This window comes from Muscardinus avellanarius (assembly GCF_963383645.1).
Source record: "Muscardinus avellanarius genome assembly, chromosome: 10".
Taxonomy (NCBI): domain Eukaryota; kingdom Metazoa; phylum Chordata; class Mammalia; order Rodentia; family Gliridae; genus Muscardinus; species Muscardinus avellanarius.
In genome coordinates this window covers 104,558,263-104,630,351 of record NC_137796.1, presented here as the reverse complement: position 1 = coordinate 104,630,351, position 72,089 = coordinate 104,558,263, and the positions used below count along the sequence as shown (strand labels likewise).

General features: G+C 40.6%; 2 protein-coding genes across 2 annotated transcripts; both read left to right on the top strand.

The window, feature by feature from the left end:
* Positions 1–12,427: 12,427 nt before the first annotated feature.
* On the top strand, positions 12,428–12,583 carry LOC308267773 (large ribosomal subunit protein eL39-like; the record flags this gene model as incomplete). The annotated part of the gene is made up of 1 exon (XM_080702686.1): positions 12,428–12,583. The coding sequence occupies one exon, from the start codon at positions 12,428–12,430 to the stop codon at positions 12,581–12,583; it is 156 nt and encodes a 51-aa protein (XP_080558812.1).
* A 14,251-nt stretch (positions 12,584–26,834) lies between these two features.
* ATF7IP2 (activating transcription factor 7 interacting protein 2) lies at positions 26,835–66,551 on the top strand (the record flags this gene model as incomplete). Its single annotated transcript, XM_080703955.1, has 8 exons — positions 26,835–27,633; positions 30,218–30,342; positions 40,299–40,433; positions 46,453–46,548; positions 49,634–49,794; positions 59,478–59,551; positions 65,451–65,536; positions 66,138–66,551. 8 exons carry the CDS (start codon positions 26,835–26,837, stop codon positions 66,549–66,551), a joined length of 1,890 nt encoding a protein of 629 aa, XP_080560081.1.
* Between the last annotated feature and the right edge of the window lie 5,538 nt (positions 66,552–72,089).

Genomic DNA, 72,089 nt, shown 5'->3' with positions numbered 1-72,089 from the left:
TAATAAATAATTAATTAAGTAAAACAGGGCTGGGGGTGTGGTTTTGTAAGCAGAACGCTCCTGGATTCAACCCCCAATACCAAAATAAAAAGGCCTGGGTGGGCAGTGAGCGCCCGCTCCCCTTGGAGCCCGGCCTCCCCGCCTCCCGTCGAGGCCGCGGCACTTCCGGCCTCCCTCTCCCCGTGCGAGGCCCAGCTCAGAAGGCTCCGCCATCGCCCGGGACAGGTCGGACAGGTCGGTGGGGTCTGTGCTTGCTCTGGGGGCCCACAGGCATCATCAGCTCCGGGGCTGGGGGCTCAGGCCACCTGGGGGCGCCGAAGGGCGGTGGGCGGCAGCCTCCTGGCCTCCCGGCCTCCCGGCCTCCACCCTCCTCGCTCGCGCAGTGTGGGCCTCGGCCTACCGGCTCCCCGCGGCAGCTGCGCACCATGTATTCCCTATTAAAAACAATTTTAGCAAAGGTAACAGCATCAGGCAGGGTTGCTAGCGCCCCCAAACCCAAGGCTGCCCCCAGGGTCCCCAGGCGAAGCCAAGGGCGCCGAGGCTGCTCCGCAGCCCTTTGCAAAAGCCCTACTGGCGCTTGGTTCACTGAACCGTCTTAGTTCTTAGGGAAGTAAATTTGTGTGACATCTGCGGGTTCTCCTGGTCCCCTAAGAGCACACGTCACCTTTTCTCCATAGCTATATATTTTATTGTGTTACTAGGGATTGAACTCAGAGGCATCCTACCTGGGTGCTATACCCTCAGTGCCTTCCCCCCTTTCTTTTTATTTTTTGTGGGACTTGAAATTGAACCCAGGGGCATTCTGCCTTCAAACTGCACTCCCAGCCCTATTTTTTAGTCTTCATTTATTTGTGGGGTTTTATGTTTGTTTGGTTTTTTTTTTTTTTTTTTTTCTTGTGGTACCCAAGGGCTTTTCTACCTCCGGGCTATACACCCAGACCTGTTTTATACTTTATTTGGAAACAGGGTCTCACTAAGCTGCTGAGAACCTCACTAAGTAGCCAAGGCTGGCTTCGAACCTGTGCGATCCTCCTGTCTCAGCCTCCCAAGCGCGGGGATTACAAGCTATGCCACCATACCTCGCTTAGTCTTTATTTTGAAACAAGATCTGAGTTGCAAAGAACGTCACTAAGTAGCTTGAGGCTGTTCACAAACAGCCTCCTGTCTCAGCCTCCCAAATGCTGGGATTATAAGAGTGTGCCACTACACCAGGCACAACACTATTTTTTATTATTTATTTTGAAGCAGGGTTAGCTGGGCATGGTGGTGCATCCTTGTAATCCCAATTCTTGGTAGGCTGAGACAAGAGGATCCAGGTTTTCAGTCAGCCTTAGCTACTTAGGCCCTCTGCAACTTAGTAAGAACCTGTTTCAAAATAAAGAACAAAAAACCAGGCTATGAAGCCCAGCATGGTGCCACACACTTGTAATCCCAGCATTTGGGAGGCTGAGGCCAGAGGATCGCAGTTTGCCGACAGCCTCAGCTACCTAGTGAGGCCTTCCGCAACTCAGTGAGACCCTGTTTCAAAATAAAGAATAAAAAAGTGGGCAGGAGGGTGTAGTTCGGAGGTCAAACGCCTCTGAGTTTCATCCCCAGACCCACAAAAAAAAAAAAAAAAAAAAAAAAAAAAAAAACAGGCTACAGGTGTAGTTCAGAAGGTAGAGTGCCCCTGGGTTCAGTCTCCAGCACCACACACACACACACACACACACACACACACACACACACTAAAAAAGAAACAGGTTCTCACTAAGTAGCAGAGGGCCTCATTAAGTAGCTGGGGCTGGTCGTAAACCTTCCATATTCCTGTCTCAAGTTCCCAAGCACCGGGATTACAAACGTGTGCCACCACACCTGGTTTCCTAGCCCTATTTTATTTTTTTATTTTGAAACAGGGTCTCCCTAAATTGCTGAGGGTCTCAGAAGAGTATATTTAGAGTATATTTCTTAAAGAAGAGACAATACAAAGGAAAGGAACTTTTTTTTTTTTTTTTTTTTTTTTTTTTGCGGGTCTGGGGATGCCCTATTTTTTTGTTTTTTTTACTTTGAAACGGAGTCTCACTGAGTTGCGGAGGGCCTCACTAAGTAGCTGAGGCTGTCCGCGAACCGCGATCCTCCTGTCTCAGCCTCCCGATGCTGGGATGACAAGCGTGCGCCACCATGCCCAGCTGGAAAGGAACTTTTGACTGGGGGGAGGGGAAGGAAGTCATTTAAGAAAAGGCAAGTCACTGGTAAAGGTTAGTTAGTAAGACTAGTTAACTTAGACTACCCTGGTATCTCCAGGCCAGTAAAAATACAGAGATAATCTTTGTTAAGTGTCTGCAGTTAACCTCTGCTGGGGAAGGAGAGGCATCTTTTGTTTTGGTAAATTGTGTGTGTGTGTGTGTGTGTGTGTGTGTGTGTGTGTGTGTGTATGTGTGTGTGTGTGTAACTGGGGATGGAATCTAGGGGCCTTCTACCTCTGGGCTACACTCCCAGACCTATTTTCTATTTTATTTGGAAATAGGGTCTCACTAAACTGCTGAGGCTGGCTTTGAACCTCATCCTGTCTCATCCTCCCCAGTACTGGGATTACAAGCGTGTGCCACCATGCCCTGCTGTTTTTGTAAATCTTGTATATTGCTTTTAGGCCAAGAAAGGGAGAGTCGAGAGCCTCCTGCATCTGTTTCTTTTTTATTTTGGGGGGTGCTGGTCTGTGGTGGTTTATAAGCATGTCCACAGACTTCAGATACTCCTCCATTTGAGAAGTGAAGCTTAATTCCCCTCCACTTGAATGTGGGATGTTCCAGGTCAATTTATTCTTTCCTGTCTCACACCTGGGATCAGCAGTTTCTATTTCTCCAAGAAGGCCTGGTTTCCTGGAGTAAGAAATGATATTTAGGTGGAACTGGGGAGGAGGGGATGGTCTACTGTTATAAATTGGTCGTTGTTTCTGTTTTGCTCTTTGTTAAGTGAGGAGAGCTACTATTTCTTTGCTTTCAAATGTTAAAATAGATCTTGAGTTAACAGTATATATGGGAAAATGTTATTTGGTCGAAGGTGCCTTTGTCATGTAGATGAGCATACAGTGCCCCATTCTCCTTTTTTTCAGTAGCTTTTTAAAAGTTGAGATGCTAAGCACACACCATTAAACAATTTTTTTATACTGAAACCCCTATTTTAAGTGGAACAAAAGAAACACTTATCTTTTCTTTTTCTAATATAGTTTTACTTGTCTCTGAATCGTTCAAATTAAATCGAGCAACTGCGTGACCAAAATTACTGTCTTTTTTTGGTCAAGCTAAGTATTTTAAAAATAATTTTGATTCAGAAAAGTTTACAAAAGATAGCCCTAGCACTCAGAAGATTACCATTAAAAAATTTTTAACAAATTGTATATAGACAGGAAAAGTAATACTCTATGAGAAAGGATTTAAAATGTCACCAGAGCCAGGCCTGGTGGCACATGCATGCAATCCCAGCATTTGGGAGGCTGAGACAGGAGGATCGCGGTTGGTGGCCAGCCTCAGCTACTTAGTGAGGCCTTTTGAAACTCAGTGAGACCCTGTTTCAAAATAAAGAATAGAGCTGGTCATGGTGGCACATGCTTGAAATTCCAGCTTTGGGGAGGTTGAGACCAAAGGATCGCGGTTCACTGACAGCCTCAGCTACTTAGCAAGGCCCTTTGCAACTCAGTGAGACCCTGTTTCAAAAATAAAAATGTTAGCTGGTGTGGTGACACAGGCTTGTAATCCCAGTACTTGGAAGGCTGAGACAGGAGGATTACACATGTTCAAAGCCAGCCTCAGCTACTTAGTGGGGCTCTTAACTTAGTGAGACGCTGTTTCCAAACAATATATAAAACAGGTCTGGGAGTATAGCCCAGAGGTAGAAGGCCCCTGGGTTCCATCTCCAGTACCACAAAACAAACAAACAAACACATAAATAAATAAGTAAGTAAATAAATAAATAAATAAAATAAAATAAAAATGTTACGGTGAAGAACAGTTTCAGGGGCCCTGTTGGACTTCTGAAGCTGTAACAGTGAGTTATAGCCACGGGTTTTTGTTCTGAGCTATGTCTAGAAAACAATAGCTCAAACTCCCATTAGCTTAAACAATCTTTATTATTACAAAGATGGAAATATAGGACAAAGTTAATAAAGCCCTGTGCCAGAGGTAGTATGGGGCTTGACTTGAAAAGATGTCACCTGAGCTTTTTCTGGACCCAGGACATTGTATAGCCAGTCTTCTGACCACACTAGATCCGCCCTTTCTCCTGGGCCGGTCTTTTGATGTGGGGATTCTTTCCTGTAGACCTGTTCTGTCTCAGGCGCAAACCCCAAGTCTTTTTTTCCCCCCCTTCAGTGCTGGGGTGGAACCCAGGGCCTTTTTCTACCTACAGGCTATACTCCTAGCCCTATATTATATTTTATTTGGAAACAGGGTCTCACTGAGTAGCTGAGGCTGGCTTCGAACCCATGCAATCCTCCTGTCTCTGCCTCCCAAGCATGTGCCACCACGCCCAGCTACAAACCCCAAGTCTTTTGTTACACCCCAAAATGTGTTCATTGATTAAAGGAGTCTGGGGTCTTTTGGAGGCGCATGGCATCCTCCCACAGCCTTGGTAGTTCATTTATCTTTAAAATGTAAAAGACCCTGGGCTTCCTCTGAGCCTTCTTCCCACATCCTTGGGGAAGTCTACTTCTCTTAGAAACGTAGAAGACCCCGGGCTTCCTCTGTTCTCTTGCTAATCCTCCTTGGTACCTGGAACTCTGCAGCCCTTTCCCTGAGGCTTCTGGCTTCCTAACACTGTAGTTATTTTCACACACATTATTTTCCAATACCAGTACATTCATACATTTTAAAGTCCTTTTCCAATACCGGCACAATGGCATGACATATTTTGAAGCCCTTTCTCAATACTGGTACAAAAAACATGGAAAAATATAGGGCTGGGGGTGTTGCTCAGAAGTACAGTGCCTCTGGGTTCCATCCTCAGAACCAAAACAAGAAAAGAAAGGGAAAAGAAAAACAAACTGGGCGTGGTGGTGCACACTTGTAATCCCAGAATTTCAGCCTCAGCTACTTAGGCCCTTTACAACTCAGTGAAACCCTGTTTCAAAATAAAAAATAGGGCTGGGGGTGTAGCTGGGTGGTAGAATGCCCCTGGGTTCCATCGCCAGTACTCCCCCCGCCCCCCCAAAAAAAATCTAAAAAATAGGGGTGGGAAGTGTAGCTTGGAGGTACCATGCCCTTGGGTTCCATCCCCAGTACTGCAAAAACAAGAACAACAACAACAACTCTCCTGTAGAATAAAAGTAAGTAACAACTAATCTAGAACCTGTCCTGTTACAGTTTTGGGGGTGAGGGTTACCATCTGGGGGAACTGTCCCCAGGGACCTTTGTTAGACCCCTGGGAATAATTCCCCAAAGAAAATACAAAAAACAAAACAAAACAAAAAAAAAAAACCCAGAAAAAATGTGGGTTCTTGAGCTAAGGTTAAATATGCAATAGCCTGGACTCTTGCTGAAGATTTAAAGAAGTTTATTAAAAGATAGAAATACAGAGGATAGTTACAGCCTCATGTTACCCAGGGGGAACACGAGGGGTGCTTCAAGCGAAATCACGGAAGTACAAGACACAGAACAGCCTTTTAATAGACATGACCTCCTCCATCTTGTTTCATGTAATTCTGACATAGTAAAAAAAAAATCCCTGTAAAGCTCCTCCCCTTACTTTTCTGCCGAGGTGTCTCCTTTCACGAAGGTCGACCCCTCCTCCCATCCTAGCTAGATTATCCAACTATATAAACCTGACTTTAGAATGAGGTTGAGGAAGTCCTAGTTCCCCTCTCCTATCAACTTGCTAATTATCTTTAGCTAGATTAATTTACATTAGAATAGTTGCCTGCTTCTTGCCAGAAACCAAGTCCTTTCACAGGTCTGCCCCTCTTCCTTCCTAGGCCATTCCCAATATTGGTATGTGCCCTATTCCTTTTTTTTTTTTTTAATCTTGGGGGTGGAACCCAGGAGCCTTATACCTCTAGCCCTATTTTATTTTTTATTTGGAAACAGGGTCTCGCTAAATTGCTGAGAGCTTCACTCAGTTGCGGAGGCTGTCCCCCAGACTACAATCCTCTTGTCTCAGTCCCCCCACGTATCGGGATTATATAAGCATGTCCCCCAAGCCCGTCTACACTTGTGCTCTTCTTTTTTTTTTATTGTTGTTTTTTTATTTTTTTTATTGTTTATATTCTTTTTTTAAATTTTTTATTAGTGCACTGTATTCATACATCATAGTGGGATACAAAAATACTTTTGTAGACATACATGCACACATCGCCCAGTCAGCCCCCACCCGATCCCCACCCCATTCTCTCCCCATCCCTCCTCCCATGCTTGGCTTAGTGGTTGACATCTAGTATTATAGCAATTTATCCAAAATTAAAAATGATAATCTCACATAACAGTTTCATTTGTCTGATACCAAGCTTTTGATGACTTAAAGATAACATTTCAATATTTCTTTTTACTTTCTTTCTTACCAGAGAATATTTTTTTCTATTTTTTTGGTGAAACTATCATATATTTATATATTTATTTTTCAGAAAAAAATCTATCCTAATATGGAATATGGACTCTAGATACCCACAACGATCTTAAAAAAGAACAAAGCTAGAAGATATATATTTTCTGATTTCAAACCATATAAAGCTACAATAATTGAAACAGTGTAGTACTGTTCTAAAGGCAGATATATAAACCATTGGAGTTAAATACAAGCCTAGAGCTGAACTCTTCCCTATATTGTCAAGTTATTTTTGACAAGGTTTTCACGAACATTTGGTGGTGGAAATAATAATCTTTTAACTAAATATTGTTGAAAAATAATAATTACATGGAAAAGAATAAAATTGGACCCTTACCTAATCCCATATACAAATATTAACTCAAAATAGATAAAAGATCTAAATATAAATCTTAAGACTATAAATTTTTAGGAGAAAATCTGGGTCATAAAACCTCACAACATTGAAATTGGCAGTGATTTCTTGGTTATGATTTCAATGGCACAGGCAACAGAAGAGTATACAAACTCCCTAAAAAATTAAAAAAAAATATTGTATATCCAAAGACAATGTAAACAGAGTTAAAAGTTACTAATAGAATGGGATAAAACATTTCCAAATGCTATATCTGAAGGTATATTAATATTCCAACTAGAAATCCTAAAAATTAACAATAAAGGCAAACAATACAATTTAGAGATAGGTAAAAGACTAACATAAGTAATGAATCTCCACAGATAACCAATCTTAGTTGTCTGTTGGATGTAAAATCTTATTTCTCTGGTTCTGGTGTGTGTTACCTATTTCTTCTTTGTAGTTAATCTCTTTGAGTATTTTCTCTAGCGCTGGTTTTGAAGACATAAATTCCTTCAGTTTCTGTTTGTCGTGGAAGCTTCTTATTTCTCCATCTAATTTGATAGAAAGTTTTGCTGGATAGGAAATTTTTGGCTGGAAGTTGTTTTCTTTCAGAATTTGGAATATGTTCCTCCAAGCCCTTCTGGCTCTCATGACTTGGTTTGGGAAGTCTGGAGTGATTCTAATTGGTTTGCCTCTGAATGTCACTTGGCCCTTTGTTTTTGTTGCCTTTAAGATTCTCTGCTTGGCCTCCACATTGGTCATTTTGACAATTATGTGGCGTGGGGATCCTCTTCTCCGATCCTGTCTAAAGGGAATTCTATAAGTTTCCTGGACCTGTGTATCAACCTCTTGCTCTATGTTTGGAAAACTTTCTGCTATTACTTCCTTGAAGAGATTGTTGATCCCTTTGGTTTCACTTTCTTTTCCCTCCTCTATTCCAATTATTCTTAGGTCATCTCTCTTAAAATGGGCCCATATTTCTTCAATATCAGATTTCTGCTGTCGGATATTCTTTTCTAGATTAGAAACTATGCGTTCATTTTTGGAATGATCATCTTCTAAGAGCGAGATTCTGTTCTCCATGTGGTCTAATCAGTTGTTTGTGCTTTGAATTGAGGCCTTTACTTCATTAATTGCATCCTTTATCTCTTTTTGGCTCTCTCTGAGTTCTTTTCAAAACACCTCTATTATTTCTACAGTTATTTTCCTGATTTGATCTTCTAGAAATCTCTGGTTTTCTGTTTTATCGGGTTCTGATGTTGTGGGGTTGTGGGCATTCATTGCTCCAGTATTATTCCTCTTTCCCATGATTTTGGATGTTTGTGCCTTCTCTGGGTTCTTCCCTTGGGTCACTATGACTTCACTTAAGGTGTTCTGGATCTCGAGTCTGTAGTATCTCAGACCCCACTACTCCTTTACTGGGTTGTATCACAGTCTCCGACCCAGAGAGTAGATAGAGGCTGCTTTAGACTGTGGGGGGTGCCAGGTTGCACGTTCTCCTATGGTGTGATATCTCTGCCACCGCCACTCCCCCACTGGGTCGAGTCCCAGGGAGTACAGTACTGGGATTTCTCCTCTGTGGCCCGCAATTTGACTCACTGTTCTTGAGTACGCAGATGTAGCCGTACTGGACTTGGTGAATTCTCTGCTGCTGCCGCCGGTGGCAATATGGCGCTGCTGCCACGCTCTCGGCCGTGAGGCTGGCTTTTTTCTTCTTGGTTTTGATTTCCACTCTGAATCCCTGCAGCGTGTACTGAGCTCAGCCACTGGGAGCTTTAGATGTTCCTTCGCCGAGAAATCCCACCTGGCTGTTCCACAGCGGCTCACCTGGCTTGCTGTAGCCATTCGGTGAACTCGCTGCTGCCGCCGGCAGTATGGCGCTGCTGCCGCATCCTCGGGCGTGAGGCCGGTGTATCTCCTCTGTGGCTCTGAGCTCTGTTCTCAGTCCGCTTTCTCTCTGGAGCCTGGTGATTTTTTTGTTTCTCTGGTGATGGTGTTTTCTGGCTATGAAAGGCGCTGATTTTGTGGTAATGGAGATTGGTTGTTAGCAGGGCTCTTAAGCCCCGCTTTTCTCGGTCGCCATCTTCCCGGAAGTCACTTGTGCTCTTCTTAAAGACCCATATTATTGTAATGCCAGCTCTCTGTAACTCCTGTCTTGTGTTTTTGTTTTGTTTTTTTAATCTATCAAATCAGACCCCATGCATGCCATTTTGGAGTGTTTATTCTAGGCAACGTTTCTCTGGTGGCTGTTTCCACTTTGGCTTAAATTATAAGCTCTTTTATCCCAGGTTTGTTGGGCATCAGCTTGTCTTTTAGTGTGTAGGGACAGAGGCCCCCCTCGACGTCCTCCTTAGTTCTTCTATGGCCCCTTGACCTGGATCAAGGAACCCCATTAATACAAGAACTCGTTAACAAGAGAAGAGCGTACAGGGCTTTATTTTTCTTGATTTTTATCCGTGTACATGGGGATCCTCACCACAGAGTTGAGTCTGAAGAAATGACCAAAGCATGATGTTTTTGTACTTTTTAGACAAATTTGTAAAGGAATCCTAGGACAAATGGCCATCAGGTGGAGGGCTGTAAATTCTAGGGAGGGCAGAGAGAGGTTTATGGTAGGGTGCTGCCAGTAGAGGAAGATAGATAAGGGAGGAAGCTTTGTTTACTCAGGTTCGGGAGAGCCCCAGTTAACAGCCTCAGGCAATCAAGGAATGGGAAGGACAGCTTGAAATAATCAATATGTCAATCTGTAATATGGGTTTTGTTTTTAGGTTTCTAAAACCTGCTTTTATTAATTAATTGTAATACAAATATTCCAAAAATATAAGCAGATGCTTAATGGCATTCTATATTTCAAGGGTGTGTGTGTGTGTGTGTGTGTGTGTGTGTGTGTGTGTGTGTGTTTTGCCTTGCTGGACCCCAAGGGCATTCTACCTCTGAGCTACACCACCAGCCCTATTGTTTTTTTGTTTTGTTTTTGTGGTGCTGGGGATTGAACTCAGGGGCATTCTACCTCCAAACTACACCCAACCCCATTTTTTATTCTTTATTTTGAAACAAGCTCTCACTAAGTTGTGGAGGACCTCACTAAATAGTTGAGGCTGGCCACAAATCTGCAATCCTCCTGTCTCATCCTGCCAAGTGCTAGAATTACAAGCATGCGCCACCACACCCAGCCCCAGCCCTATTTTTTATTCTTTATTTTGAAACAGGGTCTTACTAAGTTGCAGAGGGTTTCACTAAGTAGCTGAGGCTGGCCGCAAACCTGCAATCCTCCTGTCCCGTCCTCCCAAGTACTGGTATTATAATTGTGCCCCACCATGCCCAGCTCCAAGTTTTTGTTTGTTTTTTTGTTTGTTTGCTGGTGTGGAGATGGAACCCAGGAGCATTTGACCTCTGAGCTACACCCTCTGGCCTATTTTTGTATTCTGTTTTAAAACAGGGTCTCACTAAGTTGCAGAGGACCTCGCTAAGTAGCTAAGGCTGTCCGTGAACTGCTATACTCCCGTATCAGCCTCCCGAATGTTGGCATTATAAGCGTGTGCCACCTCGCCCAGCCAATTTTAGCTTCATGGGCACAGTGAGGAATTCCAGTAACGGTGGGGTCACAGCTGGGTCAAACATGGAGTCTCTCTTGTTACTGGGGCCTTAAAGTTATCACAAATTCTTCTTTTTTTTCTCTTGAGTGCAAGGGATTGAACCTGGGGTCTTGCACATGCTAGGAGGGTGCTCTGCCACAGAAGTTCATGGCCAGCCTTGTATTTGTTCTGAGACAGAATCTTGCCAAGTTGCCTAGGCCGGCCTCACAACTGGGAGGGATGCTGAGCAGCTGGGATCACAGGTGCACATCACCTTGCCCAGCATCCTCGTGTCTGAAAGCTCCTGGCACCAACACAGGCCCTACTCACTTCAGCCTCCCTTCCCACACGCTCCCCTGTTCTCCTTCCCATCCCAGTAGCTGTGTGGTCCCATTGCCTTCTGGCTTCCATCGCGTCTCTGAGAAGCTGGCCGTTGATCTTTTGCTGAATGCCTGGGACCTATTAAAGTGCTTCTCTCTTGCTGCTCTCAAGATTCTCTTCAAATCTTTGGGTTTTTAAAAAAATATTTTTGAGGTACTGGGGATGGAACCCAGGGGCGTTCTACCTCTGAGCTACACCTCCAGCCCTATTTTTTTATTCTTTATTTTGAAACAGGGTCTCACTGAGTTGCAGAGGGCCTAAGTAACTAAGGCTGTCCTTGAACTGGGATCTTCCTGTCTCGGCCTTCCAAATGCTGGGATTACAAGCATGCGCCACCACGCCAGGCTACTAATTGTCTTCTGAAGACAGTTTTTGTTCAATCATGCTTTAAAGTTTTGTCTTTAATTTCAGCAGTTTTAATCAAATGTGCCCATTGTTAAGGAATGTAAAATGTTCCAGGTGTGATTTTCTTTGGATTTATCCCCTTGGAATTCATACTGCTTTGTGAATTTGTGCTTCTATTATCTCCTTATTCTGGAACACTTTTTATCCCTGGTCGTTCACACCCTGTGTTTTGTTTGTGAGACATCCCTATTGCTCCGTCTTTTGGGTTTATTCATTTTGTCTTCTCCTGTGTACATTCACAGGGAAACTCGGCTATTGAGTTCTTAATGTCCAATAGGTTTGTTTGCTTGTTTGTTTTTGAGATAGGATATTGATATGTGGCTCAGACTGGCCCCAAACTCCTGGCTCAAGAGGTCCTCCTGCCTCAGCATCCCATGTAGCTGAGGAACAGGCACATACCACCACTGCGTCTGGCTCATAGTCTTTGTATTTTTTTTAATTTTTGTAATGTACAGTTGTTTTCTTTGTTGTTGAGATGCTGGGGCTTTTCAGGGCCTTGCACATGCTAAGCATGTGCTCTGACACTGAGCCACACCTCCAGCCCAGCAGTCGATTTTCTTTTTTAAGCTGGGTGTGGTGGTACACGCTTGTAATACCAGTCTTTGGGAGCCTGAGACAAGATGACCTCAGGTTTGGGGCCAACCTAGCAACTTGGCAAGATGCTCCACAACTTAGTGAGACCCTGTTTTTAAAAAAGAATCGTAGTGGCACACACTTATAATCCCAGTCTTTGGGAGGCTGAGAAAGGAAGACCACAGGTTTATAGCCAGCTTCAGCAACTTAGTGAGGCCCTTCACGACTTAGACCCTATTTCAAAATAAAAAAATAAAATAGGGCTGGAGGTATAGCACAGAAGTAGAATGCCTCTGGGTTCAACCCCTAGTATCCAAAAAAGAAAAAAAAGAAAAAGAAAACTGAATCTGGTGATAGTCCCTGTCATCTTTCATATCCTCTCTGCCACTTCCTCTGCTTCCTTGAGCATATCACATTTATTTCAAAGTCCGTATCTTCAGCCCTGATTTGTTTCGTTGTGTCCGGCTCGCTCCGCGGTCTTGTTGCCCACCGCTTTTATCATGTCTGCTTTTAGCCACTAGACGGCGCCCTCCAGCATCGCCCTCCCTCCAGCGTCCTGGTCCTGCCACTTGACTCCTCTCGCGCCATGTCTTCTCACAAGACTTTCCGGATCAAGCGGTTCCTGGCCAAGAAACAAAAGCAAAATCGCCCCGTTCCACAGTGGGTTCAGATGAAAACTGGAAATAAAATCCGGTACAACTCCAAGAGGAGACACTGGAGGCGCACCAAGCTGGGTCTGTAAGGAGCTGCACTGGAGACGCCCCGGCCTCCATAGCAGGGTCTGTACCACGCTCCTGCCCCTGCCTGAAAACATGTTTATTCGAAAGATCATTTTTCTTTGTTTCTACATTCTGCCCTCAAATGTTGGTTTTATAGTAAATATGTAAATCGGGCATGGTGGTGCACACCTGTAATCCCAGCACTTGGGAGGCTGAGACAGGAAAGTCGCAGGTTGGAGGACAGCTTCAACAACATAGGGAGACAGCAACCTCGTGGGACCTTGTTTCAAAGCAAAAAAATTAAAATGGCAGGGAATAGCTTGGAGGTACAGTGTTTCTGGGTTCCATCCCCAGTACACCCCCCAACACACACACAGCTTTGCCTTGAGCCGGCGTGGTGGCACACACTTGTAATCCCAGCATTCAGGAGGCTGAGACTGGAGGATCACAGTTCGCGGACAGCCTCAGCTGCTTAGTGAGGCCCTCTGCAAGTCAGTGGGACCCTGTCTCAAAATAAAGAATAAAAAATAGGGCAGGGGGGTACTTGGAGGTTGAATGCTCCTGGGTTCCATCCCCTGACCCGCAAAAAAAAAAAAAAAAAAAAAAAAAAAAAAAAAAAAAGTTTTGCCCTTTTTTTGGTACTGGGGATTTGAACCCAGGGGCATTCTACCTCCGGGCTACACCCCCAGCCCTATTTTTTTATTCTTTATTTTTAAACAGGTTCTCACTGAGTTGCAAAGGACCTCACTAAGTAGCTAAGGCTGGCCACGAACCCAGATCCTCCTGTCTTAGCCTCCCAGATGCTGGGATTACAAATGCCGGCCACCAAGCCTGGCTTAGGTAAAACTTTCTGTTTGAAAATATAAAAGAATTTTCTGGTTGGATCTCTCAGGCAGCAGTCTCACTGCCATAGTACAAAAAGCCTGACCACTCAACTTAGAGGAAGGAAAATTTATTTGCTCATTTTTGGGGTGCATTCAGGTGTCAGTCCATGCAAGGCTGGGGTACAGAGCTGGTACTCAGGACATGGAAAGCAGGGAGAAAAAAGTGAGCACACGGGTCTGCTCCTCATATCACAGAGGCCAGAAGCCAAGCACAAGCACGCAAGGGGAGTCAAAGATAGGTGCACAGTCCCCCCTGGGCCACCCCTTCCCCGCCTCTGCCCTAGGTTGCCACCCAGATAAACCCCTTACAATGGGTTTATCCAGTGATGAGGTTACAGTTCCCGTGACTTAACTATATCAACCCTTTATATTAATAAGCTTTCTCGGGGACATTCTGTATCTAACTATAGCTTTGTGTTTTGTTGTTGGGAAGGTGGTGTGTTTCTGTTTGTTGAGTGGTGCTGGGAACCAAACCCAGGGCTTTGTGCCTGGCAGGCGAGTCCTCTACTAGTGAGCTCCCCTCCCTTCCCTTACTAAAAGGTTTAAGAAGAAGCCCATTTGTCAAAGAGACAATCAAGGCTTCAGGTTTTCTTACTCTAGTTCACATGATTGCTAACATTTGTTGATTTATCTACGCCCCCCTCCCCCGAGGGGAGGCACTTTGATCCTTCATCTATGTCCCGAGTTAACAAATGACTAAGAAATTGGCTCTCCAACAGTTGAAGCAGTTCTGAATTTTTTCCCCTTCTCTGTAAATTTTAAACTTTTGCTTCATTGATTTCACTGCTCTCTAATAACGCCTCTGTGATTTTATAATATTTACTTTTTTTTTTTTTCTAGTTGTCATCAGTGGAAGCATTGGGCCACCACTTCTCCAGAGATTCTCTGGGGCCTCTGGTCTCTGATGGAAACATGCAACTCTTATACAGTACAAAATCCACAGTAGACAATACGTGCACGAATAAGCATGGCTCTGTTTCAATAAAATGGTATTTACCAAAAGAGGTGGTCACCCCTCATCTTTTGCATCCTATCACACATGGACGTGTAAGCACTCTCTAATGCCCCCCTGGAAACGCTAAGTCTTAGACCATATACTTTTGGGTGTAGAGACTACCCATGAGGTAGGCATTCCATGACAAGCAATTCCAATAGCCAGGGCCATCTGCTTTGTACAAGAAAAAACAGTTGACTTTACGCCTTATCTTCACTTACCACATTCCAGAGCTCAATATAAGATGGGAAATCCAGGTACATATTTCCAGGTATACCGAGATTTATCTAGGATAAGAATTCAGACTACTAGTTGCCCCTTACTTGTTAGTATGTAAGTAAATTTGTAAAGCTGACAGTTTTTCCTATATTTAACAGTATATGATTTTTTTTTTTTTTGTTGTTGTTGTTACTGGGGATGGAACCCAGGAGCATTCTACACCCCCAGCCAATTTTTATTCTTTATTTTGAAACAAGGTCTCACTGAGTTGCAAAGGGCCTCACTAAGTAGTAGCTGAGGCTGTCTTTGAACCAAGATCCTCCTGTCTCAGCCTCCTGAATGCTGGGATTACAAGCGTGCACCACCACACCTGGCTAACAGTATATAATTTTATCAGTCAAGGTTCTACTGAGAAGTAGTACCTAAAGGATTTATTTATTTATTTATTGCAGGTTTGGAGATGGAACCCAGGGGCATTCGACCTCCGAGCTACAACCCCTGCCCTATTTTTTATTCTTTATTTTGAAGCAGGGTTTCACTAAGTTGAGGAGGGCCTCACTAAGTAGTTGAGACTGTCCATGAACCACAATCCTCCATTCTCAGCCTCCCAAATGAAGGGATTACAAGCATGTGCCACTTTGATTGGTGAAAAGGAGTTACTTTTTTGTGGCATTTGGAGTTGAACCCAGAGCCATTCTACCTCTGAGCTATACTTCCAGCCCTATTTTATTTTTATTTGGAAACAGGGTCTTATGAGGTTGCTGAAAGCCTTACTACTTGTTAAGGCTGTACTCAACCTGTGATCCTTCTATCTCAGCCTCCCAAGAAGTAGTAATACAAGGATGTGCCGCCAAGCCTGGCTAAAGGGATTTATTGGCTGATTTTTACAGTACTGGTGATTGAACCCAGGTGTGTGCTAGATAGCTCCACCACTCAAGAGCATCCCAGCCCTTTGTATTTTACTTTAACACAGGGTCCTGATAAATTGCCCAGGCTAGCCTTGAAATTGCCACTCTCTGACCTCAGCCTTCCAAGTACCTGGGAACATAAGGTGTGTGCACACGTACACCTATTTATATTTTATAATCCCAGTACTTGGGAGTCTGAGATAGGAAGATTGAAGGTTTGAGGACTGCCTGAGAAATTTAGCAAGACTCCATTTCAGAACAAATACAAAGGGCTGGGGTTTGGAACAGGGATAGAAGCCTCCTGTGTTCTAATTACCAAGAAGAAAACAAAGAGAAAGAGAGAGAGAGAGAGAGAGAGAGAGAGAGAGAGAGAGAGAGAGAAAGAAAGAAAGAGAGAGAGAGGAAGGGAAAGAAAAGAGAGTCTGGTGTGGTAGCTCACACTTGTAATTCCAGCATTTGGGAGGCTGAGACAGGATCACAGGTTCATGGACAGCCTCAGCTACTTAGTGAGGCCCTTTGCAACTCAGACCCTGTTTCAAAACAAAAAATAGGGATGGGGTTGTAGTTCGGAGGTAGAATGCCCCTCAGTTCAATCTCCAGTATGTAAAAACAAACAAACAAACAAAAAATAAAAGAGCTAGGACCACTCTTCTGAATTGTAGCCTTTGAGGGGCTTCCAAAAACTCCATAATATACTTTTTTTTTTTCAGCACAAGGGATTGAACCTCAGATGCATTCTACCTTTGAGATACACCTTACTCCTATTTTTAAATTATATATATATTTGTAGTACTGGGGATGGAACCCAGAGACATTCTATCTCCGGGGTATATTCCCAGCCCTATTTTTTATTCTTTCTTTTAAAACAGGGTTTCACTGAATTGCAAAGGGCCTCACTTAAGTAGCTGAGGCTGTCCTTGAACTGCGATCCTCCAGTCTCAGCCTCCCCAAAATGCTGGAATTACAAGCATGCACCACCACACCTGGCTTTTATGTTTTATTTTGAAACAGGGTCTCATTAAGCTGCTGAGAGCCTTACTAAATTGTTGAGGCTGGCTTCAATCCTGTCTCAGCCTCCCTAGTACTAGGATTTTAGGCATGGGCCACCCCATCGGCTTTTAAATGATTTATTTTTACTATTTTTATTTTTATTTTTTATTTTTGTCATATTCAGGATTGAACACAGGGCCTTGCCAAGTGCTCTACCACTAAGCTACATAACAACCCTTTTTGTTTTGTTTTGTAATGAGGATTGAACCTCTAAGCTACACCCCCAGCCCGGATTTTATTATTTATCTGGAAACACCATCTCACTAGGTTGCTGAGAACCATTCTCCTGTCGCAGCCGCCCAAGTATTGAGTTCACAAGCATATGCCACAATGCCCGACCCTTCTTGCTTTTTAAGATAGGGTCCCAATAAGTTGCCCAGGCTGGCCTTCAAATTTACGATCTTCCTGCCTCAGCCTCCCTAATCGCGGGCATTAGGGGCGCAGAGCCCTTGCGAAGGCTTCGATACATATTTTAGTGCCGTCTTTAACTTTTTCTGATCCACACACCACGGCTGTTGCGGGAGCCTTTTATGTAAACGGGGTTTTACAAGTGGTAATTCCCGAAATACCAAGCCGGGCTTGGCCGGAGCGCCCCCTCAGGCCTGGCAGGGCGCTGGCGGGTACAGGCGCCTGGGCAGCGAAGCTCGCGTCCGCCAGCCGACTTCCAATTCCCGCCGCGGCCCTCCGCCCCGCCCATCTCGCCAGGACGCCTCTGATTGGTCGGGCTGCCTCAGGGCCGCGCTGCCATTGGCCGGTCGTCCCAGAGGGCGGGCGGAGAGGGGATTTATCAGGGCCGGCCCGGGGGGCTCGGGTCATTTCCCGGCGGTTGCAGGTGGCGGCTGAGGCTGGCCGGAGGGGCCGGCGCCGCCTCAGGTACGTTGGCGCGGGCATGGCGGCGGCGGCGGAGGGCTGTGGCCCGGCGTAGGCGGGTCGCGAGGCCCGGGCGGCCGACCGCCGGTGGCCGCGGGGCTTGGAGAGTGGAAGGCGGCCGCCCAGGCGCTGGCGTCCAGGGGCCCGCGAGGAGCCGGCCTGGCGCGGGGCGGGGGGCCGTGGCCTCGGTGTTGTTTGTTTGTTTGTTTGTTTGTTTTTGTTTTTCTTGACCAGTAAGTCAAAGCTCGGTTCTGTCCCGAGCGCTCTTCCAAGTCAACCCACAAAGTTTAGCCCCCGCCCCCAGCTCCTGGAGCCCCGTGCAAGGCTGACCGGAGTGGCTTTAGTCATCTTCATCTGAAACACAATGAGGCAGGCCCTCACAGTTAACGGCGGCGTCTCTCTCGCCCGGCGGCCGTCCTTGATCTTCCGAAGTCGACCCCCGGGAAGCGGGGAGGATGGGGCCTCTGAGCGCTGTGCTGAAGCGCCGGGAAGGAGCCCAGCACACTTGAGTTCCCGGTGTGGAGAGGCTGTGACTGCAAGCCTTCTTCAACGTAGAAGTTTACTTTTATGGATATCTAAAACGGCAAACAACGGCAGCAAAACAGTTTTCTTCTTTCTCTTGTCTGCCCTCCCTCACCCTTCTTCAGTTTTGGCAAGCCAGTTCAAGACCATGTCTACACAAAGGAAAGAGTAATTAATCTGTCCCTCTGCATAAAACCCTGAGAAAACGGACTTCTGCTTTAACATGCTGCTGTGTTAAAGACGAACCTTCTGACATCGTTAGATAACACGTTTGCTCGCTCTTACAGGCTAGGAGTTGTCAGTGGTTAAGATCTAGCAAAAGATCCGGGAGTGGTGGCGCACGCTTGTTATCCCAGCATTAGGGAGGCTGAGACCTGGAGGATCACGGTTCGCGGACAGCCTCAGCTACCTAGTGAGACCCGGTTTCAAAATAAAGAATAAAAAATAGGGCAGGGGGTGTAGCCCGGAGGTCAAATGCCCCTGGGTTCCATCCCCAGACCCGCAAAAAAAAAAAAAAAAAAAAAAAAGATCTAGCAAAAGACAATTACACCGAATAATTTATACTAGACAAATTGTTAAATTTACTTAAATGGGCTGTTATTCTAGATTGAAACTGTTATTTTCATTATAATTTTTTATATTTACTTGTGGCTGCTAAATTACCTGTGACATGAATATTTACAAAACAAATGAGGGAAAATGTTCCAGGATAAACATTTTATTTTTTGTGGTACTGAGGATTGACTCCAGAGGCATTCTACCTCTGAGCTACACTCTCAACCTGATTTTATTTCTTATTTGGAAATAAGGTCCTTCCCCCATTTGCATAAAGCCTCACTAATTGACAAGGCTGACTGTGAACCTTCCATCCTTCTGTCTTAGTCTTCCAGGTACTGGAATTACAGGCGTGTGCTGCAGCAAGATAAACAATTTGTATACCAGAAAAGCTATTGAAAATGCAAAAATAAAGCATAGAACTGAAGTACAAAGCCGAATTCAGCTTTTGTGAAATGTTTTTTAGTTTAAATTCCTCAATTCTTTTTTTTTTCTTTCTTTCTTTCTTTTTTTTTTTTTTTTTTTTTTTGGTGGTACTGGGGTTCCTGGAAGCCCTTCTACCTCCAGACTACACTCCCAGACCTATTTTACATTTTTTTTAAATTGGGAAACAGGGTCTCTTAAGTCAGCGAGGCTGGCTTTGAACATGCGGGATCCTCCTGTCTCCGCCTCCCAAGCACAGGGATTACAAACGTGCTCCACCATGCTCGGCTCCTCAATTCTTTTTTAGAAGTGTTTAATTGACCTTAATAAAATTAATACTGAATTCTGGTCTGCAAAAATGCATAGATCACATCCTGATTATTGACTTCTTCTTTAATAGAAGTGTATGAGCAGTGCCTTACTGGAAATTGTGTACATTAGGAAATAGTGTAATCTAGTTAACAAGCTTTGCGTGTGTGGTGGGAGGGGATACTGAGGATAGAATCCAGAGACATTCTATCTCTCTTCTACAACCTCAGATCTTATTACTATTTTTTGTTTTGAAACAGATTTGATAGGTAGCTGAGAGTCCTGCAAAGTTGCTGAGTTTATCCTCAAACCTGCCATTCTCCTGTTTCAGCCTCCCAAGTACTGGGATGATAGGTATCTGCCACCATGCCTGACTAGGTACAAGCTTGTGTGTATATGATACCAGGAATTGAACCCAGGGTCATTCTTCCTCCAAGCTACAACCCTCCAGCCCTATTTTTTATTCTTTACTTTTGAAACAGTGTCTCATGAAGTTGCAGAAGACCTCACTAAGTAGCTGAGACTGGCCATGAACCTGTGATCCTCCTGTCTAGCCTCCCAAGTACTGGGATTACAAGCCTGCACCACCATGCCTGGCTTTGGTACAATCTTGAATCTTCTGTTCTACTTACTTCATTGGCACTCTTCATCTCAGTCTTCAGTTTTATCTTATTTCCTTGATATATTTCAGTCTTCAATTTTATCATATTTCCTTCAACTATCTTTTTTAAGTACTAGGGATGGAACCCGGAGCATTCTACCTTCGAGCTATACCCCTTGCCCTATTTTTTATTCTTTATTTTGACATAGGGTCTCACTAGGTTGCAGAGAGCTTCAATAAGTAGCTGAGGCTGTCCACAAACTGTGATCCTCTGGTCTCAGCCTCACAAATACTGGGATTACAAGCATGGGCCACTCCGTCCAGCTCCTTCAACTTTCTTATGAAATTAATTGTGCCATCTTTTCATCTTTGTCTATGCATCCATTGTATTTATCTCTTTTTCTGGTAGTGCTGGGAATTAAACATGACTCTGCACATGCCAAGCAAGCATCCAACCACTGAACTGCACTCCTAGTCCTTCATAGCTCTTTTTTTTTCCTACAGATGGAACCAGGAAGCATTCTACCTCTGAGCTACACCCCCAGCCCTAATTTTTAGTCTTTATTTTGATACAGGGTCTCACTGAGTTGCAAAGGGCCTCACTAATAGCTGTCCTGTCTCAGCCTCCCAAATGCTGGGATTACAAGTGTGCGCCACCATGCCCAGCTCTTCATAGCTCTCTTATACTATAAGGATATGTATTTCATTTCAAATGATAAAGTTTTGATATTTTGGATAGTTATAAAAACCAAAGTAATCTAATTCTTATTTGTACTGGGGATTGAACCTAGAGCTATTCTTCCTCCAAGTTTTTTTTTTTTTTTTTTTTTTTACCACCAGCCTGGTTTTATTATTTGGAAACAGGGTCTCACTAAGTTATGGAGGGCCTCACTAAGTTGCCAAGGCTGGCTTCAAATCTCTGATCCTTCTTTCTCAGTCTCCCAAGTACTTGGATTACAAGTATGTACCACTACACTCACCTTCATACTAACTTTAAGCATGTAAGAGTATTTGTTTTCATTAGGTTAAGTGAGATAATAAAAAGAACCATCTTCTACTCAGTCTTTCAAATTTTTGCATTTACTTTCTGAGGCTGCATTAAATGTCAACACATACCACTGAAATACATTACAATATGCTTTACAGTAGATTCAGATAACTTTATTTTTCACATTTTTAATTTTTATTTTTTATTGTGGTATTGGGGATGTGAATGCAGGCAGGGCCTTTGCTTGAGCAGCAGATGCTTTAACACTAAGCCATATCCCCAGTTCTTTTTATTTTTTACTTTGAGACAAGGTCTTTCTATGTTGCCCAGTCTGACCTCAAACTTGTGATAAGTCTGCTTCAGCCTTCTTAGTAGCTGGGAATACAGATGTGTATCATTAGACTCAGTATATTCTTCTTATTTATTTATTTATTTTTACCAGTCTAGGTTGGACAGTTTGTAGTCAGGCAGTATCTAGGGAGAAATAACTGACTTTTTAGAGCGAAGGGAGATAATAATCACATATAATTTGAATTTTTGAATTCCTGATTAAGCATTTAGGGCTATAAGAGATATTTATGAATCTCACTAAATTGAACCATTAATTATATAGAGGTCCTTTTTACATATATTGAAAATGGCAATTTCTATTATGCCTCTGAAGCTTTATTGTGTATACTGGATGTTAATATGAAAAAGCTTAAGAGATACCCATGGCAAAAGTTTCTAAGGTCCATTATGGTATTCTTTATTAAGGACCGAATAGGGCTGGGATTGTAGTGGATTGGTAGAGCACTTACCTAGCATATGAGAAATGCTAGGTTTAATCTTCAGTACTGCAAAAAAATAAAAAGAATAACTCTAGGTGGCTTTTCAGAGGTTAATTTTTAAGCAAATCTTCATTAAACATTTTAATAACCTACTGTATGAGATAGGTACATATACCTGTAATCCCAGTAATCTAGTTTGAGGCTAGAGGATCAAAAGTTCAGGGCCAGTATAGGCAACTTAGACTTCATCTAAAAATAAAAATAAATGGGTTGGAATGTAACTCAGTGGTAGAGTGTTCCTGGGTTCAATCTCAAGTAATGCAAAAAATAATAAACTTCTATTTGAGTCAGAAACTGTTGCCGATGTCTGTAACTTCAGCTACTTAGAATGCTGAGGCCAGGCTAAACAATTTATTAACATCCTGATTCAAAACATAAAAGTAACCAGGATGTAGTTTAGTGGCACAAATATCCCTGAGTAGAAAGGAAGGTTTTTTTTTTTTTCCCCCCAGTACTGGGAATGGAACCCAGGGGCATTCTACCTTTAAGCTATATCCCCAACCCTATTTTTTATTCTTTATTTTGAAACAGGGTCTCACTGAGTTGCAAAGGGGCTCACTAAGTAGCTGAGGCTGTCTATGAACCTGGACCTTTCTGTCTTTGCCATCATACCCAGCTCTGCTTTCATATTAACCAAACACTCATCACACACTTGGTACTTGTAGCGTGTGGTGCAATAGCAAAACTAACACAAATTCATTTTTCCTTCATACTTTTGTCACAAGTGTGAAGTCCATGGTTTGTGTGTGCTTGAAGGAAAGAATTCATAGGAGACAACAGAGCAGTGTGTTGTGCAAGCAAAAAGTTTTATTAGGGAAAGTATAATCAAGAGTGAGGCAGTTGTCTCAATTCAAAGGTTAGAGACCCCTGGTAGAGGTGATGGTATTTTTATTTTATCTGCTTTTTCTTCCTATCTTGCTGTCATTTGATTGATGGGGATGATTGACAAGATGGTTTATATAATAAAGTCACTGTGCATGTGTCTTCCTCTGACCATCCCAAGTGGTTATCAGGTACCTAGGACCCTGGAATTCCCCTAAGTTCTTAAGGGAGGAAGGTTGTAACCAAGTCAACAGCCCCCCAAAATGGGTCTATCAATGTATGGGCAAGTTTAGAGGAGCCAAAGGCAGTTTTGGGGTGGTCCTACATTGTAAACATTTTTATTATTGTACCTTCCAGTGTTTATGCCTACCTCGTTACCTAACAGTTTTATGGAAGATTCATTCCCAACTTAAATATTAGCAGCCTCATTATGTTTTTTCCATTTCTCTTTTTCCTTTTACCCAATCCTTTTTTTTTTTTTTGCGGTACAGGGGATTGAACCCAGGGGCATTCTACCTCTGAGCTACATCCTCAGCCCTATATTTTTTTCTTTATTTTGAAATAGGGACTCACTAAGTTGCAGAGGGCCTCACTAAGTAGCCGAGGCTGGCCTTGAACCTGCGATCAAGCAGCTCTACCTTTATGTAGATATACACACAAAAATTAAAACATGTTCACACAAAAGCTTCTACATGAATATTCACAGCAGTATTATTTATACTTGCCAAAAATTGTAACAACACAAATGTCCTTTGATTAATAAATAGATAAATAAAATGTGGCCTATTCATATGGTAGAATAATATTCAGTAATGAAATACTGCTACCTGCTATACAACCTGCATGAATCCTGAAAAGACACTATGAAGGCATTCAAAAAAGAGAATGTCAGTCTGGCACAGTGGCTATAATCAGCAACTTAATGAGACAGTTTCAAAGTGGACTATCAAAAAGGGTTCAGTCCCCAGTATCCCAACCAAATAGATTTATGGTCCATTATTCATCTTTTTTAAAATGCCCAGAAAGGCAAATTTTATACAGATAAAATAGAATGGAACCAAGAATTGGAGGATGGGTGAGATGAGGATGTGACTTCTCTAGGGCCCCCAAATCTGAAAGTTAGCTAAAATTGATGTGATTGCTTAAATGTTTGAATATACTAAAAAACTTGTACACTGTAAAGATGTATGGAATGTAAAATGTGTCTTGAAGCTGTGTGCACACACTTCATACTTTATACATTGCAATAGTTTGCTTCATTAAAACTCATGTTGAAATTTAATTCTCATCATGAAATAACAGAAGTGAAATCATTTAGGACCTTTAAGAAGTGAGAGGATAGCCGGGCGTGGTGGCGCACGCTTGTAATCCCAGCAGTCTGGAGGCTGAGACCTGAGGATCGCTTGTTCTTGGCCAGCCTCGGCTACTTAGTGAGGCCCTCCATAACTCGGTGAGACCCTGTTTTAAAATAAAGAATAAAAAACCACCCACCACTCATCCAAGCAAGTGGAATACTGCAAATAATTTGAATTTATGTTTCATTGTACCCATGCTTCCTGTCCCTCTTCAGAGTCTTGAAATAACATGTAAATTTGAAGCTTATAATTCTATTAAATTTTATAAGGTACAATTTCATTATGAATGTCACATATGAACAAATATATTTAGTTTTATTTTTAGCTAAATATAGTTTTCTAATTGTTTTTCTTTTATAAATATTTCTTAACCTTATCCATGGTTTTTGTTTTTGTTTTTTTGCGGTACTAGGAATGGAACCCAGAGGCATTCTACTTCCGAGCTACACCCCCAATCCTATTTTTTATTCTTTATTTTGAAACAGGGTCTCACTGAATTGCAAAAGACATCACTAAGTAGCTGAGGCTGTCCTCAAACTGCGATCCTCCTGTCTCAGCCTCCCAAATGCTGGGATTACAAGCGTGCATCACCACGCCTAGCTCCATGTTGTTTTGTATAGTTTTACTTACTTATTTTTATAGCATTATAAGAATCTATTGGATTAATACACCAAAGTTTGTTATTCTGAACATCTATCAAGTTTGATTGATTAATTTCCAGTTTTATTGTAGTTCTTATATTACTTTTGTGAAATTTCTGTCTTTAGGCAAAGTACATTGAGCATTTCTAGGGTGGGTTTGTTGGATCTCAAAAGGGTATACAATGTTATTTTCAGAATAGCTAAATTATTTTCCAGAGCAGTTGTTTTTTCCATTTTACACCCATATAAGCAATGTATAAAGGTTACCATTAATCCATATTCTCTTGAGTCCTTGGCCTTGCCTTGTCAGACTAAGTTTTTACCAATCTACTTAAATACAGGATTTTTTTCTTTTCTTTTTCTTTTCTTTTTTTTTTTTTTTTTGTTACTGGGAATGGAACCCAGAAACATTGTACCTCCTAGCTACACCCTCAGCCCTACTTTTTAGTCTTTTTTATTTTTTGAAACAGGGTCTAACTGATTTGCAGAGGGCCTTGCTAAGTAGCAGAGACTGTCCATGAACCGTGATCCTCCCATCCTAGTCTCCCGAAATGTTGGGATTACAAGCGTGTGCTATCACGCCCGGCTTGGCTTCAGGTATTTTGTGGTTGTGGATGTAGTTAGTATGGGTTTGGTAGAATGTGTGTTTGGTTCACAGTTACTTTTTTTTTTGTGTGTGTGTGTGTGTGGTACTGGGGGTGGAACCCAGGCGCTTTTCTACCTCTGGCTAAAGTCCCAGACCGATTTTATACTTTATTTGGAAACAGGGTCTTACTAAGTTTCTGAGAGCCTCACTCAGTAGCTGAGGCTGGCTTCGAACCTGTGTTATTCTCCTGTCTCTGCCTCCCAAGTGCTGGGATTACAAGTGTGGGCCACCATGCCAGGCCCTCACAGTTAATTATAAGGATAGGTAATTATTGCCTCTTTCCCTGATTGTAATGGGAATATGGTCTTTGATACCTGACAACTGAAATATTCGTGAGTAATAATAGAGATGCCAACATTTGAAATTTGTACAATTAGAAGCAGCCAGGGGGAAAAAAATCAAATTATCCCATGGTTTAAATTTATCGTGGATTTCCAGGCAGGATAGAACTTTTGTCAGAGGTATTCAGTAAAACATCACATTCAATTGTAAATGCCCCTGGTTCCACCCCCAATACCGCAAAAAAAGAGAGAAAGAAAGAGAGAGAGAAAGAAAGAAAAAAGTTCTGTCTTGAAATAAAATGAGAATTTTTGTGTTTATAAAGACAAAGCTGAAATAGCATCAGCAAGAATAATCTTTAGGTGAAGCTCCTTGCTTTGTGCATCCTGATTACCAGATAAAATGTACACACACACACAAACACACACACACACACACAAAGCTGGGGGTAGCTCAGTGGTAAAAGCAAATACTTTACCTGGGTTTGATCCTCAGCACCAACAATAACAAAAATAATAGGATGCTGCAGGATGCTGCTGTAGATGTTTCAGATTCTTAGTTAATGAAAATCTTATGCTGAAACTGGGCATGGTGACACACGCTTGTAATTGCAGCATTTGGGAGGCTGTGACAAGGAGGATCTGGGTTTGCTGACAGCCTCAGCTACTCAGTGAGGCCCTCTGCAACTCAGTGAGACCCTATTTCAAAATAAAGATTTAAAAAACAGGGCTGGGAATGGCACTTGGAGGTAGAATGCCTTTGAGTTCCATCCTGAGTATAGCAAAATGAATATATTAAAATAAAATAAATAAGCTGGGCATGGTGGCACACTCTTGTAATCCCAGCGCTTGGGAAGCTGAGAAAGGATCACACAAGTTCGAAGCTAGCCTCAGCTACTGAGTGAAGCTCTCAGCAACTTAGACCCTGTTTCCAAATAAAGTATAAAGTAGGTCTGGGAGTAGAGCTTGGAGGTAGAAAAGCCCCTGGATTCCACCTCCAGTACCACACACACATACACACACAAAAATAAATAAATATACATAAATAAACCAGGTGTGATGATGGATGCTTGTAATCCCAGCATTTGGGAGGCAGAGACAGGAGGATCATGGTTGGAGGAGAGCCTCAGCTACTTAGTGAGACTGTTTCAAAAAAACTCAGTGAGACTGTTTCAAAATAAAGAATAAAAAATAGGGCTGGGAATGTAGCTCAGAGGTAGAATGTCCCTGAGTTCCATCCTCAGTACTGAAAATAAATAAATAAATATAGAAATAATTTTCTAGATCTATACATTATTTGAATATTTTGAACAACTAAAACTTGAATTCAGTGGAGAAATACATTTAAATATGTTATCTTAAATCCTAGGTTACGAAAAATGGCAAGTCCAGATAGAAGTAAACGGAAGATTTTAAAAGCCAAAAAAACAATGCCTACAAGTTGCCGAAAGCAGAGAGAGATCTTGAATAAGTCAAGAAATGTCGAAGCTCTGAAAACAACAGCAATTGGGAATAATGCTCCAAGTAGTAATCAGAATTTAAATACGATGGTCATAAATAACAAAAGTAGATATTCTGAAAACGTTGATTCCTCATTGAACGCTGACAAAAATTTGATATTCTCACAGAAAAATAGAATATTTGCTCAGAATTTACTAAACCCAGTAAAAGAAATTGTTGATTCAAAAACAAGATTGAAAAATGTTAATGAACAAGTTACATTAGGTTCTCCCAGAAAACTCTTTATACAAGAGGCTGAAGACTCACAGAAGAACTCTTCCGAAACTCATCTTGACTATCAGGCAAATGTAGCAGGACCCTTTCTTAAACATGAAGAGAATTGTAATATGAAATCCATTTACTATTCACCCATTATAGACCATGGTATAGTTCAACATACTTTGAATGATAAAAGGATTGACAAGGTGGTTTCCAGTTTAGAAGCCAACTCCAATTCAGAGTCACACAATGAAAGGCAAAAGGACATTTTAAGTTCAGACTCTCATTTTTTGCCTGTTGAGAAAGCATCTGACTTGGTGAATGCAGTCGGTTTTTCCAACTATACTGTGAACCTTTTGAAATCTGAAAAACCTAGTAGAACCTACCATCCCATTATTTTGAATTGTGAAAATACTAACTCAAAGCAGCAATCATTGTTTGACACTGACAGTAATAATGGTAAGTGGTAAGTGTATACCTGTGTGTCTTTCTTAGGAATTAAAATAGTTACTTTTTTTTTGGGGGGGGGTGACTTTTAGTGTCTCAAATATACAGAGATAGAGTGCATTTAGATAGGAAAAAAAGTAAATAATGACTAATTATTGTAGAGTATCTTGTTTTGAACTATTCTTCGTGGTAAGGGGGAAGGATATTGTTAAGAGATCTGTGTGCTTGGGCACTGAACCAAAGGACATTCTACCTTTGGGCTATACCCCTACCTTGTTTTATTTTTTATTTTGAAACAAGGTCTCACTAAGTTGTGGAGGGGCTCATTTAAGTATCTGAGGATGGCCAGGAACCTGTGATCCTCCCACTTCAGCCTCCTAAGTACTGGGATTACAGGCATGCACCACCACACCTGGCTTAAAAGAGATCTTAATTGGTTTTATTTGCAATTCTAGAATCGGGCAGTAGTCAGGATTGAAAGTTTCAAAACAGCTCCTTCCCCACTACATGGCAGCATTGATTTGCAGCCAAGGAAAAGGAAATGACATATAGAAAAGGGAGGTGAGTTACAGGAGACAGCCCAATTGGCTGTAGCTCATGTCTGTCTTGCTTGAACATGTTTTGGTCAGTTGGCATCTTGACCTGAGATAGGCACTTTTTACAAGACTAGGTTACAATGTGTGTTTACTTATTAGTCAGGTAATAAATCACTGTGTTCCAAAAATAAATTATGCCAGAGTCAAAATATAAGCAGTGTGAGGCCAAACAGTTTAGTAGTATATTCCTTCTCAAAAGAGAAGTTAGTTTGCCAGGTGTGGTGACGCACGCTTCTCATCCGCACCTGCTTGGGAGGTGGAGACAGGAGGATGGTGCAGGTTCGTAGCCAGCCTCGCTGGTTTAGGAGACCCTGTTTCCAAATTAAATATATATATATATATATATATATATATATATATATATATATATATATATATATAAATAGGTCTGGGAATGTAGCCCGGAGGTAGAAGGGTTTCCAGGAACCCCAGTACCACCAAAAAAAAAAAAAAAAAAAAAAAACCAACAACAACAACAAAAAACCCCAGAGATATTCTGACAAAGAACAGATTTTTTCATGAAAATCAAAAAAATCTCAAAAGGTGACTTAGAGCAATTGTTTGGTTCATTTCAGCTATATTTCTTATAACTTTGGAGTTTTGTTTATTAGAATGTAGAATCTTAAAATTGTTGGTGAACCCATTTCTTTCTATAAAATTGACCTATAAGCCAGGTTCAGGGGCTCATGCCTATAATCCCAATACATGAAAGGCTGAGAAAAGAGAATTCAAGTTCAACCTCAACAATTTAGCAAGACTAATAAGTAAAATAGAGCAGGGACGTAGCTTGGAGGTAGAAAGAATTGACCTGTAAATTGCATACCAAACATAAGATTATAGATAGCCATATATATACATATGTACATACATGTGTGTGTGTTGTATGGAGAAAGAGAAGAGCCAAAGAGAAAGAAAAACAAATAATTAACAAATTTAGTTCTGGGATTATAAAATCAGTAAAACAACATACATAAAATTCACCCAGGAGAGATGGCAAGTTCAAGGTTAACTTTGGCAACTTAAACTATTTCAAATAAAAATTAAAAAGGGATGGATTTGTAGCTCGAAGAAAGATATGTGGTTATTGAAACAAAATACTGATTTCATAACTTGGTTTTGTCTGAACTATAGAATAATCATTTAACAAGATGAATTTAAAGTTGCTTACATTAATTGGAACACCTGTTAAAAATATGTGACTGCCAAAGGCAAAAGTAACCACTTGTAAAGTAATATATATGATATAATATGTTTTTTTCTTTTTCTTTTTTTTTTTTTTTTTTTTTTTTTTTTTTTTTTTTTTGTCCTGGGGATTGAACCCAGAGGCATTCTATATCCAAGCTACACCCCCAGCTCAATTTTATTTCTTATTTGGAAACGGACTCACTAGGTCCTGAGAGCCTCTCTAAATTGCAGAGACTGGCTTTGAACGTGCAATTGTCCTGTGTCAATCTCCCAAATACTGGCCTACTTAGGAGTATAGTATTAACTGCTATAATTTATTTGATATTTATTTATTTATTTATTTATTTATTTATTTATTTATTTATTTGTTGAGTGGGTCTGGAGATAGAACCCAAGGGCATTCGACCTCCGAGCTACACCCATTGCCCTATTTTTTTATTCTTTATTTTGAAACAGGGTCTCACTAAGTTGCAGAGGGCTTCAGTAAGTATGAGGCTGTCCGTGAATCGTGATCCTCCAGTCTTAGCCTCCCAAATGCTGGGATTATAAACGTGCACCACCATGCCCAGCTATTAAACTCTTATTGATGTATATCTATAGGACTGAAGGGAGAATATATCAGAGACCAGAATTCTACTTAAAGTAGGTTCTTCCCTTTTTAAGGGCATTTGTGGGAATGTTTTTATTCAATTACATTTTCTTTTAAAAATGCTACCATTGCCACATTTTAGCTTTACAGAGGGTCCCTAAGTTAGAATTCTCACTTCCTCCTTATGAAGAAATATTTTTGTCTTTAATCTTTCCATCTTCTCAAGGCCATAATCAAAAGAAGAGAATGTTTTTAGAAAACAAAGAAAATGTTAAGCGCATGAAAACTTCAGAGCAAATTAATGGAAATATTTGTGTAGCTCTGGAAAAGCAAACAGCAGCATTGGAACAGGTAAAGTATTGAGGCTTAAATATTTGCTTCAAAGACTTTTACTTTATATTAGTAAAAATGTTAAAGGTTAATCAACCAATACCCAAGATGACTTGATGAAGGTGATTTTCACTCAATTCAGAGCTGCAATGTGAAAATCAAGTAAGCAGGCAGATAAGTGTACATTACCAAAATATCTCTTAATTTGTTAAAATGGTCCCAGGCAGAGTGACATAGGGAATCACGGGTAGGTAGTTTTGTTGTAGAAAGAAAATAAGATGTTTTAGTCTAGCCGGGTGTGGTGGTGCACACTTGTAATCCCTGTGCTTGGGAGGCTGAGACAGGAGGATCGCACAGGTTTGAAGCCAGCCTCAGCTACTGAGTGAGGCTTTTAGCAACCTAGTGAGACCCTGTTTCCAAATAAAGTATAAAATAGGTCTGGTAGTATAGCCCGGAGGTAGAAAGCCTCTGGGTTCCATCCCCAGTACCACCAAAAATAAAAAAAACATTTTAGTCAATATTACACCCATATCTCTGTAAGTCAGATGCAGTCTTGGTCTCTTTTGTACTGGCCATGAGGTTCGTAGATGTGCATCTCTAGCTTTTTGAGACCCATCACAATCCTTCACTTTTTCATAGACACAGACAAACTGGAGATCTACTGCAGAGTTGCTGTATTCTTGGTTTACTTCCCCCAGTTTCCACATTTGCCTGGGTGTAATGTATTATCTGATATATTTCTTTTGTTTGTCTGTTTTTGTTGTTTGTGGTGCTAGGGATTGAGCCCAAGGACAGTTTTATATACAAGGTACACTCCCAGCCCTATTTTATTTTTTATTTGGAAACAGGTTCTTGCTAAGTTGTTGACAGCCTCACTAAGTTACTGAGGCTGGTTTTGAACCTGCTATCCTCCTAGGTCAGCCTCCCAAGTACTAGGATTACAGGCATGTGCCACCACACCCAGCTTGTATTGTTTTAAATATACTTACTATATAGACTTGGTGTGGTGGCGCATGCTTGTAATCCCAGCATTCGGGAGGCTGAGATAGGAGGATCTCAGTTTACAGCCAGCCTCAGCTACTGAGTGAGGTACTTGACAACTCATTGAGGCCCCTTGCAACTCAGTGAGACCCTGATTCAAAATAAAGAATAAAAAATAGAGCTGGGGATGTCGCTTGGAGGTAGAATACCTTTGGGTTCTATTCCCAGTACTGCCAAAAAATAAAATAAATGTAATAGCCAGGCAAGGTAGTACATGCCTGTTATCCCAGTTACTCTGGAGGCTGAGGCAGGAGGGTCAATGGAAATTCAAGTCTAGCCTGTGTAACTTAGCAAGATGCTATTTCAAAATTTTTTTTTTTTTTAAAGTATGGGGATGTAAGGTAAAGTCCCCTGGGTTCAATCTTCACTATTGAAAAATAAATAAATAAAAGCCAGGCATCGTGGTGCACGCTTGTAATCCCAGCATTCGGGAGGCTGAGACCGGAGGATCACAGTTCGCGGACAGCCTCAGCTACATACTGAGGCCTTCCGCAACTTAGTGAGACTCTGTTTCAAAATAAAGAATAAAAAATAGAGCAGGGGGTGTAGCTCAGAAGTCAAATGCCCCTGGATTCCACCCCCAGACCCACCAAAAAAAAAAAAGAAAGAAAGAAAGAAAGAAAGAAAGAAAGAAAGAAAGAAAGAAAGAAAGAAAGGAGGAAAAAAGTTATTTTCCTGATAGGGAAGGGGTAGTCAAAACATGAATCAAGTTTGTTTGTTTGTTTGTTTTGCGGTACTAGGGATGGAACCCAGGGGCATTCTACCTCTGAGATACACCCTCAGCCCTATTTTTTATTGTTTATTTTGAAGCAGGGTCTCACTGAGTTGCAAAGGGCCTCACTAAGTAGTAGCTGAGGCTGTCTTTGAACCAAGAGCCTCCTGTCTCAGCCTCCCAAATGCTGGGATTTCAAGCATGCGCCACCATGTTCAGCATGAATCAAGTTTAAAGACTGTTATCTAAAAAAGGTTGAGGATTTCCAGGGACTGGAGGGTGCATTCAGAAACAAGTTCTTCTATAGATATTTAAACATGTTACATGTTACACTTAGACATTTTAGTTTCACTGGTATAAAAAAAAAAAACTAGAGATTTTAATACTGTTTCTAACCTCATAAAATATTCAACCCATGTTGACTCACAGAAAATCTTACTTCCCAGTGAGCTTAAGAAATGGAGTTAGTCTTTGTCACTTCCTCCCAGAAGTTTCTTATACTTTTTCCAGAGACAAGTTGGATATTAGGTAGTTCTTTTTTCCTATCTCTAAACATCTAGCTTTTCTTTTGGTGTTTGGAATTTTTTTTCTGAACAGTTAAACCCTATCTGTATGTTTATCTTTTTTGAGTCTCATCAATATATGTCATCTGTTTTTACCCATTTAGAGAGCCCGGGGGTCTTATCTTTTGAGATTTCATAAGGATCTCGGCCTAGCTGACTCCAGTTAGATTTTTGAACTAAAAGTGGTTGTCCTCCAAAGTCCAGATTATTCACTCTACCTGCCATTTTAGAAAGTTGGGGTAGATTGCAAGTTTGTATTTCCTACAAACTAGATGAGTTTGACTGTCATCCCCAAATTGAATGTTGGGGATATTACCAGTAGCAAAACACATGAGCTATTTTATGGAAGTCATTGTGCCTTCCTTCTGAACAAAGAACAGTGCCACTGAATAAGAACAAATGTATACTCTAAAGATAAATCATCTCTTGATGTGGGCACTTAGTTCAAAATAATCATGTTTTAAAATTTACTTCTGTCGAATTATTAGGAATACTATTTAAAGTCTGGTTTTATACCGGACATGTTGACACATGCTTGTAATTCCAGTACTTGGGAACCTGAGACAGGAGGATCGCAGGTTTGCAGACAGCCTCAGCTACTTAGTGAGGTCCTTTGCAACTCAGTGAGGCCCTGTTTCAAAGTAAAGAATAAAAGCCGGGCATGGTGAACACGCTTGTAATCCCAGTGCTTGGGAGGCTGAGACAGGAGGATCGCACAGGTTCAAAGCCAGCCTCAGCTACTTAGTGAAGTTCTCAGCAATTTAGTAAGATCCTGTTTCCAAATAAAATATAAAATAGGTCTGGGAGTATAGCCCAAAGATAAAAAGCCCCTGGGTTCCACTCCAGTACAACAAAGAAAAAAAAAGGTAAAGAATAAAAAATAGGGTTGGGGGTATAGCTTGAAGTTAGAATGCCCTGGGTTCAATCCCTAGTACTGCAAAAGAAAAGAAAGAAAGAAGGAAAGAAAGAAAGATGGGAAGAAAGAAAGAAAGAGAAAAAAGAAAGAGGAAAGGGAGGGAGGGAAAAAGAAAGTCTGGTTTCATGAACTCAGTGATAATTGATTTTTTTTTTTTTTAATGTGGTACTGAGGATTGAACCCAGGGGCATTCTACCTCTGACCTATACCCCCAGCCTTATATTTTATTTTGAAACCGTGTCTCATTGAGTTGCAAAGGGCTTTACTACATAGCTGAGACTATCTGTAAACCGTGATCTTCCTGTCTCAGCCTCCTAAATGCTGGGATTACAAGCATGCATCACCACGCCCAGTTTGAAGATTATTTTTTAGGCTACTCTTTTCTCAGTCTTACCAGGAAAGAATTATTGGTGGTATTTATTAATTGTTCAATATTCCAGGTCCCTTTCCTGGAGACTCAGTTTATTGGATCCAGGATGAGACCTAGGATTTCCTTCTTCCTTCCTTCCTTTCTTTCTTCTTTCTCTCTTTCCTTCCTTCTTTATTTATTTATTTATTTATTTATTTATTTATTTATTTATTTTGTGTACCAGTATTGGGAATGGCCTAGGAAGATTTGAGAAAGCTGTGATTATTAATATATTCCAAAAATTGGGTGAGGGGCAAATCTGTGAAAGGACTTGGTTTCTGCCTAGAAGCAGGCAATTATTCCAATGTAAATTAACCTAGCTAAAGGTAATTAGCAAGTCTATAGGAGAGGGGAACTAGGACTTCCTCAGGTTTACATAATAATTGGATAATCTAGCTGGGATGGGAGGAGGGGTCGACCTTGTGAAAGAAAAGAGCCACACCTCACTGGGGGAGGAGCCTTACAGGGATGTTTACTATGTCAGAATTACGTAAACAAGATGGAGATCATGGGTATAAAAAGTCCGGTCCATGTGTTGTATTTTTGGCGAATTCACTCAAATCCCCCCCCCCCACATGCCATTTCTGAAACTTCTTTAAATCTTCAGCAAGAGTCCGGGCTAATGTGTATTCACCCTTAGCTCAGGACAAGAATCTGTGGTTTTTCTGTTTTTGGTTTTTTTGTGTGTGTTTTGAGGGAAATTGTGTCCAGAACCCTCGGGGACAGTTTTCCCAAAACCATATCATCTCAAATCGTAACATTTTATACTACTGGGGATGGAACTCAGGGGCATTCTACCTTTGCGCTACACCCCCAGCCCTGTTTTTTATTCTTTATTTTGAAACAGGGTTTTACTGAGTTGTAAAGGGCCTAAGTAGCTGAGGCTATCCACGATCCTCCTATCTCAGCCTCTTAAATGCTGGGATTACAAGCATGTGCCACCACACCCAGCTGGAATTTTAATTTTAACAAGTATTCCATGTAATTTTTCCTTTCCAGAGAAGTTGGGAGAAACATTGTCTCACTGCTGTGATCCAAAGTAACTGACTACACAGCTTAGATGAAGGAAGTTATTTGCTTTTTCACAAGTTTTAGAGATTTTGGAGTTCAGTGTATGTGTGGCTAGGTCTATGGAGCTCGGGGCATGACGATGGGAAACAGAAAGAGGGAGAGAGTAGGAACTCCACTCCCACATCACCGAGCCCAGAGCAGACAGAGCAAACAAGCAAGTATATTCAAAGACAAAAGTACAGTCCCCAGGGCCACACCCTCAACGACCCACTTTCTTCTGCTACACCTCACCCGCCTAGGTTACTACTCAGTAAATCCGTCTCAGCGGTTTATCTCCCAGTGAAATTCCAAACCTCATGACTCCATTATATCAGCTGCGAACACTGAAACATGAGGTCTTCAGGGGATATTGTTTAGCTGTAGCATTCTGCCCGTCTCCCTTGAAGAGCTCATGCCCATTCAAAACGCAAAATGCATTTAGTATATCGCTGAGAGTTTTCATCACTCAAAAGTCCCAAAGTCCAATATTCCCTCTGAGTCTCAAAGTGAACTGTTGGCTGTGAGCCTTTGTAAAAGAAAATAAAAATCAATTTACATGTATGCAACGAACAATGGCAGGGTAAACATTTACATTCCAAAAGAGAGGAGCAGGTCCATAGAAAGAAGAAATGGGGCCAAAACAGGATCAAAGTCTAGCGCATGTTTGTAATTCCAGCATTCAGGAGGCTGAGACAGGAGGATCTGTGTTCACAGACAGCCTCAGCTATTTAGTGAGGCCCTTTGCAACTCAGTGAGACCCTATTTCAAAGTAAAGAATAAAAAATAGAGGTAGAATGTCCCTGGGTTCCATACCTAATAACACACACACACACACACACACACACACACACACACACACACACACACAGCCTAGCAAGGTGAGCAGTTAATCCTTTAGCTCCATCCTGTCCTCCAGGGCACACAGTGGTGAGAGGTGGTCTCCAAGGGGCCTTGGCATCTGGTTGATTGCACTGGGCAGTGTCCTTGCTCTTCCAGCCTGGCTGTGTGGCTCACGGCTTGCAGCCTTTCTTAGCAGTTGTTCCATGTTTAGATCACAGTGTTTTTTTTTTGTTTTTTGTTTTTTTTTTTTTCTTGCAACCTTGACTTTACCCTCACAGCTTCACAAATTGCCTCATTTGGGCCTGCTTGCAGGGATTCCAAACCTGCCATGTTGCCTGGCCTTCAAAGCCATCTTTGTAATTGCGATGGGGGCAAAGAGAAGATTCTATGACTCCTTTCTTCCAGTAAAGCCAGCATTTATGTGAGCGTCAAGATGGACTACCAGCAGGAAAGGTAGTCTTGCCTTTTTTAATCACAGCTGTCAGTGGGCCTGCCTTAGTCATGGCCTCCATTGGGCTTGTGTTAATCCTGGCAGCTGTCAGGCCCTTTCCAATCACAGCCACTACCACTGGGCCCTTATTTCCATAGTTATAGATGTGGACTTGAATTGCCCTGATCACATGCCTTTCTTTGGTCCTATTAAAAACATTTGACCTCTTCAGTCCTCTTACATTCTTCAACAGTACTCTCTCGGCCCTAGCTTTACACACGCCTTCCTGACCAAACTGCAAAGACATAAAGCCCCTCTTTATTACTTTGTTTCCATGAATGCAAACATGAAAATCCATAATACAGTTTGGATACCTTATTGTTTTAAGATTTCTTAAATCTTAAAATCCAGTTCAATCAGTCTGTCATCTTTCAATTTGGCCTCACAAAATCTCAGGACAGGTAAAATGGCGATAAGTTCTTTGCCAAAATATTACATGTGTGGTCCCACTCTGTGTGTGTGTGTGTGTGTGTGTGTGTGTGTGTGTGTGTGTGTGTGTTACTGGAGATGGAACCCAGGGGCATTCTACCTCCAAGCTATACCCCCAGCCCTATTTTTTTTTTTAATTCTTTATTTTGAAACAGGGTCTCACTGAGTTACAAAGGGCCTCACTAAGCAGCTGAGGCTGTCTGCGAACTGTGATCCTCCCGTCTCAGCCTCCCAAATGCTGGGATGACAAGAGTGTGCCACCACACCTAGCTCCCTATGCTGTTTTTTTTTTATGGGGTCCTCTTTGCTCTTTGAAATCTCCCGAGCATTGTCTCTATCCACCTTCCTATAAGTACTCTGGCTTTCCAGCTTCCTCTCACAAACCAGTTCCAAAGACTCACAAAACACATGGCCAGACTTTAACATAGTAGTGACCCCATTTCTCTGGCACTATTTTTTTTTCCAGTTAACATTCTCACTGCTCTAATCTAAAAGAATTGACTTTGGAGATATTACAGTTCCTCCATGTCCTCACCGTGTTCTCTGAGACTTGGTCTGTGGAGCTCAGGGAGAGGTGGCACGAAGCAGAGAAAGAGCGATGGTGTTGCTTTCACATTGTGGTGTCCCCAAACAAAAAGAGCAAGCAAGCAAGAAGAGGATTCAAAGACAGCAGTGCAGTGCCAAAGGCCATGCCACTAAGGACCCACCTGCCTGCGTTACTACTCAGCACTCTGAACATTAAAACATAGAGCTCTTTGGTGGACATCCTATGTCTTACCATAGCACACAGGTTAAAAGCATTTAGATGTGCTTCAGTATTTATCTGAGTATGAGTTTCATATCACCCTAGCTAGTTAAATGGCAAGCACGCAATATTTATAAAACCCACATATGGCCGGGCATGGTGGCGCACGCTTGTAATCCCCGCGCTTGGGAGGTGGAGACAGGAGGATCGTGCAGGTTCGAAGCCAGCCACGCTGGCTTAAGAGACCCTGTTTCCAAATTAAAAATATAAAAATATGTCTGGGAGTGTAGCCTGGAGGTAGAAGGGTTTCCAGGAACCTCAGTACCACCAAAAAACAAAAACAAAAAAAACCCACACATGGGTAATAGGTAGTGGTTGTCAATAAAAATACTATGTTTCTGTGCATTTTTGTAATCATATTTTGAGCACTGTATATGTATGTATATGTTTTCTATAAATTATTTTGAAACTTAATTGGTCAAGTAGCCAGGTGTGGTGGCGCACGCTTGTAATCCCCATGCTTGGGAGGCTGAGATAGGAGGATTGCACAGGTTCGAAGCCAGACTCAGCTACTGAGGCTCTCAGCAACTTAGTGAGACCCTGTTACCAAATAAAGTATAAAATAGGTCTAGGAGTATAACCTGGAAGTAGAAAAGCCCCTGGGTCCCACCCCCAGTACCACACACACACACACACACACACACACACACAAAATAGGTCAAATAGATGACAGTGTGGAAGAGTGAAAACAATTGGAAACAAAAAGGGAGCACCTTGGGAACAGTCAAGTAAAACTATAGCCTTAACTAACCCAGCTGATCTCTATGAAGTTTAGCAGGAACTGTGTGTGCCAGTTGTGAACATCATGAAGCAAGATACTGAGGGCAAGATAGGCTTATTGCCAATCAATGTGTTCAGTGCGTCATGACAGTAGTCATTAATAAGAACAACTTCTGTCAGTGAAAGTTGTTTGAGCCAGGCATGGTGACACACTTGTACTTCCAGTACCTGGGAGTCTGAGAAAGGAGAATCAGAGGATCACGAACCTGTAATCCTCCATTACTTAGTGAGGCCCTCCACAACTTAGCGAAACCCTGTTTCAAAGTAAACAATAAAAAATAGGGCTGGAGGTAGTATGCCCCTGGGTTCCATCCCCAGTACTGAAAAAAAAAAAAAAGTTTATAAGAGGATATGCACCAGTGAAAGACTACAGTGTTCCTGAATGTCTGACTCAGAAGAGCTCTTTATATCCCTGGGCATTGAGATTATGCTTCCTGAAAAATGACCAACCTATTTTTTTAATGGCAGCTAATGAAATAAATTTTTATGTAATAGCGACTACAGTCTTTTAGAATAGTATTCTTTCTGCCAGATAGTGTTAGACACTATATTTGTCCCTTGCAGATTTCAGTTAGCATAGCGAAGTCACCCTTTAAAAAATTATAGAAGTCATGCTGATTGTTTTATTTTCATAGCAAATGTTTTTTGTTTTTGTTTTTGCGGGTCTGGGAATGGAACCCAGGAGCATTTGACCTCCGAGCTACACCCCCTGCCCTATTTTTTTTTCTTCTTTATTGTGAAACAGGGTCTCAGTGAGTTACAAAGAGCCTCACTAAGTAGCTGAGGCTGTCCGAGAACCGCGATCCTCCAGTCTCAGCCTCCTGAATGCTGGGATTACAAGCGTGCACCACCACGCCTGGCTTGTTTTTCATTTGATGGAACTCTTGCACATGTTATTTTTTTAATAAAAATTGTTTAGGTGTAGTCCTCATTCAGTGAACATTTATTGTCACATCTACCCATTTGTAGATAGAATGAATGAAGCCCAGAGGTCATTTTTCAAAGGCCATATGGCTTGCTTAATGGCAAAGTCAAGAATCAAATTTGTGTTATTTGTCTAGTAACACGCAGCAGTTTTTGTCAAGCTTTGGTTTTCAGATAAGTTAAGCTGCTTTTTTTGTGTAATATGAACTTTCACTTTTGTGTGTATGTGCGTGGTACTGGGGATGGAACCTAGAGGCATTCCACCTCCATGCAATACCCCCAGCCCTATTTTTTGTTCTTTATTTTGAAACAGGGTCTCACTGAGTTGCAAAGGACTTCACTAAGTAGCTGAGGCTGTCTGCAAACCATGATCCTCCTATCTCAGCCTCCCGAATGCTGGGATTGCAAGCATGTGCCACTATGCCCAGCTTGAACTTTCACTTATGGTAATTAAAAACATAAGTGGAATATAATAGCTTTGTAACTGTTCCCATAACAGTAATAAGGTAGAAATATAAGAACACTAAAGAAAGTAAAATCATAAGAAAACTAAAATTAGCATTTTGAGAATATTTCTAATAAATCTTTATATAGAAATATTGACTATGTTCTGCTGAGCTTAATATTCAAGTTTTACAGAACTTACTGGTATAGAAATAAATATATACAAATAAAATATGTTGTTTTTTGTTTTTTGGTTTTTTTTTTTTTTGGTGGTACTGAGGGTGAAACCCAGAGGCTTTCTACCTTCGGGCTATACTCCCAGACCTTTTTTTAAAATATTTTATTTGGAAACAGGGTCTTACTAAGTAGCTGAGGCTGATTTCGAACCCGTGCAATCCTCCTGTCTCAGCCTCCCAAGTGCGGGGATTACAAGCGTGTGCTACCACGCCCGGCTATAAAGTATGTTTTGTCTTAGTAAATGTAGAAATAGATCAAAGCCATTTTTTAAAGCAGAAAATAAATTTGCTTTTAAATCTGAATCTGGGGTGTTTTGATTTTTATTTTAAAATTCTAGGTGAAAGATTTGATTCGACAGGAAATCTGTAGTATAAATTACAAATTATTTGACCAAAAACTGAAAGACTTGAATGAACGCATCGGGAAGATGCAGTGCAGGAATAACCATGAAGCAACAGCTGGCGAACTCTTCGTAAGTTTCTAATTTCATTTGAGTTCTCTTTTATTCATTTATTTATTTTGATAACTTAGGCTCCCCTCCTCCTTTCCTTAATTCCCCTCAGTCACTCCTCTGGAGTCTCTGCTCATCTCTGATTTTGCCCTTATTTCTGAATATCTTTCTAGCTTCCACATATAAGAGAAAACATATATCCAATCAGTTTTTTGAGGCTGGCTTTACTTGCTTAGAATAATATTCTTAAGTTCTATCCATTTTTCTGCTAATGGCATGATTTGTTCTTTTCTTGTGTGGTATTGGGGATGGAACCCAGGGGCATTGTACCTCCAAGCTACACCCCCATTCCTACATTCCTATTTTTTAGTCTTTTACTTTTTGAAACAGGGTCTCACTGAGTTGCGAAGGGCCTCGCTAAGTAGCTGAGGCTGTCCCTGAACCACGATCCTCAGGTCTCTGCCTCCTAATGCTGGGATTACAAGCGTGCACCACCTTGCCCGACCACACGATTTGTTCTTATGACTGAATCAAATTCCATTGTGTGTTTATGCCAGAGTTTTGTGATTCATTCATCTGTTTATGGGCATCTATACCTGGTTCCATAATTTGGTTATTATAAATTGTGCTGCATTGAACATGACTATACAAGTATCATTATAATATTCTGATTTATTTCCTCTGAGAAATGCCCTGAAGTGCTATTACTGGATCATACATATGGTAGTCCCATACCTAATTCACTGAGAAACCCTCATACTGATCTCTGTAATGACTATACTAGTTTGTAGTCTCACCAACAGTGTAATGGGGCTCCTATATCCCCACAAACTCTTCACCAGTATTTATTATTATTTGTGTTCTTGATAATTGCCATTCTAACAGATGAAATCTCAGTGTAGTTTTAATTTGCATTTCCCTGGTTGCTCAAGATGTTGAACATTTTTTTGTATATTTGTTGGCTGTATTTCTCTTTGTAAAAGAGTGTTTAGTTTGGTTGCCCTTTTTTATTGGGTTATTTGGTTTTATAGTCTTAAACGTTTTAAGCTCTCTGTATATTCTAGATATTAGACTTTTTTCTGATGGATAGGTGGTAAAGACCTCCCATTCTGTAGGCTCTCTCTGTAGATTTTTGGTGATTTCCTTTGCTGTACAGAAGCTTTTCAGTTTTGTGCTACTCCATTTATTAATTCTTGTTTTAATTTCTTGAGCTTTCAGGGGCTTATTGAAGAAGTTTCTGCCTGTGCCTCTATGTTAAAGTGTTGTTTCCTATACCCTCTTCTAGCAGTTTAAAGGTTAATGGTCTAATTTCTAGGTCTTTGAACTGTCTTATTTTGAAATAGTGTCTCTCTAGGTTGCTGAGAGTCTCACTACATTGTTGAGCCTTTCTTGAACCTGTGATCCTCATTTCTCACCCTCCCAAATACTGGAATTGCAGTTGTACATCACTATGCCCAGCTCTCATTTGGGTTTGTTTGTTTATTTATTTATTTATTTACTTATTTATTTATTTATTTATTTATTATGATACTAGGGATGGAACTCAAGGGCTTTCTACCACCGGACTATCCTCCCAGACCTATTTTCTTTTTTTTTCTTTCTTTTTTTATATTATAACAATTTATCCAAAATTAAAAATGATAATCTCACATAACAGATTCATTTGTCTGATATCAAACTTTTGATCACTTAGAGATAACATTTCAATATTTCTTTCTTGTTTCCTTTCTTACCTGAGGATATTTTTTCTTTTTTTTTTTTAAGGTGAAACTATCATACATTTTTTTTTTCAGAAAAAATCTATTCTAACATGAAATATGAACTCTAAATACCCAAAACAATCTAGAGAAGGAACACAATTAGAATATGTACATTTTCTGATTTCAAACCTTTAAAGCTACAATAATCAAAACAGTGTAGTACTGCTATAAAGGCAGATATATAAACCAGTGGAGTAAAATAAAAAGCCTAGAAATCAATTCTTCCATATATGGTCAAGTTATATTTGACAAGGTTTCCAAGAACATTTGGTGAAGGAAATAATAATCTTTTCATTAACTATTGTTGAAAAATAGCAATTACATGAAAAAGAATAAAATTGGACCCTTACCTAACACCATATACAAATATTAACTCAAAATAGATAAAAGACCTAAATGTAAATCTTAAGACTATAAACTTTTAGAAGAAAACCTGGGTCATAACGCTTCACAACATTGAAATTGGCAGTGATTTTTTCTTGGATATAATTCCAAAGGCACAGGCAACAAAAGAATAAACAAACAAACTTCATAAAAAATAGAAAAATATTGTACATCCAAAGACAATGTAAACAGAGTTAAAAGTTACTGATAGAATGGGATAAAATGTTTCCAAATGCTACATCTGAAGGTATATTAACATTCCAAATAGAAATCCTAAAAATTAGCAACAATAAAAGCAAGCACTACAATTTAGAAATAGGTAAAAGACTAAAATAAATAATGAATCTCCAAAGATTTTTATATAACCAAGAAACACATGAATATCACTCATCATTATCATAATATAATATAGCTAATCATTAAGGAAATACAAGTAAAAACTATAGTGAAATACTTCTTCACATTTGTTTGGATGGCTGCTTAACATGAATTACCTTGCTCCAGCCCTTTACCTTGAGTTTTTTACTATCTTGTAAAGTGTGTTTCTTGTAAGCAGCAGATGGATGGATTCTGGTTTTTAATCCATTTTGCCACTATGTCTTTTTATTGGGGAATTGAGGCCATTTACATTCAGTGTGGTCATTTAGAGAAAACTTTTAATTCCTAACATGTTAAGATTTTATTTCTGTTTGAGATACTGTTTATCCTTCTTTGCTAAGTTTTCTGCTGGATGGAAAACCTTGTTTCTGGTGTGTAATACCTATTTCTTCTTCGTAGTTAATCTCTTTGAGTCTTTTCTCTAGCGCTGGTTTTGAAGACATAAAATCCTTCAGTTTCTCTTTGTCATGGAAGCTTCTTATTTCTCCATCTTAATTTGATAGAAAGTTTTGCTGGATAGGAAATTTTTGGCTGGAAGTTGTTTTCTTTCAGAGTTTGGAATATGTTACTCCAAGCCCTTCTGGCTTTCATGACCTGGTTTGGGAAGTCTGGAGTGATTCTAATTGGTTTGCCTCTGAATGTCACTTGGCCCTTTGTTTTTGTTGCCTTTAAGATTCTCTGCTTGGCTTCTACATTGGTCATTTTGACAATTATGTGGCATGGGGAACCTCTTCTCTGATCCTGTCTAAAGGGAGTTCTATAAGTTTCCTGGACCCCAGTGTATCGACCTCTTGCTCTATGTTTGGAAAATTTTGTGCTATTATGTCTTTGACGAGATTATTGATCCCTTTTGTTTCACCTTCTTTTCCCTCTTCTATTCTGATTATTCTTAGGTTAGCTCTCGTAAAATGGGCCCATATTTCTTCAATGTCAGATTCCTGCTGTCTGATTTTCTTTTCTAAGTTATAAATTATGCGTTCGTTTTTGGAGTGATCATCTTCTAGGAGCGAGATTCTATTCTCCATGTGGTCTAATTGATTGTTTATTGTTTGAATTGATGCTTTTACTTCAATGATTGCATCCTTTATTTCTTTTAGACGCTCTCTAAATTATTTTCGAAGGTCCCGTATTTTTTCTACAGTTATATTCCTGATTTGGTCTTCTGGAGATCTCTGAATTTCTTTGTTATCAGATTCTGATATTATGGGTTTGTGGGTGTTCATTGTTCCATTGTTGTTCCTCTTTCCCATGATTTCAGAAGTTTGTGCTTTCTCTGGGTTCTTCCCCAGGTCACCACGACTTTACTTATGGTGCTCTGGATCTGGAGTTTGTGGTCATCTCAGCTGCCACTACGCCTTTACTGGGTTGTATCACAAAGTCTCAGATCCAGTGAGTTAATCAAGGCTGTTCAAGACCATGGGGGTGCCGGGCTGGGCATTTTCCCACAGGGAGCTGCAACTATGGTGTGGTATCTCTGCCACCGCTACTCCTTCACTGGTTGGACTGCAAAATCTCAGACCCAGGGAGATTATGAAAGCTGTGCAAGTCCCTGGGCATGCAATGCTGGGATTTCTCCTTTAGGGGACCACAATTTCACTTATGGTTATTGTGCACGCTGATCTGGAGCTATTGTGGGCGTGGTGAACTCGCTGCTGTTGCTGCTGCTGGCAATATGGCGCCACTGCCATGCCCTCAGCTGTGAGGCTGGCGTATTTCTTTTCTGGTTTTGAGCTTCGTTCTGAGTCCCTGGAGGGCGTGATGAGCTTGGCCACTGGGAGTTTTAGACATTCTTTGCACTGAAAGAACTGCTGAATTACACCTGAATGATCCACAGCTGCTCACTTCAGCTCCTTGTTTACCTTTCCTCGCTGGAGCCTGGTGCTGTGAGGCAAGATGGTGCCGGCGTGGCTCCACCACCGCAACGTGGGCTGGTTTCTTTTCTGGTCTCTGGTTGTTCTTCTAGTCTTCTTTTTCTCTGTCCCTTGTGTTTACATTTTTTAAATTTCTCTGCTGATAGTGTTTTCTGGCTATGAAAAGCACTGATTTTGTGGCAATAGAGATTGAGTGTTAGCAGGACTTGTAAACGCTGCTTTTCATGGTCACCATCTTCCTAGAAGTCCCCTATTTTATATTTTATCTGGAAACAGGGTCTCACTAAGTTGCTAAGAGCCGTAGTCAGTACCTGAGGCTGGCTTCGAACCAGTGTGATCCTCCTGTCTCAGCCTTCCAAGTGTTGGTATTACAAGTGTGCACCACCACGCCCGGCTTAGCTCATTTGAGTTAATTAACTAATTAATTAATTTATTTATATATTGTGGTACTGGGGTTCCTGGAAACCCTTTTACCTCCGGGCTACACTCCCAGACCCATTTTTTAAAATTTTTATTTGGAAACGGTCTCTTTAGCCAGCAAGGCTGGCTTTGAACCTGTGCGACCCTCCTGTCTCCGCCTCCCAAGCGCAGGGATTACAAGTGTGCGCCACCATGCCGAGCATTCATTTGAGTTATTTTAAAAATAGAATTTGGTGATATATTACATATTAGGAAAGACAATAAGGAGACCCAAATTGGACCCTAATTTTGTTTGTTTACAATACTGAGGGTGAAACCCAAGAGTATTCTACCTCCAAGCCACACCCCTATTCTGAATTTTTATTCTTTATCTTGAAACAGGTCCTACTGAGTTGCAAAGGCCTCACTAAGTAGAAGCTGAGGCTGTCTATGAACTGCGATCTTCCTGTCTCATCCTCCCAAATGCTGGGATTACAAGAGTGTACCACCACGCCTGGTTAGACCTTAATTTTAGATTATAGCATAAACAGTAGAACTTATATGTCAGCAATATCGGCCCTTGAGAAATATTCATGCAACTGTCAAGCATTCTGTGTGAATTAGCAAGGATAATATGTATTCAGCTTCTTTTTACCCCAGATATATCCTTTATTAGAGCTTGAAAAACCTATTTTAAACTTAGAATTTTTGGTTACTGGTCACTTGATGATGGGTGTTTTTATCAATATTAATTTTTTGAGGACCAATTAAAAGTTTCATGTATTTGTCTTCTATTTTTTAATATCATATAAGCATAAAATATGCTTTAAGTCTTTTGCTTATGCAGCCAACCCTTTATATATTTGTGTTCTGCATCTGTGTATTCAACTAATTGCAGACTGAATATATGCAAAAAAAAATGTGTTGACTATATACAATCTTTTTTTCCTGTCACATAGCATTTATGTTAGGTATTAGTAACCTAAAGATGAGTTAAAGTATATGGGAGAATATATGTTGGTTATTTGCAAATACTATGCCATGATACATAAGGACTTCCACATCCTCAGACTTGTGTGTATAATCTGTAACCAGACTCTGTGGATTCCAAAGGATAACTATAAGAATTTCTCATTTGTTTGAGTCTATGCCAAGTCTTACAGGACTACTTTGACAAATAGTTTCTCTCAACCTCTTTATATAATTTAGTACTGTGGTTTGGTATTTACTTATTTTTCTTTCTTCCAGGCGAAAATAGCAAGACTTCAAAGACGTATTAGAACAATTTTATCTCAAGGGAATTGTTTGGAACCAAACACATTATCCAGGAATACAGCCTCTAAGGTTGGTATAAACACACAGGAGTTTAATAACCCAGTTGACTTATAATTAGTTGGAGTATAAGAAATGAGTATATTCCCAAATTAGAACAGAGAGCTTTTAAGAATAATAAATTTATACTTAGAATATTCTCATGAATCTCAGATACCTTTAGGTAGTAAAGTGAGTGCCACTTGTATTTCATTAATAATAAAGGGAATAGAGAGGGAATTATGATTGCCTAGACTACGTACCACCCCCCTCCCCATGATACTATGAAAAGTGTCTTAACGTGTAGCAAAACTGAAAGAATTTTGCAGTGACTACTCATACTACTCATACTCAGTGCCTCGATTTTGCCTTTACTATTTTACAAAATCTGTATTTTGTCATTGATCTCAATTTTTGGTACATTGTCATACATTTGGTACATTCAAATGCCAATATGAGCCAGGCATGGTGGCACATGACTGATTTCAGTACTTAGGAAGCTGAGACAGGAGAACCACAGGCTTGAGACCAGCCTCAGCAACTTAGTGAGGTCCTCAGTAAGTAGTGAGACCCTGTTTAAAAATAAAGATCTGAGGTATAGTTCAAAGGGTTCAATTCCCAGTACAACCACCACCAAAAAAAAAGTGCCAATACATTTTGTATCAAAAGAAACATATGCTTTTAAAATATTGCATGAGTGTTAAAATGATACAGTATGTTTATCCTATAGAGTTTAGTGGCTTATTCTTCATTTTTGAAACAGGATCTCGCTAAGTTGCAGAGGGTCTCACTAAGTAGCTGAGGCTGTCCACAAACTACGATCCTTCAGTCTCCCAAGTGCTGGAATTACAAGCTTGCACCACCACGCTTGGTTTGGATATGATTTTTTTAAAGCCTATATTGCCTTTACCCACACTTTTAGTAGAAATAACAGATGTTAAAGACTGCCTCTGAGGACTCAGAAGAAAATTAGGGGCACAGTAGGGAAAAATGTATCCTAAAGTCTGAGAAAATACCTAAACGGACTGTTGGTAGAAATCTGGATGTTAAAATACTATTGAAGAGGACTCAGAAGGAAATGAGAAGTATGTTATTGGAATCGGAGGACAGAATTCTTGTTATATATAGTGGCAGGGAGCTTAGCTGAATAGTATCTTACAGTTGTTATGGAAAGCAAACCTGTAAGCAATGAGTCTGCATTTTTATTAGGCTGACAAGGTTTCTGAACAAAGCGTTGAAGGAAGATTTGATGTGTTTCTTCTTAGGGTGAAATGTGAAAGGAAAGAAAAACAAGGAACTGCTTAGCATAAAGGAACCATGACTTTGGGAAATTCTCAGTGTATCCAGATTGCAAAAGACTCTAAAATCCGGAGGCTCATTGTCAGGAAAGCATGCTTTGGAAAGAAAGCCCGGGGCATATTTGGGCCCTCTCTTGCTAGTCCCTTGGAAGGATCAAAAAGTTAGTCTTCAGCCCTACTGAGGTTTCTCTGACAAGAGGAGGCATAATGACTCTCAGCAGACAGTTACTACAAAGGCTTAGTGTGTAGGTCCTAGCTTCTTCTTTTGAGCTCTAGTTCCAAATTTTACTTTTCAGAGCTCTTGCCTGTATTCTAGTTGGCTTCATTCTTCTGGCTCCATGGGTCTCCTTTTTACTCCTGTAGTGCTACTGGGTAGGGAGTTAAGCGGCAGGGAATGTGGTCAGTGCCATGCAGTCGACTGGGCCTGCGGTTGCCCCAGATGTGGAATAGAGATGCTACTGAAACCTCAGTAGTCCAGGCCCTACTGCTGTCCCACATGTGGGCTGGCTACACCATCTTTGAAGTGGACAGGCCACCTGCTGTTCTGTGTGTGGATTTCTAGGAGTTGGCTCCTAGCTGGGCTCTGCTACCACCGCTACTGCATCTGGCAGGACTGCCATGTTCCGAGGTGTCCACTGGGGACCCAGTGTATATTGCTGCTCTGGTAAATTGGGACCCGTTGATTCCTCAGGCATTTGGAGTGGGGAGCCATTGCAGCTGCAGGTGTGGGCATGTGGCGGGTGCCTTGCCTTCCGTGGTATCCAGTGCAGGTGTACGGAGAATAAGAAGAGCACCCAGGGCATTCACTGTGTGCTCTCTCCAACAGTGAGGTCCCCAGCCAGTCTGCCGTTTTCTTTATACCCTTCAGAGTTGTCATGAGTATCCACTGAATTTAAATATTAGCAGGAGGAACAGAAGAAAGTGAATCCGCGCCACCTTGTTGTGGAACTAACTGAAAAGTTATCAACTGTTTGTTTGCTTTGGTTTCCAGTGTTATTTAAACCTATTTTTGACATAGAATCTTTTTACTCAGTATAATGACATTGCAAAATTCCACCTTGGCATATGTGTATTTTTGATCATGCTGTGTTTAAGAAAAGTCCATGAATTGGGTAATCAGTTGGTTGACTGATATGGTTAATATGTTCATATATATTTTAAATTCTACAAGTTCTCAGCCAAAGCATGGGCTAGATGTTTTAGTTCCAAGTTTAAAACAAATTCATCAATTGAAAAAGGGGGTTGGTAATTATATTTCTTACGGGCATTTAATAGAAGTTTAATAGTAAAAAGTTTCCTTGCTAAAGTCTAATGCTTATTAGTTCCTAAAGCTTAAGCTAATAGAAATAAAGTGTACCTAGGTACTTCCTTCCTTCCTTTTCATCCAATGTAGGAAATTGATTTGTACCTTTTTTTTTTTTTTTTTTTTTTGGTGGTGGTACTGGGGTTCCTGGAAGCCCTTCTACCTCCAGGCTACACTCCCAGACCTATTTTTTAAATATATTTTTTATTTGGAAACAGGGTCTCTTAAGCCAGCGCGACTGGCTTCGAACCTGCGCGATCCTCCTGTCTCCGCCTCCCAAGCGGGGATTACAAGTGTGTGCCACCACGCCCGGCTGTAGCATCATTTTTAATTCCTTGAAGCTTTTAAAAATTTACATTGGCAGAGAAATCACAATAATGATTATGAGCCATTGACATATTGTTAATGGTTTGCCATGCATATGCAAGAATATTTTTCAAATGTTTTCCAAGTGAAATTTTGCCTGTAATTAATTTTACCCTCTCTTCAACTGCTTTTTTTAATCTCTCTTTAACAGACTATAAATTCAGAGATCATTCATTTATATAAGAATCAAGAGTCAGTTAATGGTCCAAATGAAAGAATGACTTCTGTGAACTGTGACCCTTCTAACCTTTCAGAAAAAGAAAGTGAAAAGATTAATTTGTCACCAGATTGTGTTGAGTTTGTTTCAGAAAGGTAGGTATTTCTACCAAAATGCATAAACTTACTCACCTAAATATATGCTGTATAATTATATCTATTTCTCAAGCATAAAGTAGCTTAAAGCTTCAAATATATGAACAGTCTTGCCCTTTACGAGTAGAATGGGTTCTCAGTTTTAATATCACTAATATTTTGAATTGATTGGTGATCAGGTTTTTCCTCATGATCCTTCCTACTGTGGTATAATGATTAATGAGTCATTCCTATAGTTTCTAATTCTACATGTGGAAAAAGAAATTCCTATGAAATAGTGGTTTTAAAAAATTATACAAAAGTTAGGATACAGAAAGAAGTACCTAAAGTTAGATATCTTCATGTTGAAGTACTATGGTGGTTTCAAATCAGGGTGATCAGGATAACTTATTTGTCTAATTGGATCATAAAGCAGCCAAGACATCTATTCTCTAATCCAGCCTAAAAGATTGGAGCAAAGTAGAGAAGAATGAGTTTAATTTAACAAAAATATATGTTTGGTGTTCCTGGCCTGGATTGATGTTCAAGGGGCATAGTCAGTGGGGGCATACTAATGAATTTTTTTTCTCATTACTGGTGATTGTCAACAGCTTTGAAGTCTTATAATATTATTTTTTTAACATTCACTCCTTTAAAAATATCCTGTAGTTTTACTTTGCTGCATTATAGCTCAAGTTTTACCAAGAAGAAAATATAAAATAAAAAATAAGTGAATGAAATGATGGCCATTGTTTAAAGAACACCATCTCTCCCTCCCAATAACTGTTCAGTACAAAATAAAGGGGGAAGCATGTCAGAGCTGTATTATTTACAGCAGGTTCTTGGTGTTTAGCATGCAGTTTCCACCCTCCAGGAGATACTCTAATAAGTCCGTGATTACAGTATGAAGTCCACATTTTAGTTTTGAGCCAGGAAGCTTCCAAAAGAAGGTATTTCGGTGAAGGCAAGAGTCACATTTCTGAGTCTTGGCTTTTACACACTTGTTGATGCATTTACTAAAACTCATGAAGTGATTGAAAAAGGAAAACAGTGCTGAGAGAGAGAGAGAGAGAGAGAGAGAGAGAGAGAGAGAGAGAGAGAGAGAGAGAGAGAGAAGCACCATTAAAGCAGCACTTTCTGGGACGAAATGTCCAATTCTGCAGGGGCTCGCTTTATACTCTATAGTGAAAGAGGAACCAACAGTTAATACCGCTGTTTCAGCAGCAGGTACTCTTAGCCTGTGGTGAGCGTGCAGGTAAGGGTAACAGATGTGTAACTTGGTCCGAACTGCTTCATTGGTAAGTTGTATAAAGCATTTAAGGAAACAGTAATATAAACTGTAAAGAAGCTCTTTTCAAGGAAATATTATTAGGAATAACTAGAGTTACAGCAAGATTGCTGAACTCGTATGTAAGAAATCACCTAAATACCAAATATAAACCACTAAGAAATGAAACTTTAAAAAAAGGTATGTTGGTATTAACACCAAAACGTACCAGTACCTAGGAGTACATTTTGGGGGGTGGGTGTATATCTGGTACTGGGAACTGAACCCAGAAACATTTGACCTCTGAGCTGACATACCCAGCCCTATTTAGTTCTTATTTTAAAACAGGATCTGACTAAGTTGCAGAGGGCAAGGCTGGCCACAAATCTGTGATCCTCTCGTCTCAACCTTCCTAGTATGCAATTACAAGCTTGTGTTACCATGCCCAGTTTAGGAATACGTCTAACAAGATACGTAATACCTAAAGAAAATTATAAAAGATGATCAAAGATACTAAAGAAAAATTAGAGAAACATACTATGTTTATAGTTTATTTTACTTATATTTGGTGGTCCTGGGAATTAAACTTAGGGGTGCCCTACTACTTAACAGTATCCCTGGTATGATTTAGTGGTTCTTTTCGGGTTTTTGTTGTTGTTGTTGTTGTTGTCGTTGTTGTTGTTACTAAGGATTGAACCAGGGGCAATCTACCTCCAAGCTACAGCCCTAGTCATCTTTATTTTGAAATAAGGTCTTGCTAAGTTGCTGAAGGTCTTACTAAGTTACTGAGGCAATCCTCAAAACCACAGTCCTTAGCCGGTCATGGTGGCGCACACTTGTAATCCCTGCCCTTGGGAGGCTGAGACAGGAAGATTGCACAGCTTCGAAGCCAGCCTCAGCTACTGAGTGAGGCTTTCAGCAACTTAGTGAGACCCTGTTTCCAAATAAAGTATAAATTAAATAGGTCTCAGAGTATAGCCTGGAGACAGAAAAGCCCCTGGGTTCCACTCTCAGTATCACACACCAAAAATACCAACCCACAGCCCTCATGCCTTAGTCCCCCACGTACTGGGATTGCAGGTGTGCCACCATCCTTGGCTGTTTATAGACAAAGCAACATGATGAAACATTTTTATTTTTGTCAAAATTACTTTTATAGGGTACAATTTGAACTTGTATAATTTAATTGAATATAAATTGATTTGGTTCTAGGATATACATGTTTATATAAATGTAATAATTGTAGAACAGATATCCTTTAAATAGAGAATCAAAATGGAAGGAATTTGGCATCTGACATTGTTGCAAAGTATTGGAGAGTGCAAGGCAAGTAAGTAGGTCAGTGTTACAGAGTCCAGAAACCCACACGTTGTGTATAAATGTGATGGAGATTGAATGGCAAATCATGGTGTTAAAGATGTGTTATTCCTATTGGAAAAAAATATGAAGTTGGACCCCTATATCAGTCTAAACAAAAACACAGTAATCACATGTAGATTAGGAAGTAAATATAATCAAGGGAAATGAGATACTTAGACATACTAACAGATGTTCGTAGACATTAGAAATTACAACATCTTTACAAACCTGGGTAGGGAAAGATTTCTTAAGACATAAAAGCCCTTGCCATAAAAGAAAATTGGTTAATCTACCACATTAAAATTAGTAACATCTTTCCTCAAAAGGCATAAAAATATGAAAAAGCCGGGCTTGGTGGTGCATGTCTGTAATCCTAGCATTTGGGAGTCTGAGACAGGAGGATCATGGTTCGAGGACAGCCTCAGTGACTTAGGCCCTCTACAACTCAGTGAGACCCTGTTTCAAAATAAAGAATAAAGAATAGGGCTGGGGGTATAGCTTGAAGGTAGAATGCCTCTGGGTTCCATCCTGAGTAACACACACACACACACACACACACACACACAAGGCCATTCAGTAGGAGAGTAAACTTGCAACACAAACAGTAGAAGACTAGTACAGAGTAAAGAGTTTCAAATCATTTAGTAAAATCTAGATAATATGAAAGGAAAATGGGCAAAAGACTTGTACATTTACTTTACCAAAAGAGGATTTCCAAACAGTGTATAAACATATGAAGAAGTGTTTATCTTCATTAGTAATAGAGAAACAAAAGTGCAGTGAGATTCCATTCATATCAGGTTAAATTTAAAAATCTGACTATACCAGGTATTAATGTGGTTTTGAGGTAAAAGGATTTAATTTTTAATTTAATATTTGTTTATTTATTTACACGTACAAGAAATTAAGAATGAAGCCGGGCGTGGTACACGCTTGTAATCCCAGCATTTGGGAGGCTGAGACTGGAAGATCGCGGTTCACAGACAGCTTCAGCTACTGAGTGAGGCCTGTTTCCAAATAAAGTATAAAATAGGTCTGAGAGTGTAGCCCAAAGGTAGAAAGCCTCTGGGTTCCATCTCCAGCACCACACACACACACACACACACACACACACACAGGATCAAATCCCATTCAAGGAATAAAAGAGAACAGAAGGTGAATTAAACAATAGATAAAAATTAAAATTGTAGAAAATAAACACTTGTCTGTAATAACATGGAATGTAAGTGGTCTCAGCTTCCCAATTAAAAGACATAAATCGAGCCAGGCATGGGAGGCTGAAACAGGAGGATTGTAGGTTCAAGTATAGACTCGGTAACATAGCAAAACTATCAGCAAAATAAAAAATAAGAGATTTGGGACTGTAGCTTGGAGGTAGAATGTTCAGTACCAACCCCTCCCCCCCAAAAAAAAACTGCAAAGTAGATTAAAAATTCCTATTATATACTTACTGGCACGGGAAATACCATGATCCTGAAGGTGTTTTTCCCAGGGAGGCTCATCTCTGCCCACCGGGTGTGCTGGCCCCTGCTGTTTCCCCAAATGCAGGAAACTTGACTGCATGACTTGTGGTAGTGGGGGACTGTGTTCTGGCTTTCCCCTTAAAAAAAATAAACTTAGTCCAATATGTTGTTTACAAGAGACTCACAGGCTAAAGGTGAAAGGATAGAAAAAATTTCTTGCGAATAAAACCAAATATCAAGGAGTAGCTACTCTCCTATGCAACAAAGCCAGCTTCAAAACTCAGAAGAGGGAGGGTCTCTTACATACTGATAAAGGGAGCAGTCCAATAGTAAATATTTACGCCCCAAATATTGGTGTATCTGCTTACACAAAACTCTATGTTAAGTCTAAGACCTTCAGTACTGGGAGTCTTTACACCTCTCACAGAGGTGGTTCATTCCAACATAAAAAACACTAAAGAGTCTTTAGACTTACAAAAAATACTGAGTCAATTGGACCCACTCCAGGCATGGTGGCGCATGCTTGTCGTCCCAGCATTCAGAAGGTTGCGATGGGAGGATCGTGGTCCGAGGCCATCTCCAGCTACTTAGTGAGGTCCTTTGCAACTCAGTGAAACCCTGTTTCAAAAAATAAAGAATAAAAAATACGGCTGAGGGTATAGGTCAGAGATAAAATGACCCTAGGTTCCATCCCTAGTACCACACACACACACACAAAAAAAAAACTGACATAATGGACATCTATGGAATTTTTTTTATCCAGCAGCAGTCAAATTTTCATTCTTTTCAGCTTCTCATGGGACCTTCTCCAAAACAGGCCATATTCCAAGCCACAGAGCAGTTGTTAGCATATGTGAATAACAAATAGCAATAGATCGTAATGTAACGGAATAGAAATCAGTAGCAGGAACAATCACAGAAATTACTTAAATATATAGATTGTATAATATGCTTTAGAACAAGGATTGAATTATAGAATTAATAAAAGAACAAACTTAAGAATTTCCTCAAATTGAATGAAAATAAAGAGACAATGCACCAAAATCTGTGGGACACTGAGGATGGTTTTAAGAAGAAATGTTTGCAGCATTGAATGGCCAAGTTAAAAAAATTAAAAACCTCATCATGCATTGAAGGCACTAGAAAAACAGAAATGAACTCTAAAGCCAGTTTAAAAACAGGAGGAGATTAGTAAGGTCAGAGCTGAAATTGCTGAAATAGAGAATTAAATGCAACAAAGATATTTCTTTGCAAAGAAATAATCTGATAAAGTCTTGCTAATATTAGCAAAAGAGAGAAGACTCAAAATTGGAGGAGAAATAGGAAATATGATCACAGAGTGCTCAGATATCCACAGGATTATCAGAGATGGCTTTGAAATCTTCAATAAATTGGAAATTTTTGAAAAAACATTTCATTATATATACAACCCAACTTAGTTGAACCATGGATGTAAAAAACCTAAATAGACCAATAAAAAATGAAATTGAACCAGTAGTAAAAAGCCTTGTAGCAAAGTAAAGACCAAGACCAGATGGATTTCTAGCTGATCTCTATCACACGAACTAAATAGAAAGAGTAGCATACTCCCAAATTTATTCTGTGAAACCAGTATCATCTTGATACCTAAATCAGGTATATACACATCTGAAAACTATAGATCAGTATACCTGATGAACATTGTTAGAAAAATCCTTAATAAAATATTAGCAAGTTATATTCGAAACCACATCGTTCATTATATCAAGTTGGTTCAGTTAAGGGCAGCAAGATAGGTTTAACAGAAGCAAATAAATGAATTTCATGACAAATAGAACAAGGGAGAAAAAGTGACGTGGTCATCTTAGATGCAGGAAACAGCTTTCAATAAAATTCAGCATCCAGGGTGTCTTCATTCGAGTCACCCCTCCATGCCAGTCTGGTATGGAGCTGTATTTCTCTTTTCTGTATTTCTATCTTTCTAATAAACCTCTTTAAATCTTCAAAAAAAAGTCAGCATCCATTTATGTTAAAAACACTGAAGAAATTAGAGCTAGAAGAAACTTAATTATCTCAACACCATAAGAATCTAATGTCATAGTGAATGGGGAGAAACCGTATTTCTTCAGAAATAAGAAATAAGACAACTATGCCTACTATCACTATTCCTTTTTAATATACTACTTTAAATTGTAGCTAGATCAATTAGCAAGAAAAAATGAAGGGATGCTTATCAAAACAGGAGTGAAGTTATCTGCTTTACATTTGAATTAGAAGACCCTAAAAACTCTTAAAAGAAGACGAGCTGGTAAATTCAAGTACCTGAATACTAAACCAACCTGTAAAATTAAATAGCTTTTCTACAGACGTATAACTAATTCATTGGGAAGAAAATTAGGAAAATAATTCCATTCTTCATTGCCTCCGAAAACAACAAAGACATAGAAGTAAACTTAACCAAAGAGGTAAAAGACCTCAACAATGAAAATTAGCAAACACTGAATAAAGAAACTGAAGAAGTGGAATGGAAAGAACTCCTATATTCTTGAATAGGCAGAATAAATACTGTCAAAATGGCCATATTACCAAAAACAGTCTATAAATTCACAATCCCTATCAAAATACCAGTGGCGTTCTTCACAGAACTAGAAAAAGCAGCCTAAAACTCGTATGGAAGAACAAAAGACCCAGAAACGGCTAGAGCAATTCTGAGCAATACTGGTGACGTCACAATACTTGACTTCAAACTATACTACAGAACTGTAGCAACAAAAACAGCCTGGCATTGACATAAAAGGAGACTCATGCATCAGTGGGATAAAAGGTCCAGGGAGAAATCCATGCAGTTACAGCCAGCTGATCCTTGACAAGGACAGATACCCAGAACATGCATTGGGGAAAAGACAGCCAGGAATGGAACCACCATATGGCCTAGCAATACCACTCCTTCATATCTTTCTAAAATAACTAAGGTCAGAAAGTTGTAGTAATACACGCATACCCATGTTTATAGCAGCGTAATTCACAATAGCTAACTTAACGGAATCATCTAGATGTCCATCAGCAAATGAATGGATAAAGAACGTGTGGTAGAGATACATGGAGTTTTAGTCAACATTAAAGAAGAATTAAGTCGTTTGCAGGAAGATGGATAGAACTGGAGAACATCCTGCTACGTGAGATCAGCCAGACTCAGGAAATCCAGGTTTTCTTTCTTATGTGGAAGCTGGAGAGAAATAAAGAAAAGGGCTCTCATGAAAGTTAGGCCAGTAGAGTTGTGGGATCCAGAGGGAGGAGAGGACATCAGGGAGGTGGGGAACCAAGCCAGCCAGATAATGTTGTGTGTATAATGTGTTGTCGCAGACTGGCTCAGTCCTGTTGGGGCGCGAGTCCACTCGCGGTCGAAAACCTCAGCAAAGATGGGGAAGGATTAGAGTGAAGTACTGCAGCCTCTTTGCAGCGATTTTTTCCCTTCTAGGAACTAAGAGTTCCTAGTGACGGCGCTCTCTAGAAAGAATCTGACATGGACAAAGGCTTCTTGAGCCAATGACACTTTATTACAAAAACCCCCAAAATTTATACCCTTCACCAGTAAAGTTAATAATAAGAGAAAAGGGAGTGAATGCAATCACTGTGAAATATTAATGAATGACATGTAAACAAAGGTAATAAAATTAGTCCTTCAGCTGGCTTTTGGCCTTCGAGAGATTAACTCCGGATTCTTTCCCAGGTCTTGCAGATAAGCAGTTCCAAAGGGCGACCTCCCAAAAGAGACAGGCACGCCCAAGGCTTGGAGGCTTCTCGGGGAATCTTCTTTAACTTTCTTGGAACTTTCCATCTTTTGGGCTCATTTCATATAGCAAGTGTGGGGAGATGTGGTGATTCAGGTGGATGTGATAGGGTTTCTTCAGGTGTTGGCATCTTATCTTCTAAATCTGAAAGCTTAAGCAAACTCACAACACAGTTTGGCAGACAAAATACCACAAACAACACCACAAAGTTCTTGGATTTAATTGTCAGATGTATTTCCTTAACTGCTAAACACTCTTCTTTAGACAACGAGCCTATTAAAAGCCTATTCATCTTTAATAATCCATTTCCCTGTCACAAACCCTCTGCAACCTGCTTCTAACCTTCTAATTCCTTTCTTTCCCAGTTGGGACGTTCTTATGATAAGCTCTTCTTCATGCAAAAATGCTTTTATTACTCTTATGGTATTTCCTTTCCTTCATACATATATATTTAGAATGTCTGTCCTTTATTTTGTCATATTCATTCCTAACCATGCGGCCAGTTTCTCTGTCTCCGGGAATGCTCATACTGGGCGTAAAAGTCAACAATATTTTTCCTTGGCTCTATTGTATTTGGGCAACTAAGTTGTTCATCAACTAAATTGCTTCAAAGTCACAGACAAGGTTTTATCTTCTCTGTCTCTAGGCAGGATCTCAAGGGTAAACAGTTACCTTGAACTGAGCTACCTTACCAGAGTTAATGGCTTAACCTAAGTTAGTGATAGGAATGAGGGTCGGAGACCATTTGTGATTGCTGCAGCTGGAATGCTTATCACAGCATCTGAGTTCTGGCCAGTTTTTTCATTACTATTGAGCAGAGCCAAGGGCGTTTAGACAGATTTTTAGAGAATTTATTTCCACAGACTCAATTTCTTTCGTAGTCCTGATCTCACATCACCGGAGCAATTCGTGTAGAGAGTTAAAAGGAATCATTACCAAGAAAATAATAGTCATGAAGGGTATCTAAAAGTGGGGGGTACTTTGGCCAGAGACGACACCTCCTTCTCGGGGCTTGTTGCCGATTGGCTATGTGGAGTGGGGTCTCAACACATAGATGCCGAGGCAGCAGGCAGTCTCGGCAATGTGTCATCATGAATTTTGCTGTCATGTAATGAACTGATAAAAATGGGTCCTAGACCTAAATACAAGTGCTAAAACATGTGATATATACATACATATATCTATATAGGTTATATAGATATGAAAATGTTATAATTTTGCTGAAGATTTTACCTAGCATTTTCATGAACTTAATGCAACTCTCAAAATTTTGATTAAAATGTCAAAACTTGGGAAAGTGGGGTCAAGGTCAAAGCACAGCAGAAAGTGCCCTCTGGCTCAGAATATTCTCTAAACATAATCAGCATCGTTTACCATCCACGCCTCAGTTTAGAAAATTTGTGACAAATATTGCTGCTGTAGGGATAGAATGTAAAGTAGGGGCAGTTCCTTTTTTAATATCTTAATTTATTATTGCCCTGTGTCAATATGAGTCAGAATCTCTTTATGAATCTTAATGGATCTTTTAGTTATATGTTTTATTTCTATAAAACTATGTACATATGCTGGAGTGATACTTGTATATTTTGCAAACCTGTGTATATGGTATATTGTTATTGTAAATAGTTCCCTATGATGTTTTATGAATCTCTTAGTAGAATTCCATGTACGTTTTGTCATCCAAATGAATTGGTAATACATAGGATTTCTTTAGTATTTGATTTACATCTCCCTTTCAGTTCTCCTAGTTAAAGAAGTTATGGAACATTAAAAGAATTCTAACCACTGGTTGCATGTTTAAGCCTGATAATGCATTTTTTTTTTTTACTTTTTTTATCACTTTAGTAACATTGATGATGTTATGTTGATTTCTGTGGAAAATCCTAATTCATCAACTCCAGTTACATCAAATCCAAAAGGTATCTTAAGTTGACTAGAATATGATCTATCAAATTAGAAAGCTAAACATTTGTTAAAATAAATACTAGCTTTTAAGAAAATTAAAATGTCTACTCTAAAAATATTGTAATTTATATCTATGATTAACAATACCCAGATAATTTCTTAATATAATTGGCATTTCTTTTTCACTTTCCGTTTACCTGTTTTCTTTCACACATGTTCTTTTTAATTGTTTGGCCTGCTGTTAGTGGTAGTTATAATTGGTTTTCTGTCTTTTATCTGTTAGTATTATCTCATAGCTTATTTTATTTTATTTTATTTATTTATTTATTTTTTGTGGTACTGGGGTTCCTGGAAGCCCTTCTACCTCCGGGCTACACTCCCAGACCTATTTTACATTTTTATTTGGAAACAGGGTCTCCTAAGCCAGCGCACGCGGCTGGCTTCGAACCTGCGCGATCCTCCTGTCTCTGCCTCCCAAGCGCGGGGATTACAAGCGTACGCCACCACGCCTGGCTCATAGCTTATTTTAGACTTAAAGTTTTATCTATTTCTTTGTTTTGCGGTACTGGGCTTGAACTCAGGGATGCTCTGCTTCTAAACTACATCTCTAGCCCTATTTTACTTTTAATTTTCAAATAGAGTCTTGCTAAGTTATGAGTGTTGGCCTAGATCTTGGGATCCTCCTGTTTTAGCCTCCCAAGCACTGGGATTACAGGCATGTCCACTGCACAGCTTCTGGCCTATATTATCTTTGTTTTCTTCACCTTTTTTTGGTAACACTTTGTTGCTTATTAGTTTGTGTCTTACTATACTTTGTAAAAATCTTTAGATTTTCTGTGATACATTTCTTTCTTAAAATAACCATCTTATTTTGCCCATAATTTCTTATCCAAAATTCTGTTTTTATTTCATGTTTTAGTATATTCAAGTGTTTGCATTGTAGTTTCAAAAAGCTTTACCTTTACTTATGAGGCAACCTAATTGTCTCTACAGAAGATGTTAAGCATGTATTTGAAGTTCTAAGTGGTTCCAGAACAGTGCTCTTCACCCATCTTGGGCAATCTTATTTTGAAGATACTATAAATGAAAAGTAAAATGTGTTGTAGCTGGACGTGGTGGTGCATGCGTATAATCCCAGCTACTTGGGAAGCTGAAGCAGGAAGATCACAAGTTTGAGGCCAGCCTGGATAATTTAATGAGATTTAACAACGTTTAAAATAATTTCCAAGTTTACTTTTTCAATTTTTTCTTTCTTTCTTTTTTTTTTTTTTTTTTTTTTTTTTTTTTTTGGTGGTACTGGGGTTCCAGGAAACCCTTCTACCTCCGGGCTACACTCCCAAGACACCTGTTTTTTATATTTTTATTTGGAAACAGGGTCTCTTAAGCCAGCGAGGCTGGCTTCGAACTTGCGCGATCCTTCTGTCTCCGCCTCCCAAGTGTGGGGGATTACAAGCGTGCGCCACCATGCATGGCTACTTTTTCAAATTTTAAAATAATTTCTAGAGTTGGGCGTGGTGACGTATGCTTGTAATCCCAGTACTTGGGGGGCTGAGACAGGAAGATTACAGGTTCAAGGACAGCCTCTGCAATATGTGAGGCCCTCTGCAACTTAGTGAGACCCTATTTCAAAAATAAAGAATAAAAAAGGTCTGGAGGTATAGTCCAGAGGTAGGATGCCCCTGGCTTCCATCTCTACTACCACAAAATAATAATAATAATAATAATAATAATAATAATAATAATAATTTCTAGAAAAATTTTAAAAAGAGTTTGAGTTCTAAAGTTGTATTATGAAAAAAATTTTTTAAACCCAAGTTAATTCTTCTTAACTAGGTCATCAATTTTTGGAATAGGTAAACGTAATTGAGTTGCTTTTTATGACTGTATAATTATCATTTGATTAGCAACCGCATTATTACTGTTTTAACATCCATATGTTAGAGTGTTTAGTAAACTTCTCAAATGTGTTCATATCTTAAATTTTTCTTTTCAGATATTAGAAAAACTACAAGAAATTTCAAAAATTCACATAACAAAGCTAAGGTGAGTAATAATTATTGTCTCTAAATATCATTAATTTCTATATGTTAATTCAGGAAAGTTCAGTGTTGTTGCGTGTTGGATGACTTTTATACTCACCCTTCAGCTAGTTCCACGGGGCCCTCTAGGGGTTGGTGTCTCCACTGTATTCTCCCCTTACTCACCTCCCTTTTCTGGGTGCGTGTGTGTCACGCTCAAAGTAATATCTGACTAGTTTGCACAACCAGGTTCCAGGTTGGCATACCCAGAGTATTGATGTGTGGCTAATGAGCTGAACGGGTTTTAGGCCAGTTTACACCTGGAGCAGAGCACTAATGTAAACATAATTCATAGCCACAACTCGTTTACAAGTTCGTTGAAATTCTCAGTTCTATTCTCAGAAACCATGCAGTATTTCATAAAGGAATTCTCTTTTCATAGTAGAGTTAAGCCGTAGAGAATTCGAGGGCGTTCAGTCTCAAGTTTCTAAATGCTGACCTAGGGCTGGGGGTATAATTCACTCATCTGACATCCACAAGGCCATGGGGTTAGGCCTCAGCACTACAAAAAAAGTTCATTTAAAATTAGGTGTTTCATCTTTTAAAAACATCTGTTGAAGCAAACCCTTATTGTTTTTTAACAATAACTTTCCAGGCTATAATGAAGAAACCTGATTTTGTTATTGATTTGACAAAAGATGGCCTATTCAAGAACATTAACACAGGTAAAGCGTTTTTGTTTTGATTTTTGTGTGTGTGTGTGTGTGTGTGTGTGTGTGTGTGTGGTACTGGGGGGTGGAACCCAGGGGCTTTCTACCTCCAGACTATACTCCCAGACCTATTTTATACTTTATTTGGAAACGGGGTCTCACTAAGTTGCTGAGAGCCTCACTCAGCAGCTGAGGCTGGCTTTGAACCTGTGCGATCATGCTCGGCTTGTTTTGATTTTTTAATCTTTCTTTTTTAAGAAAGAGGAAAAGGTAACCAAATACACTGGTCGTCCTTACGAACTTTGTTTTAGTGTGTCAGGGTGCATATGTTTATAGTTATACACACTTTTGTCACATGTGTAGATTTATGTTACTGCCACCGCAAAACCCAGAACCGTTCTGTTACTACAGGTCTCCCTCATGCTGTTCCTTATGGCCACACCTCTTGTTCCTAATCTCTAACCCCTAGAAACTACTATTCTGTTCCTTATCCTTGCAATTGTTATTTCACAGATATTATATAAGTATGATGCATTATATTTATTCTTGAGGGTCATCCATGCTGGTGAGCATCAGTACTGTGTTCTTTATCTCATGATACGGATGTATCATAACTTGTTTTTTACTCACAATGAAAAACATCTCTTTGGTTCAGGCTCTTGGGTATTTCTTTTCTCCCTGTGACACACACTTTTCCCTAACCTAACAACAGTGACTGAGGATGCACAGAGAACAGAAAATGAATGTAGGAGCGGATTATTTCATGTGTGTTATGGAAATGGAGATGGAGAATGACAGCGGTGCCATCTCCAGTGTAAGCAAAAAGAAGTAAAATACAATCATCTGGGCTAGGGATCAGTTCTAAGGGCTCATGAAAATTTAATGAGGAGTATGAACCAACATATCCAAGAAACCCAAGAAACTAAGTGAGATAAATACCAAGAGAGCCCTATCAACACATACCATGTTCAAGTTCCTAAACACTAGTGATTAAAAAATGGAAATACAAGCTGGGCGTGGTGACGCACACTTGTAATCCCAGTACTTGGGAGGCTGAGACAGGAGGATCATAGGTTCGTGGCCAGCCTCGGTTACTTAGTGACGCCCTCTGCAACTTAGTGAGACCATGTTTCAAAATAAAGAATAAATAATATGGTTGGGGGTGGAGCTCGGAGGTAGAATGCCCCTGGGTTCAATCCCCAGTATAGCAAAAAAATAGAAGAACAAAGAATTCACAGATTTCTTGGCTAAAACTATGTAAGCCAAAAGAGAATTGCCATCGTTAAAAGATTGGAGGAAAATAACTGTCAACCTACAATTCTATATCTAGCAAATACATATTTCAAAAATTTAAGCAAAAATGAACTTTTTTAGATAATAAAGGAAATTCTTCAAATGAAAGGAAAATAATATCAGATGGAAAGTGAATCTTCCCTAGGATATAATACCATATATGGAATTTTTAATATCTTTAGAAATTAGAGTATGATAATAGTGCAAAAGACAAATAGTTAGTGACATGAAAATATATAATCCCAGTACTTGGGACCTGAGGCAGGAGGATCACAGGTTCAAAGACAGCCTCAGGCTGGGCGTGGTGGCGCACGCTTGTAATCCCCACGCTTGGGAGGTGGAGACAGGATCGCGCAGGTTCGAAGCCAGCCGCGCGCGCTGGCTTAGGAGACCCTGTTTCTAAATAAAAATATAAAATAGGCCTGGGAGTGTAGCCCGGATGTAGAAGGGCTTCTAGGAACCCCAGTACCACCAAAAAAAAAAAAAAAAAAAGACAGCCTCAGCAATGTAGTGAGATTATTTCAAAACAAAAAATAAAAAGGGCTGGGGGTACCAGATGTGGCGCCCGCTTGTCATCCCAGCTTTTGGGAGGCTGAGACCTGGGGATCGTGGTTTGTGGACAGCCTTACTTAGTGAGGCCCTCTGCAACTCAGTGAGACCCTGTTTCAAAATAAATAATAGGGCAGGGGATGTAGCTTAGAGGTCGAATCCCCCTTGGTTCCATCCCCAGACCTGCAAAAGAGAAAAGAAAAAAAAAAGGCTAGGGGTGTAGCTCAGAGGTAGAATGTCCCTAGGTCCAATCCCCAGTAACACACACACACACACACACACACACACACACACACACACCCCAGACAAAAAATAATTGAGACTAAAAGAGAACAAAAGGCAGGGTGGTAGATTTAAGTCCAATTATATTGATAATAAATGTCTATGCACAGCATGAAATACAGACATTAAGACTAGCTAGCAAAACCAGACTCAGCTGTAAGAGAAGCACTCTGACTATAATCATATAGCTAGGTTCAAATTAAAAGGATGGAGAATAAACCATGCAAAAGCACACAGGTGCTGAGCGTAAGAAGTCAGCAGTGGGTGTTACTGGACAAGTAGACTTGAGGGATAGAGAATGCTGCTTCATAATTAAAGCAGTGTATGGGCTGTAGTAGAACTGCAAGATGCCTCAAATGCAGAAACTGATAGGACCAAATGCAGGAATAGAAAAAATAAACAATTATATTTGGAGACCCAGTATCTCCTCTCAGTAATTACTCTAATACGTAGACAGACTCAGGAGGCTGAGGCTCTGAGAGGGTAACTTGAGGGTAAGAGTTCAAAGCCACCCTGGGTTTCATAATGAAACTCCCTCTCAAAAAAAGTGGGAGTGGGAAATTTTGTCATATGTGTGTAGACACACACACACACACACACACACACACACACACACGATTGTACCTAGGAATATTCTACCTCTGAGCTATGCCTTCAATTCTTACTATTTTTTATTTTAAATCTGGGGCTGACCTTGAACCTGAGATCCTCCTGTCTTAGCCTTCTAAGTACTGGGATTATATGTGTGTGCTACCATGCCCAGCTAGAATTCTTGTCATTTCTAGGGAAATTCTCTTTAATACCTTTAGGTCCTGGGATTTTATTGAAAGTGCATTTTGATATTTCATTTTTTAAATTTTATATTTACCACCTACAATGTAAGCTGTTTGCTTAAGAGCTTTGTAGTTGATTATTACAGGTAAATTTACCTTTTTTTTTTTTTGTTTTTTTCTGGTGGTGCTGGGGATCAAACTCAAGGTCTCACACATGCTAGGCAAATCCTATCTGATCTATATCATGGTCCTAAATTTTACTTCTTTTAAACCTTGTGTTGTTCACAGAGAGTCTAGCACCCTCCGTGGAGTCACTTTCGAAAGCTGTTTTAAACTCAAAAGAAATAACCCCAGTGGCAGAAAATGCAGCCAAGGTACTAATATGAATGCTCTCTCAGTGATATTTATTCCAAATTGAGTGGGAAGTACCTGCTTTACTTTTGAAGAAATGTGTGGGTAACATTTTAATTTAGAAAATGCTTTACTGTGTTTTTTTAAAACGTGCTATTATGAGTCTACTTGTTTATATAGTTAAAATAATTTAGTTACATTTTTCAGAAACTACATAAATTAAAATAAATTTTAATTTAAATCCAACAAATTAGGAATTTTGTTTAAGAGTAATAACCATTGTTGAAGAGGGTGGGGGAAATGGACGCCCATGCACGCACACTGTCATGTAAATCAGTGCAGTGTCTGGGAGCACAGTTTGGAAAGGAGATGTGATGTTTCTCAGAATGTTTGAAACGTACCCCATTCTGCATTAGTGATGTTTCAGAATGTAGATATTTTAACTGGAAAAGAGCCTCATGCTTGAAAAGACTGTATCCAGCCTCTCATAGTCTTGAAATATCCTTCTACCATTTCAGTAAAAGGATTGAAGAATTGGAAATATAGTAGCTGCACTTGACCTCTTTAAAATACTTAATACCCACCAAACTGGCTTGCTGAACTTTTCTACAAATGTGCTTTTAGGAGTGTGATTCTTTTGAGTACCTGCCACCTCTCCCAGAACCACCACCACCACTCCCTGAACTAGCGGACAAAATCCTGGACACCCTTCCCCCCCAGAAGACAGAACTCAAAGTGAAGCGGGTGCTGAGTCCCATGGGCATTGCCCTGTCCTGGAACATCACCAAGATCAACCCCAAGTGTGCTCCTGTGGAGAGCTACCACCTCTTCCTGTGCCATGAGAGCTCAGATAATGAACTGATTTGGAAGAAAGTTGGAGAAATTAAAGCTTTGCCACTCCCGATGGCCTGTACTATATCCCAGTCTTTGATTTCCAACAAATACTATTTTACTGTCCAATCAAAAGACATTTTTGGACGATATGGGCCATTTTGTGATATAAAATCTATTCCTGGATTTTCTGAAAATCTTACCTGAAAGTCTTCGAAAATTATGTCGTGCGCTACATGTTTTGTTTCATATTTGAGTTGTTTACGATGTTACTCTAATATTTGCCATTTTCCAGGGCCAGTTCAGATTGCGAGCCCTTTATGTATGTATGGGACTCTTCTTTCATATATTATCAGTAGCTTATACTGTCGTTAATGTCTGATTTGCATTCAGTATGTGTTTCCAATATATATGTTCTCAAACATACACCACCATGGACCAGTGCTGCTAAGGTGTATTGTGAGCTGCTGCTTTATCAGAGCCTAGAGTACAAGCGGCCACCATTGCTTTTGTTGACAATCAGCTTTTGGTGACCTGCTTGTGGTTAGTTTAGTTACAAGAAAAACTGGCCCTTTTCTGGGGCTGGATTATCCCTGGGGCACATCTCCTCCACGGTTTTCATTAAAATAAATGTCTCCCCACTCTGTTTGAATTCTAAGTGGGCTATAAATTTGTACCTCTTGATTTGTGTTTGTTTGTTTGTTTGTTTGTTTGTTTGTTTGTTTCAGCTATTGTAGTCATTAGGGAAATAATCTGGAAGTTTTCCCTAAGTCTAATGGTATATTTATATAAAATTTGTTAAACATTGTGTGCTGTGTACACAAAAACTTACAGTATCTTTTGTGTATGTGTGGTACTGGGGATTGAGCCGAGGGGTTGCTCTGCCACTGAGCTGCTCCGTCAGCTCCTTTTTATTTTAAAACAGGGTCTCATGAAGTTGAGGCTGGCCTTAAACCTGCAATCCTCCTTTCTTACCCACTCAAGTATTGGAATTACAGTCGTATACCACTGTACTTGGCTAACAAATAGTACCTCTTATAAAAGAACATTGTCCAACTCTGCTGTTTTATTTGTAGAGTTGTGTACCTTAGATTTAAGGCTTTAATTTGTTGATTCCTGGTGCTACCTTTTGCAAATTTCCTGGCTGCTATGCATACCTCTCCCTGAGGGGACACTGAAATGAAGTCCAAGGAGCCTCCAAACTGGACATGTGAACATAGACTTGATGATGTGTAAGTCAGGGCCCAAGGGAAACACACTGGACTGCTAACAAATGAGACGTTGAGAACATAGAAATACAAGATTGTTTGAAAGGGGCGTTCTTTCTTTGCATGCAGTGCAAAATTCTAAGAACTGAACAGGGAGTGGTTTTCCTGAAATTTTCTGAATTTTGTCACATCTTCTGTAATAAATAGCCTGTTATTTTTACCAGTCACCTGTGTCTTTACAAAACATTACAACTGAAAGAACCAGTCTGATTGTCTCCACTTCATGCTTGGAGCAGTGGACAGTAACCTGCCCCCTGGAACAAGGAATTCACCCTAAGAGAGGCTGGATGTAGACTAGAGGTTTATTTGCTAAGTAAAGACCCTAACAAGAGTCTAGTGTCCATTATCAAAGAGAAACTATATCCCCAACCAACAGGCTGTACGGAATGTAGGTGCACAGTTCAAGCAAAGAGCTTTCAGGATTACAGGCGGAGGGAGGAAGGCTGCTATGGAAGCAGACATCTAAAGGTTGGTTCAAGCAGCAATGTTTCTTGCTTTTGGCGGGGCAGGTCCTCAACTGTTAGGTGTCAGCGGTGCTAGAAGAGAGCCCACTAAGGACAAGAAAGTCCCGCCGCAGTACAAAGAACTCATCCTACTCCATGAACTGCCACCTGTACTTGTTCAGTGGGAAGCTTCTATGTCTCCAGCAAGCAACAGAACAAACTGGTCAGCCAAGGTTGAACACGTTGAGAAAAGGCTTCAGTGTGGCTTATAGACTTGCCAAGAAGCCTAAAGACTAGGCCTTGGAAAATGGGAGGTCCCATCTTACCGGCAACCCCATGAAAGTTTCAGACCTTCTGGATCGCAAATGGCCTATACAGTTCATGTTCTACCACACAATGTAATGTCTATGTTGCGCACCTGTTTTAAAGGTGGGGAAACAGGTCCAGGGAGCTTAGAAGGCTTGCCCAAGGTCACAGAGACCCAACAGATAGGAAGCCAGAACTCAAACCTGGCTCCCTAGTTCCTGGGCTCACACTGTGTCCACCATGCTCTGCTGCCTGTGAGGACGGGACGCACGCAACAGAACTGTGCCATCCTCCGCCTTGGAGCTCCATGTTGAAACCGCAGGCACCTAGATTCCCTAGGGGAGCCAGGGAAGTGAACCTCTGGCATTTTTGTCTTCACTGAGAAGCGTACTTGGCCACACTCTGGGGCTCACCTTTGGGGTGCTATAGTGGCATTTGATCAAAGTTTAACCTCAGTGACAAGTTGTGTCCTGAGATTTGGAGAGCAAAAGTGATCCAGAGTCCTAGGGGACTTCTGAAGATGGACATGGACCATCACAGCGTGGCACTGTTGCTGGTCCTCTGGCCTGCAGCTGCAGCAAGTGCCACTCAGCCTGTCCAGGCAACAGGCACAAGCGTGCACAGCTCTGTGCTTTCCCCACAGCCCACGAGGCCAACGGTTGGCGTGGAGACAGATGAGAACTACTTTGTACTTGCTGTTGCCCACATCTGGCTTCCTCCCCACCAGCCTGTCTGTCTGCCTGTTGGTGGCTCCAGGCTCTACTGTGGACGCACAGGAGCAGTTTGCCAAGCCTTCTTCACAGCTCACACCCTGGATCTAGTCCCCCCAAAATTCCTTGTTCAGCAGTTTTTTTTGTTGTTGGTTTTTTTTTTTTTTTTTTTTTTTTTTTGCAGTACTGAGGATGGAACCCAGGGGTATTCTACCTCTGAGTTACACCCCCAGCCCTATTTTTTATTCTTTATTTTGAAACCGAGTCTCACTGAGTTGCAAAGGGCCTCACTAAGTAGCTGAGGCTGTCCTCGAACCCCAATCCTCCAGTCTCAGCCTCCCTGTTGCTGGGATTACGAGCGTGCGCCACCATGCCTGGCTTTATTCTTTATTTTGAAATGGTCTCACTGAGTTGCGGAGAGGGTCTCACTAAGTAGCTGAGGCTCTGCATGAACCATGATCCTCCGGTCTCAGCCTCCCAAATGCTGAGATTACAAGCGTGTGCCACCACACCCAGCTTCAACAGCATTTATTGCCCCCAGCTGAGACAGGAATCCCTAGGCTCAGAAGGCACCACCTCCCTCTAGGGAGCTGAGCAAGGCAGTGAATTGCCAGGCTATCCTGGAAAGTAGCGTTATTTCATACTGTCTAGGAGAGACTCCTGAAATAATAAATAATTTTATATCGCCTTCGTATCCATGTTAATTATAAGTTGGATACTTTTCAGACTAGGAAGTCAGTCACCCTTGACAGTTTCCAGTTCTCCACCTCCCTCCAGTTCCTCCGTGCAATCCACCCAGACAGTTGTCCCTGAACCACTTGGCCATGGGACAGCTAGATGCAACCCACTCGCTCCACTGACCCCATAGGCTGTGCAGATGTGCCTGGTGACCACCTCTCGGTCACAGTATGACCCCACGGAACCCATGTGTTTGGTCTACACCCACCAGTCGGATCCCACACGAGATCCTGCCTAGGTAACATCCTGGACCCCAGTAAAGGCACAGTCCCACAGATCTGTCACTCTCTCTTGCTCCCCCAGGCACTCACTGAGCACCTTGCTGTCTCTGGACTTGTGGTCGGTCCTCATGGCCACCCCTCTGCTCTCACGGCCCGTGAGTAATGCACTGTTTCTGTTATTTCAGAGTGTTGCTGCGCTGCCTCCTCTGCACCTCATCTGGCGGACTTGCCCTTCTCCCGGCCAGGACCCCCCTAGACAGCGACACTCTTGCTAGGAAACTGCACACAGGTCAGACGAGCATAAGCAAGTTTCCTGGGAGAGGGACACCTGGTCCTGGGATGGACACTGTTAGTCAGCTTTTGGTTGCTGCAACAGATTGCCTTAGACGATCAGCTTCAGAAGACGAAAGGTTCATTTTAGCTGGTGGTTTTGAAGGATTCAGTCCTTGGCCCTTAGGTCTCATTGTTGTGGGGCCTACCACAAGGCATAGGTATGGCACAGTTGGCAGAGGGGAGGGCTTGTTTTATGGCAGCTTGGAGGCAAAGAGATAAGCAGAAAGGGGCCCAGGTACCAACATCCCCTCTGAGTGCACAGTCCCAAGCCCACCTCCCTCCACTAGACCCTGACTCTTAAAGTTGTTACCACCTCGCCAGAGTGCCAGGCCTTCAAAATTTGGGTCTTTGGGGAACATTCTAGGTGCAAATTACAGCTGACACTTGGGCATCGGGGTGTCCACCAAGAAAAGACCCATAGCCACCTGTGGGCCCCATCATCCTGGGATTACAGGGGTTTTTTTTTTGGGGGGGGGTTGTGTGTGTGTGTGTGTGTGTGTGTGTGCGTGTGTGTGTGTGAGAGAGAGGGGGGGGGGACCCAAGGACATTCTACCTCTGAGCTACACCCCCAGCCCTATGTTTTTTCTTTATTTTGAAACAGGGTCTCAGGTTGCGGAGGGCCTCACAGGTAGCTGAGGCTGGCTGCAAACCTGCGAGCTACACCTTCAACCCTTACTATTTTTTATTTTAAATCTGGGACTGGCCTTGAACCTGAAGTCTCCTGTCTCAGCCTCCCAGGTGCTGGGATTACAAGGACCACACTCAGCTCGGATTATGGTTTAAGCAACTCTCCAAAGAGGCTTTAAGGTCAAATTAGAGGAGAATCACAATGATGAGGTTGTCTAAAATACCAAGGATGCAGCACGTCCTGATTGGTAAATGGTCAGATGCCCAAAATAAAAGCAAAGGAAGAAAGCAGGCATACAGAAGGCTTAGAAATACCTTGTTTACTGCCACATTACTGGGGAAAGGTGGGCACGAGGTGGCATGGCACTCAGAAATTATCATAGAGACAGAAAAATTGCCTTTATAATATGTGGACATATTCCCAGTAGATACAGTAATAAAGCACTAAGATGGGTGTGGTGTGATGGTGCATACTTGTCTTCCCAATACTTGGGAGGCTAAGAGGAGGATCACAGGTTCAAGGCCAGCTTCAGCAACTTACACTCAGTAACTTAGTGAGACCCTGTTTCCAAATAAAAAGGGTTGAGGCAGAATGCCCCTGGGTTTAATCTCCAGTATCAAAATAACAATAACTAATAATAGTTGTAAAGCATGAATAAATTTTAAAAATCTCTCTTTACCAAAGGATGTAGTCATTCTCTGCATTTCTATGTATTTTTCCAGGACCCTTTTCAATGCCTTTGTATCTGTTGCATCCTGACATACTGTGTTTAAGCCTCACTACCCCACAGGTCCCTCAACAGTGTGGATTTGGCTTCCCCCAAACGCTAGTCTTTTACGGCCACTAAATTGAGGCAAAATTTTAAATCTGATGAAATCCTGTCTCTCAAGACTCATGGTCTTTAAGTTTTTAGTTGAAATGATCGTTACATAAAAACAGTAATTGCACTTATTTGTGGGGTACAGCATGATAATTCAACACATGTATACAACATGCAATCATCAAATCAGGGTAATTAGCTTTTCCATCTCCTTAAACAGCTATCATTTCTTGTGATGGGTGTTACCGACTAGCTCAGTCCTGTGGGGGCAAGTCCAC